The sequence below is a fragment of the Equus caballus genome, chromosome 2 (assembly GCF_041296265.1).
Source record: "Equus caballus isolate H_3958 breed thoroughbred chromosome 2, TB-T2T, whole genome shotgun sequence".
In the NCBI taxonomy this organism is placed as follows: domain Eukaryota; kingdom Metazoa; phylum Chordata; class Mammalia; order Perissodactyla; family Equidae; genus Equus; species Equus caballus.
This window is the reverse complement of record NC_091685.1, coordinates 42,739,379-42,810,520: the sequence shown is the minus strand read 5'-3', so window position 1 is coordinate 42,810,520 and position 71,142 is coordinate 42,739,379. Positions and strand designations below refer to the sequence as shown.

The 71,142-nt window shown below is 47.9% G+C and overlaps 6 long non-coding RNA genes across 6 annotated transcripts; 3 read left to right on the top strand and 3 right to left on the bottom strand.

The window, feature by feature from the left end:
- Window positions 1-13,174: 13,174 nt before the first annotated feature.
- On the bottom strand, window positions 13,175-22,107 carry LOC138921147 (uncharacterized). The gene is made up of 2 exons (XR_011433468.1): window positions 21,699-22,107; window positions 13,175-14,064 (listed from the first exon to the last, which is right to left on the bottom strand). It is a non-coding gene; the product is annotated as an uncharacterized lncRNA (long non-coding RNA).
- A 4,759-nt stretch (window positions 22,108-26,866) lies between these two features.
- LOC138921153 (uncharacterized) lies at window positions 26,867-39,727 on the top strand. The gene is made up of 3 exons (XR_011433476.1): window positions 26,867-26,988; window positions 27,762-27,804; window positions 38,287-39,727. It is a non-coding gene; the product is annotated as an uncharacterized lncRNA (long non-coding RNA).
- LOC138921152 (uncharacterized) lies at window positions 32,172-39,272 on the bottom strand. The gene is made up of 3 exons (XR_011433474.1): window positions 39,144-39,272; window positions 38,895-39,008; window positions 32,172-36,498 (listed from the first exon to the last, which is right to left on the bottom strand). It is a non-coding gene; the product is annotated as an uncharacterized lncRNA (long non-coding RNA).
- Window positions 39,728-45,207: 5,480 nt separating the features above from the next.
- Window positions 45,208-48,169, top strand: LOC138921150 (uncharacterized). The gene is made up of 2 exons (XR_011433470.1): window positions 45,208-47,613; window positions 47,722-48,169. It is a non-coding gene; the product is annotated as an uncharacterized lncRNA (long non-coding RNA).
- Window positions 48,170-52,818: 4,649 nt separating this feature from the next.
- LOC138921149 (uncharacterized) lies at window positions 52,819-54,206 on the top strand. The gene is made up of 2 exons (XR_011433469.1): window positions 52,819-53,422; window positions 53,926-54,206. It is a non-coding gene; the product is annotated as an uncharacterized lncRNA (long non-coding RNA).
- A 4,166-nt stretch (window positions 54,207-58,372) lies between these two features.
- Window positions 58,373-61,313, bottom strand: LOC106782825 (uncharacterized). Its single transcript, XR_001380173.3, has 3 exons — window positions 60,936-61,313; window positions 59,712-60,161; window positions 58,373-58,900 (listed from the first exon to the last, which is right to left on the bottom strand). It is a non-coding gene; the product is annotated as an uncharacterized lncRNA (long non-coding RNA).
- Window positions 61,314-71,142: the final 9,829 nt, after the last annotated feature.

The following is a 71,142-nucleotide window of genomic DNA, read 5'->3' as shown; positions in this document are numbered from 1 at the left end:
AATCATAAGTGCTTGGGTCAGAGTGGACCTCAGCCAGGTATCTGGGGATTGGCTTAGGGCTGCTGTTGGCCGGCAGAGTTGGTGGTCAGGGAGAAGGGTCGGGCGGGGACGGAGGAGAGAGAGGACAAGCTGGAACTCAATGAGTCCTCTGTCGAGTCCTAATCCCTTTGGGCGGGTAACGGCTGCTTCACTCTGCCTCCCCGGTCTCGTGAGAGCCTCCTTTTGGCCACTTCTACCCCAGAACTACCCCAGGAAAGGGACTTGGGGGAACCTACCTCCAGCTTAGCCAAGATGACGCAGTGCAAACCGCCACCATCATGCACTACCCGCTCCACGTTCCCCTTTCCCCCAGTGCCTCCGGAATGGTCTTTACAGTTGATTTCTTCAAACTGGGGTCCAAACAAGATCCTCACGTTGCATTTGATTGTTGTATCTCTTATGTCTTTTTAATTCTAAATAGTTTCTTTCTCCCTTTTACCCTATGACATTTATTTGTTGAAGAACCTGGGTTGATTGTCCTGTAGAAATCCCCCACATTCTGAATCTGGGTGATTCTGTCCTGGTGTAATGGTAGTGAGCTCCAGAGGTTTGATCAGATTCAGGCTTTTGTTGTTGTTTGTTTGTTTTGTTTTGGCAAGAATTCCTGAGGTTCCCTAGCTTCTTGACTCTCTTTGGGCTCCTGATCTGTCCCCACATCTTAGGCTGATGTGGTTGGGAGAAGCCGGGAAACGGCCCATGGGCTAACCTGCCCCCAGCTCAGCTTTCTCTACTTGATCGCTGAATATGAATGGGCCCATGGAGGGAAACGGGATAAATTCCACCGGTGTAATTCCTTCAACCGCCCGAGCCTCGCGCCATGAGCCAGTCTGCCTCCATCTTGGAATAGTTAGTTCACTGTTCCTTCCTTGCTGAATATCGTAAACATCATGGTGCCCAGTTCATCTTAGCCACCGGCTGTAGGATGTCAGTTGGATTAACACCCAGTAAGAAGAGACCACACACATCCCTTCACTATAAGATGAGATTCAATTCGCTATCTATAAGGATACTGAAGCTCACAGAGGGAGGGTACCCTTGCCCCCGGGTGGAAGCAGATGCTACATATCTCAGGGTAGCTCCCCAGGGACCAAAGTGGACTCCCTCAGATTTTCTAATGGACCAATCAACACTGTTCATGATTTTTACTAAGCCCACTGGACTTTTATACTCTGGGCTCCTTATCACAATTCAAGAAGAAGAACTCGCTCTATCAATCAAGGGCTTTTGTTGAAGAGAATGTTTATCAGCATTGGGCTCTTCTGTTTCTTGAACCAAACTCAGCTTCAGCAAGGTGACTTCCTCATTGGGGAAGGGAAATTGCAGTTGGTGTCTGGGTTTCCCTGAATTCCATCTCTGCCTCCAGATTCCTGATGTTCTGGAAAGTCCATTTCCCTGTGGTTGTCAATCCTACAACTCTGCATTTATTTATTTATTTATTTATTTTGAGGAAGATTAGCCCTGAGCTAACATCTGCCACCAATCCTCCTCTTTTTGCTGAGGAAGACTGGCCCTGAGCTAACATCCATGCCCATCTTCATCTACTTTATATGTGGGACACCTGCCACAGCATGGCTTGACAAGCAGTGTGTAGGTCCACGCGGGCGAACCCTGGGCTGCCAAAGCAGAACATGTGAACTTAACCACTGTGCCGCCAGGCTGGCCCCAACAATTAAAATATTTTTGTGAAGAACTCATGGATCTGTGAGAGGATGCATCTATGGGCAAAACTTCCACTAAGTCTCAGAAATTTCCGTCTATGTCCAATAGATTCACGTGTGTTTGGACAGAAGAATACACACTTGAGATGAGACAAGCTTCTGCCCAGGGAGCTGGATCGGAGCAGACAGGCATGAGCTCCTCTGGTAAACATCGAGATCATCAGTTAGAATCTAGTGTATGCAAAAAGGAATGTATTGGAAGGGCCTCAGGAACTCTTAGAAGGGACACGCGGCTGAGGCACTGAGTTTGGAAATGGAAATAATGCCGTTCCAGAGAACTGGAAGCACTGTTCCCTTGCAGGCCCTTAGTGGGGCATGTGCTAGATTCTCGATTCCATTCAATTGCCCCAAAGGGGATGAGGCAATGCCCTTAAAGGAAACTCAGGTGCCCTCAGGATAAAAGAATGGTTACCCGGCAGCTGAAACCTGACACAATCCTCCTCCTCTTTGTGTACAGAAGCACAGCCAGATTCCTCTTATTATGAACAAATTTACAGTTTCTGGGTTTAAAAAAAACAGGCCTAAAACCTCAAACATAAAGGAATTTGTTTTCTAGAATCCAGCTCCATAAACAATACTGTGAAAGGCCAGAAGGAAGGTTATCAGATTGGGATATTTGTGTTTAATTTCTCCACTTACCACATTCCAAGAGCAGGATTTATAATCACTGGTGGGGAATGTTTCAGAGAGCTCCAGGGTCAGGGAAATTGGTCGTTTGCATTTGGAAACACAGAGCTGTGTGTTTCTACAGCTGCCGACTTTCCAGCTCTCTGGGGACCACGGGCTTAGTTCATCTTGGCTGGGGGACAGCATGGCTGAATGATTCTCTCTGGTTCCAGAAATTTCGGCTTTCTTTGCTCAGGACATCCGACCAGTGTTAGACTGGGGAAGAATCAGTCAACTGTGAAGGATGGCCCCTCAGCTTGGGGATCTGAGATATTAGTAAAAAGAGATTTGGGAGGAAATGAAGTTTGTCATGGTGGACCAAAAGGTTCATATCATTATAGGCAGAAAAGTCTCTGCTTCTATTTCTATTTTTTTTTTAAAGATTTTATTTTTTCCTTTTTCTCCCCGAATCCCCCCTGTACATAGTTGTATATTCTTCGTTGTGGGTCCTTCTAGTTGTGGCATGTGGGACGCTGCCTCAGCGTGGTTTGATGAGCAGTGCCATGTCCGTGCCCAGGATCCGAACCAACGAAACACTGGGCCACCTTCAGTGGAGCGCGCAAACTTAACCACTCGGCCACGGGGCCAGCCCCTCTACTTCTATTTTTTAAAAGACAATTATTAAACTTCTTTTAACCTTCAAAGTGGAGCAGTTGGTTGCCTCTGAGTGTTAATGGTGCTGACAACTTGGGCCCTCAGTCTACAACTTCAGCTGACCCTTGTATGTGGCAGATACTGCTATTTGCCTACTTGATAACCATTTTCCCCTTTTTCCTAATTATCAGAAGCCAATTTTTTTCAGGATGGCGCTCTGTTAAAACATCCACCTTTCCCAAGAATTCTGCAGCTAAGAATGGCCAGATGACAGGGGTCTGAATTGTGTGGGTAATCTGCCAAGGATTTCTGGAAGGTTTTTGCTTTTGTGATTTAGCACCACCTTATCCTCCTTCTCTTTGTCTTCATCTTCCTGCTTGGAATATGGGCATGAGGTTGGAGCTGGAGCAGCTGTCTTGAGACTGTGAGGTAAAAAGACCATGAAGACAAAAGTCACATGCTAAGGGTGGTGGAGAAGGAAGATAAGAGGAATCTGGAATGGCATGCTGTGGAGGGTAGGCCTGCCCTAACCTTTGTGGGGCCTGGGTAAGAGTACAAATAGCGGCCCACATATTGTGTCCAAATTTTTAAAAAATCAGTCAAGGGGCTGGCCCCGTGGCAGAGTGGTTAAGTTTGTGCGCTCCCATGCATCGGCCCAGGGTTTCGCCAGTTCGGATCCTGGGTGCGGACATGGCACCACTCGTGGAGCCACATTGAGGCGGCGTCCCACATGCCACAACTAGAAGGACCTGCAACTGAGATTTACAACTATGTACGGGGCGGGATTTGGGGAGATAAAGTAGAAAAAAAAAAAAAAGACAGAGAAGATTGGCAACAGTTGTTAGCTCAGGTGCCAATCTTTAATAAAAAAAAATGGCAGTCAAGCTAACAAGCTGTTGAACAAAATATATTCTCTTCTTCTGCCTTGACGGTCTACCCATAATGATGAAATTTTTTAAAATGCATAAAGCCGTGGTTTTTATATGACTTTAAGTCAGCAAATATCAAAGACAATCAAGTATTTTGGTTCACTTTTCTGTATTCCAGTGCATGATAGTTAATCAGGAGCTATTTTTCAGGACTTTACTCTGCCTCGGAATCAGCATTTGGAGCATTAGTCATCACTGTAAAGGGCTGTGGACAGAAGGATATTGGATGACGTCTGCTGAGTGAATGACCCAACTAACACCAGAGCATAATCTGGAAGTTTTGTTGTTGTTGTTTTAAGTAAATTTGAATTTGGGCTTATTCTATTATGATTTATGTCCTTTTCAGGAAGGAAAATACAAAAATCCTTTAACTCTTGTTAGTTTGGAAGATATTTTTGGGCTGATCCTAGAGGATTGCAATTTTACTCTATTTGGACGTCTCATACGGTGCTCCGGAAACCGAGCTGAGCTGAATAATTATGAAAACAGTTTCATGAGATAAAGTTTAAAGAAGTTCTTTATAAAGACACACGATGGATGATGGCTTTGGTTTTCTAAGTGGCAGTTGCACAGGTCAAGCAGAAGGCAAACTTAATAGGTAGCTATTATGTCAAACCACAGAGAACTCTGAATCCCACGGTGGCAGATCCTCTGGCCTCACCGCCAACACGCAGAGCCTTAAATTTTCTCGTGGTTTTGGGTTCAGAAATGTAGTCTTTCCATAGCCCTTCTCCTATGAGACGTCAGAGGAAAATGCTCCAGAATCTCAAGCAGAGGGCAGTTAGGCTTCAGAGTAGTGGTTGAAAGTTCACGAAGGTTCAAACCATATCCCAGAGTGTTAATGTGCATAGAACAGATACGGGGGCCTCCAGGAGACCCTTCTTACTGACATCCCAGAGTCTAGAAAGCTCTGCCACGCCTGTGAGACCAGCCTGGCCTCCATCCATAGCTTGAATTCTGTGAATTCCAGTTTATTTCTACTTTTTGTCTAGACTAATCTCTTGTAGCAGCCCCAGAACGTTCGCCTCCCCTGTTGTTGAGGGAAACAGAAGCCTGCGAGAGGAGGGCGTGTGTTACGGATGGAACTGTATCCCCCCAAATTCATGTGCTGAAGCCCTAACCCCAGTGTGACTGTAGTTGGAGACAGGGCCTTTAAGGAGGTGATTAAGGTTAAATGAGGTCAGAGGGTGGGGCCCTGATCTAAGAGGACTGGTGTCCTTATAAGAGGAGGGACACCAGAGCACCTCCCCCCCCAGTCATGTGAGCACACAGCCGGAAGGTGTGGCCGTCTGACAGGCGGGAAGAGAGCCCTCACCAGAACCAGACCCTGATGAACCTTGATTTTGGACCTTCAGCTTCCAGAACTGTGAGAAAATAAATTCCTGTTGTCTGTGGTCTTTTGTGAAGGCAGCCTGAGCAGACTATTGCAGTGTGTTTGCCCCCGGTTCACTTCTTATTACGTCTAGCGTGTGCCTCCCCAAACTCTGCCTTCCCAAGATATTTTACAGGAATGCGGCTGTAGCACTGGTTTAAAAATATAGGATATTTCACGTTTGGCTTTTTGTTTTGTTTCTCCTCACCCTGATGTTGTATTTGAATGTGAAAGTATAAAGGACCTCTTCTTCTTATGACTATTTGGCCCTGCAGAAGGGTGCACTCTGAGGGGAAACTGGGAAGCAGTCGAGATACCTGTTTGGCCTGAAGGAAACAGGGTTGGGCGGATTATGATAATGGCACCACCTCTGATTAACGCCTTCCACTTCGCAAACACCTACCGTGTGTGACCACACTGGCGCCTCATGTGAACTCTGAGGCGTGTAGCGCGGATCCTACTGTGTCTATTTTAGAGACTGAAACTGAGGCTTGGGAAGGTTAGATGCCTCGGCCAAATCCTGTAGCTGCTGGTGAGTGCCAGTATCAGGACTTCCTGCTCACATGGGAAGACGAGGATGCTTACACTGTGTGGGGCTGTGCCAAGGTGATATTTGGGGAAATTGGCAAAACAAACCGAATTATATCATATAATTTAAAGAGGCTCCATGAGGAGCAAGTGTCTGTGGGTGCTTGCCTCCACCCCATGCCAGTGTGAGCGAGTCTGGGTCCCATTCTTCACGTGTGAGCCGAAGGCTGTGTACTCTTGGCTCCAGACTCTTATGACCCTTTATCTGTAACTTCTTTTCAAAACAACAAATATTTTCATAGAAATAGATCCATTTTTATCTCTCTGGGTCATTTCTAAAAAGCGTAAGAAAAACTCTTGGTAAAAGAATCCATTCGAATTGGCTTTGTGCAATAGTTTGCTTTGGGGACAGCAGAGGACACCTTTCCTCCCTCCATCAATTCTTGGAAATCCCTCTCGAAACAAGAAGAACAAGAAACCGAAACACAGACTCGGTTCCAGGTGAAACTGGGAGAGAGTCATGCAACTGAGCTGTTGAGGAGGAGGAGGAGGAGGAGGAGGAGCAGGTGGAAGGGCAGCAGCCCAGAGCCTGGGGACCAAGGGGAGGCGCAGGAGGGGGAGGCCAGGGCCAGGTGCGGGCTGAGGACAGTGGGCTTTTCCTGAGGAAAGTTGCAGACCGCCTGCTGCTTCAGCCACACTCTTAGGAGGGCCCCTGCTTTAGCTGCATCGAATCACCTAAGGGGCTTTGAAAATGCTGATGCCCAGGCCGGCCCGCGCCCCTCCTTGCATGCCTCCTCCCCAGGGCTGTGACTTTTGTGACTGGGAATGCTCCCCCCAGCACCCGTCCTCCTCTGCTCCCTGGGCTCTGCCGGCCTGCGCACAGCAGATGTCCCGTCAGTCTCGCCCGTCTGGGCGACTGCCGTTTTCCAGCTCAGCTGAGTGGGTGCACTCAATTCGAGGGCGCAGTGGGAGGATGCTGCCTTGGCCAGCAGACAAGCAGCCGCCTTCTCCAAACAGCCTCAGTGGTGAGAGCGGCGTTTTGATCCCCGTCTCTCTGACTCCGGCACCCATCTTTCAGTTTGCTCTGCGTACTCTCCCAGGAGGCTCCTGGAAGATGTGATCCATCAGGGTGAGGGAGTAACCAAGAAAAACTGAAACCAGGAAGACAGGAAGTCCCAGAAAGGAGGGCTTCAAGGAGCACAGGGAATTTCCAGGGCGACGGTGACGGGAAGCCCAAGAACAAATTTATGCAGCCGCCAAGGGAACAGAATTTAGCCGGGATTAGGGAGCTGGGGCCCAGGAAGGAGTCTCTTGGAAACAAAAATGAAGCCAGCTGACTATCAGATTCAGCCTTGTGGGATGAGAGGATATTATGGGGTGCAAGGAGATGGCACAGGTACAAATAAAACGGAGTCAATCCAAATATAAGGCAGACATCAACTTTGAAACTAACAGAAAGGTGTAAAAGGAAGGAAATGCAATCATAGTTTATTACTTGACTCAGCAGTGAACAATATTTGCATGGTCCTAATGGTGTAAACGTCAGATCCTGATCTAACCACACATAAAGCTGTAACTATATTGGGATGCATGGGCGCTAAATTCTCAGCTACTGTAAAAGGCAGACAGTAGACAATGTCTAAAATGGATTGATCAAGACACAGTGGTGTAATTGCACTTAATAACATGGAAGGAACTGTCGCAAGAATCTGCTTAGAGTTAAAAGCATGCAAAGAAAGTGAGTGGAGCAAGAGATTGCTCTCTGGCTTTGTTTCTGTTTGTAATAAGCCTTTAACACTACTTAACAAAATGAGCAAACGAAAACCCAAAAAGAACCAGACACTCATGTTTCACCTTGATAAAAATTAAAGTTAAAAAACCAGTTTGGGCTTGTTTTCCATTCTCAGCTCCGACTCAGATCTCACAGAAGGCAAGCTTAACCCCATATATGCCCCGTGAGGACTGCTGCCCCTTTCTATCTGTGGCATATAAGCAAGCTGTGCACGCTCTGAGTGTGTAATTAGAACGTATTGTTAATAGTGAAGACAGTTAGTTATATAGACTGAGAATCCTGTGGCAGCGTTACCAGCAGAAAGTGCAATTTTGTCTGCTTGTTTCTGGTCAACAGCAGCTTGAGTTTGATTCTGTCTAGGAAGCAAGAGAATTCTGCCTCTGTAATTTTCATACGTCTTGAGATCAACACCCCTGCTGAGCTCTTTACCTAACACAGCAATGCTTGGTCCACATTCCGCTCAAATTCACGTGGGATGCACGGGATTCCCAGAGCATATATAGCAGTCATCGCTCTCGGTCAGTGCTCTTAGCCAGATCTTGGTAAACTTGATTCTAATTGGCAGGGTTTTAGAAACTGATATTCTGTAGTATGAACAGTCTTTGAGCATATTTCAATACTAACTTACACTCCCATCTACTTCCAAAACAATTTTGAGGCAGCTTACAGTAATATATTAGTAATGAAAATCAGTAGAAATCTTAGCTTTATTCATAATTACCAAAAATTAGAAGGAATCAAAATGTTCTTAGGTGAATGGACAGACAAACTGGCACACCCATACAATGGAACACTGCTCAGCGATCAAAAGAAATGAGCTCTCAAGCCACAAACAGACAGAGAGGAGCCTCAAAAATGGATAGCTAAGGGAAAAAAGCCAATCTGAAAAGGCTGCATGCTGAATAATTCCAACTAAATGACGTTCTGGAAGAGGAAACTATGGAGACAGCAGAAAGCTCAGGTTGCCAGTTATTGGGGAGTTATTGGGGAGTGGGGGATGAACAGGTGGAGGACATGGGATTTTTAGGGCAGTGAAACTGTTCAGTATGATACTGCAGTGCTGGATACAAGACATTATGTGTTTGTCAAAACCCTTAGAACACGACACAAAGAGGGAACGCTAATGTAAAGCCTGAGCTTTAGTTAGCCATAACGTATCAATGCTGGCTCATCACCTTGCAACGACGCAAGCGGGTAATACTAGGGGGAAATGTGTACGGGGAGGGGAGCGAGTATATAGGAACTCTGCATTTTCTGTTCAATTCTACTCTAAACCTAAAACTGCTCAAAGGAATAAATGAAGGCATTCATTTAAAGAATCAGTAAGCCCAAAACCCATTAAAATAAGAATGAAGTGGCAGGTATAATTACATTGGGGATCTCAGGATAAGAAAAAGTACTCAAGGGTCTGGCCCAGGGGCCTAGTGGTTAAGTTCGCACGCTCCACTTTTTCCGCTTGGGGTTGCGGGTTTGGATCCCGGGCGTGGACCTACACACCACTCATCAAGCCATCAAGCCATGTAGTGGTGTCCCACATGCAAAATAGAGGAAGATTGGCACAGATGTTAGCTCAGGGCCAATCTTTCTAACCAAAAAAAAAAAAAATTTCTCAGTTAAACACAGACCTGTCTTCTGAATTCTCTGACAGGCAGGTCCAAGGAGGGATAGATGACGTGCAGCTCATCATTTACAAAAAGGAAATAGACCAGTTCATCAGGAGAGAAAGGCCAACACAGTGATGGATTTATCCCACAGTTTTTATTCCTAAAGGACAAACAACACAATGGGTGATGAACTTGATTGGGCTTTCCCCAGAAGTTCTGGAGAGCACCATTCCACATCAACCCCCTAACTTAAAGCATGCGACAGGGCCTGGTGTTACACTGTAGCTAACAAAGGCCCATCTGTGGGGTTGAGTCCAGTGGAGGATGGAAACATCCTTCTTGTCGATGTGTGCTTATCATGATCAATTTTTACGAATATTGATTTGTCCCTTGGCTTTTAGTTGAGTCCAGGCTGGGCCAGATGTGTTTTGTACACTTATACATCTCATCTGCTCAATTTTTTTCAGAAGGGCTGCTTTAAAAAATCAATGCACAAGTGGTGTTCTTATTATGATAGATTTAGGGCTTTAGGATATAATCCTCTTCTTCCTTTCCTTGCGTTACCAGAGGAAATCACCATGTCTTAGATGTTAGAACAGGGGGACTTTGAAGACCAGGGAGTCCCCCTCATTCACAGATGAAGGGGCCCAGACTAATGTAAATGGTTTGCTCATTGGCACTCAGCTGGCTGACACCACAGCTGGTTCTAGGACTCGGTGGATATCCGTTAAGCAGTATGCCTGACCCTTCCGCGAACATGAAATTACTGTCCTGGGTCAGGACAAATTCCAGGGCATTCATGATGTCAAGCGGGGGACTCCACCCAGAAGGAGGAGACCACGTGACCGCCTTCAAGCAGGCTGCCCGATTGCTGTCTGCACGACCACGGTGTCCCACTTAAGCAACTTGCGTGCCTCCCAGGAGGACGTGTGCTATTTGGGCTCACAGGTTTTGGAGCATCCAGGTAGAAAGCCCCATTTCACAAGACCTAGGAGTGGAGAGATGAGTTCAGGGTTATAGATCAGCAGTGAAAAGGACTAGGGAATTCTGATCCCTGCCCCTCTCATACCCTCCGCTCCCTCACCAAAACAACAGTAGCTTTCTATAATTCAGCCTAAAAGGAAAAGCTCGTCACGCTTCATGCTGGCCTGACTGCTAAGTGTCACGAGTGTGCTTTGGGGAGCGGTGACAGCTCCGTAGCAGATCCCAGCTGTCGTGACTCGGGTCTTTGCCCTCTGTGGCCTGCGCTGACGTTCCCGGTGGGTGTGTTTTATTTTGCCTGGGGGAGGACAGCCCCCGCTGGGGAGACTTTTGGTTTGATGTTGGTTGGAAACATTTTTTGTAACTATGGGGTGGTAAAGATGAAGCTATTTAAGTGAATCTTAAAGCTATTGAATCAAGCCTTAGAAAGGGCATTAATTTTCCATCAGTGACTTTCCAGCCATTTTACGTGAAGGTTGCAGACTCTGATGCTGAAACCCCTCCTGCGGGGTCTCTCTAGAGTGAGCGAAAGCCTGGATGTTCTTCATCCCTTGAAGACAAAGGACTTGTTCATGAGCATCTCCCGGCTGCTAGTAGGCTGAGCTGCCAGGAATGATGGATGAGTGGCTGCTCCATGGCGGCTAATGCAGCATTTCTGTGCTGCCTGCCGGTGGACTCGGTGTTCTGGGAATTATTATTAAAGGAGCTTGCTCTATCTTAGGAGCCCAGGATAAAGCATGCCTTACGTAAATGCCAGTGTCGTCTTGTGAAAACCAAATCCACACTGAATATTAAATAATTCTGTTGTCAGAAGTGAGAAATATAAGTGGCATTTTAATCTAAAGAAAAAAACTATGGCTGTGATTGTGCTTTTGCTTTTTGGGATCTTCCCTTTCTTCAGATGAGGAAGGAAGCCGTTTCTGTGTAATACATCTTGGAAAAAGTGTGTTTTCTTAAAAGGAAAGACATAGGCTATATGCACAACCAGAAATTTTTAAAAATTACATATTTTTTGAAAAATAGAAATATTTTTGAAATAACAGTAAGAAAAAAAATAAACAGAGTAAAAAGGGAAAAAGCAGTAAAATGACATAATCCTTGACTATTAGAAGGGGAGAAAGCACCTCCTCTGACCGTATCCTCGGAAGCCAAGGTTTAGAGAGGTTTGCATCCCAGGCCTGCTAAGGATCTATGGGTTCTCATTCCATCTTTTTAAAGAGCCACCCAGCATGCCCTGATGGAGTTTACTATGTTCGGGTGGTTTAAAAAAATTTTAAAGCAATGTGGTTTTTGCAATGAGGTTTACACATAATTAACTCATGAGTCGCTTCTTTTGTGTTCTGCTCTGCATCTGCTCTGTTGGCCCAGCCAGGCCTTTGTGGTTCCTGGAAGCTTTTGAAGGACGGGGAGCTGAAGGCAAAGGCCCACATCTGCCCAGGCCTGGCAGGAACAATTGGTTTCAGTCTCCGCCTCTCTGGGAATGCGGTTTGGGGGAGGTGCGGAGGGGGCTGGGGGGGCAGGCCTCTGGAGCACAGCACAGCCAGCAACCCAGTTCTCCAAGGGCCAGAGAGCCTCTCCTCACTCCTCTGCCCGGTCGCTCTGTCTCCATCCCGTGGCCTTCAGAGCAGCTGCCTCCCCATCTTCCTCTTGCCTGGCCTAACTGCTGCCCTCATCCATTATGCCCAGGCCTCCCACCACTGCGATTCTGTTTTAAACACAATCAAATGTGTTGTAAAGAACCTCTGGGGGTTAATAATTGAGGAATCTTGTCTGGAGGGTGGGTTCATCTCTGGTGGAAGGGGGTTCCCTCTGTTATTCCAGCTTGATGACGCTATTCCATGAGTTTCATGCTCTTCTCATATTAACCAAGCCATATCCGGTTGGATGACTGCGTTAGCTTTCACTGTTGGCAAGAGAGGTGCTGACCCATTGACACAAATATTCAGTACCCTTGGTGTGGTACAATGGGAAATAGATACTTGCTCTTTGTCCTGGGACACAGCTCCCAAAACCCTTGAAATCCAGAGAGATAAGAGTGTCTTCTGTATGCCAATGAGACGGCTGGTGGCTGGGGGTCCCAGGATGGCTTCAGGGTTGGGGCTGATCCCCAGAAAGACCAAGGCGCGATCAGAGGGTTGGAAGTTTCAGCACCCTCCGCCCCCAACTTCCAGGGAGGGGAGAGGGGCTGGAGACTGAGTTAATCACCAGTGGTCAAAGATTTAATCAGTCATGACTACCTACTGAAACCTCCGTACAAACCCCTAAACTATGGAGGTCGGAGAGATTCTGGGTTGGTGAACACAATCAAGGTGCTGGGAGGGTGGCACTACCGAGAGGGCACAGAAACTCCACACCCCTTCCAACATACTTTGCCCTCTGCATCTCTTGCATTTGGCTGTTCCTGAGTTGTTTTGTTTATAATAAACCAGTAATAGTAAGAACAGTCACGCATCGCTTAAGGACAGGGATGTGTTCTGAGAAATGCGTCATTAGGCAATTTCATCATTGTGCGACCATCACAGAGTGTACTTACACAAACTGAGATGGTGTAGTCCGCTACATACCCAGGTTAGGTGACATTAGTTCTATGGAACCACCGACATGTATGCTGTCCGCTGTTGACAGAAATGTCATTATTCGGTGCATGACCTTAAAGCTCTTTCCTCAGTTCTGTGAACTATTCTGGAAATTATCGAACCTGAGGAGGGAGTTATGGGAACCCTTGATTTATATCCAGTTGGTCAGAAGTATGAGTGGCCTGGGGACTTGTGATTGGCATCTGAAGTGGGGACAGTCATGTGGGACCGAGCCCTTAACCTATGGGGTCTGACGCTATCTCTGAGCAGTATCAGAACTGAACTGAATTCGTGGACACCCAGTTGGCGCTGGTGTGAGACACAGACCCACACGTTTGATGTCAGAGGTGGCGTGGATAAAAGCAATTCACTTGGCAATTATATTGTTACATTTATTCTGCTTTGTTAATTTGTAATTTGTTTGCATGAGTTATATGAATGCGAATCAACCTAGAAAAAGAGCTTCTGAGCGTACATTGGCCACATCCTGGGACCTTTGAGCTCTCGCCAAGGGACATGAGATGAGACCCAGCCTGCAACAGCCAAGCAGCCCACTGTGTTCTTCTTGTTTTGTTCACGTGGAAACCGAGACGCAGGACAATTAAGGAACTTGCCCCAAATCACATAGGCAAGGTAGAACTGAGACGAACGCCCAGGTTCCTCATTGCTGTTCTGTGCTCTTTGCACAGAGCACTTCTCAAAAGAAAACAGGATCAGAGGAAGTCTGAGCTTTGTGAAAGATAAGAATTTTCTAATGATGATTTGCATCATTACCCGTGCCATCCACATGTAGTCTGGTATTTTCAACCCTAAAAATGCTCTCCCCTGACCCTGCATCCGCCTGGCCCTGGAGAGTGGAGACTTTGCAGAGAAGCTCCTGGAACAATGGCTGCGGAAGCTATCTATGCAGATGGGCTCAAGGGCAGCCTTACAGAGACCCGCACACCCAGTGTGGTTGGGAAGAAACAGATGAGAGGTTCCAACACACTAAGAGGGACACAGAAGTGACTTTGAGGACTGGTGGGCCAGAAGAAGCCTTAAATTTGGTCACTGAGAACAGAGTGTAAGACTTGACAGATGGAGGCTCCGACAGACTCTTGGCCATCATCGCAGGGGCACAGGGATGGAGGGTGATGCCCAAGACCTGGCAGGACAGGCTGCTCTCAGGAGAGGCCAGAGAGAACAGAGGATCATGGACCAGGTATGCATATCTCTGTCCGTGACACTGAGATGCCGTGTAAACCTCCCCTGAGTCCAGGTCCCACCTAGGATGAGGAAAGAAGAATGGGGTGAGGGTGGGGAGCATCCCAAATTGACCAGAGTAGCTGATTACACACAAAAAACTGAATTGAAACCAGGCATCACACTTTGTTTGTTTGTTTTTGAGGAAGATTAGCCCTGAGCTAACTATTGCCAATCCTCCTCTTTTCACTGAGGAAGACTGGCCCTGAGCTAACATCCGTGCCCATCTTCCTCTGCTTTATATGTGGGACACCTACCACAGCATGGCTGCCAAGCAGTGCCACATCCGCACCCGGTATCCGAACCGGCGAACCCCAGGCCACCGAAGCAGAACACGCGAGCTTAACCGCTGCGCCACCAGGCCGGCCCCCAGACTTACTTTGGATGGTAATATTAGGTTTTTCCCTTACCAAATGGTTAACAGGTGAGTTCAACTGTAAAGAAATAAACAACATTACTGTGTCGGTCAGAATTCTCCAGAGAAACGGAACCAATAGGATGGATACCTTAGGAGTGTATTTCAAGGAATTGGCTCACGTGACCATGGGGGCTGGCAAGTCTGAAATCTGTGCTACGAGCCGGTAGGATGGAAACTCAGGTAGGAGTTGATGCTGCGGTCTTTCTTGTGTGTATGTGGTAAAATATACATACCATAAAATTTACCGTTTTAACCATATTTAAGTGTAGGATTCAGTGGCATTTAAGTACATTCACATTGTTGTGCAACCATCACCACCACCCATTTCCAGAACTTTTTCATCATCCCCAACTGAACCTCTGTCCCCATTAAATACTAAGTCCCATTCTTCCAGCTCCTGGCCCCTGGTGACCACTGATGCTGCTGTCTTGAGGCAGAATTTCTTCTTCTCCGAGCAACCTCAGTTTCTGCTCCTAACGCCTCCCACTGATAGCATGAGGCCCACCCACGTTGTCAGGAGGCGTCTCCTTTCCTTAAAGCCAACCAACTGTAGACGCTGACCACACCTACTGAATACACCACACCTACAGAGTATACCACCCCTACAGAATCCACCACGCCTACAGAATCCACCACGCATACAGAATACACCACGCCTACAGAATACAGCCCTGTCGGTGTTGATTGCATGACTGGGCACTGCAGCCTGGCCACGCTGACACATACAACTCACCATCACAAGGACAGTTTTTTGTGGTTCTGTTAAAATTCACACTCGATACAGACGTGTGTGTATAACCTTACATTCTGAGCTTTCTAACCTGACCCCAAGGGAGAGGCATCTAGATTCCTGTCTGAGGTGAACCCCCACCCTGTCCCTTCCCGCTTCCTTTGGGCCTCGCTCCCCAGGCTTCTCCCCGCAGGCAGGAGAAAGAGCAGGTGCTTCGGACAGCCAGACCCAGTGCCCTTCCCTCACCAGATTCTGGGGAAGGTTCTCCCCTCTCATCTTTGAGCCCTTCTCCTCTCTTGAGAAATGGGGATTGCTTCCACCGGTCGCCTGGAGCAGCGTTTCCTCCTCAGCCAGCAGGCAGGATGCAGGATCTTCCTGCCCCAGACTCCTGCTCCCTCTACAGCCTCGCCTACCTTCTCCTCCCCGTTCCTGTTCCTGCTGCCCACCTCGCATTTCTTCCTCAGCTCTGCGGGCTGGCTTGATCCTCTCAGGCTGTGAGACAGCCTCTCAGAAAGCTGGGTGGTGGCCCCTAGCCTCTACCCCACCACCCTGGAATATTCGACGCCCTCCTTTATGAACTGCTTTCTTGGGCCCTCTCCTGGTTCCCTGACCATTTCCACTTCCTCCTGCCCAGATCTCTTCCTTCCTTTTCCTTGCTCCTCACATGCCAGTGTTCCGTGGTTCCCATCTTTAGCCTCCTGAGGTCCTGCTGCTGTTTGCTCTCCTGGGGAATTCTTATGTTGGGGCCCTAGCTCCCCTCTGACCGCTCTCGGATCGGTATCTTTCACCCCAGTTTCTCTTCCTTCTGGGCAGAGACACACTTTCCTCCACGTAGTGGACACGCTCCACCACACATACAGAATACACCACGCCTACAGAATACAGCCCTGCAGGAGCCTCAGAGCCCCCCTGGGATGAGATGTGCCCCAGGGATGCTCATGTCCCACTCGTCAGCCTGCTCCTCCTCCTGGGTCCCAGGACTCAGGCATCTGTGCATTGAGCCCAATCTAGAAACTGCAGGCATCTTCGCTTCTCTTTCTCTTCCACTCACGAGTAGCCAGTGTCCAGCCTACTGATTCTTCCACAGAACCTGCAGGACCCTCCCCTGTCCGTCCCTCCTCTGGCGCCGTGTCCAGGCTCTCATCACTCCTCTCGCCATTTCAGAGCAGACACCGGCTGGTCTTCCTGCCCCGTTTTTCCTGAGCATCTCTGGTCGTGTTTCTTCCACGCTGAGGTCTTGGGCGGTTCCTCCTCATTCCTGGAGGCCTGAGTCCGAGCACCTTAGCACAACCTCCAAGACTGTGGAAATTTCTACTCACTTGTCCAGGTGCTCCCTTTCATTCACCAACCCAGGACTTGGCAAACGACAGCCCTTGGTCTGCTTTTTGTTTTTTAAGAAAAAATAAACCATTTTTTAAAAATCAAGATATAATTCACGTACCATAGCATTCAAACTTTTAAAGAATTCAGTGATGTTTAGTGTATTCACAGAGCTTTGCAACCATCGTTGCTATCTAATTTGAGAGCAGTTTCATCGCCCCAAAAAGAAACCATGTACCCATCTGCTGTCACCCCGCATTCCCCCATCCCCTCCAGCCCTTGGCCACCATAAATCTACTTTCTGTCTTTGTGCATCTGCCTGTTCTGGACATTTCATATCAATGGAATCCGACACAAATGGTTTCCTGTGACTGGCTTCTTTCACTTCACATAATGTTTTCAAGGTTCATCCATGTTGTAGCATGAATCAGTACTTCCCTCCTTTTTGTTGCCGAGTATTGCTCCATTATAAAGATATACCACATCTTACTTATCCATTCATCAGTTGATGGACATTTGGGTTGTTTCCACTTTTTGGCTATTATGAATAATGCCACTGTGACCATTTTTGTGCGAGTTTTTGTGTGGAGGTATGTTTTCAGTTCTCTTGGGTGTCCACCTTGGAGTGGAATCACTAGGTCACGTGATAACTCTATGTTTAACCTTTTAAGGAACTGCCAGACTTTTCCACAGCAGCTGCATCATTACACATTCCCACAAGCAATGTAGGAAGGCTCCAATTTCTCCACGTCCTTGTCGACACTTGTTATTATCTGTCTGTTTGATTACAGCCATCCTGGTGGGTGTGTCTTAGCCTTTTGTGCTGTTGTATGGTCTGCCAGCCAAGAATATTTTTAAAGGGTTGTAAAACACACACACATACACACACGGAGAAAATGTGACAGAGAAAGTATGTGGCTCCCAAAGCCGTCAACATTCACCATCTGCCCTGTAAGTCTGGCCTCCCTGCAGCCTTCTCATTGGGAGAAAAAAGCACTTTCTGCTCTCTGTGCTTCGGCTCGCTGGTCTCTGAGTGGGAATTCCTTGCTTGTCCCTGTCAACCCACCAGAAGCCTTCTCCCTGAGGCCTGGACACAACCTCACTTCCTCAGGGAAAACGTTTCTGGTGGCCTCCACACTCCCAGCCACATCTCCAGGCTGGTTGTGAATGCTTCGGTCGCGCAGGATTACGGCAGGCAGCACATCGTTCCTGGTTTTCGCCGCTAGAGTCTGCCTGAGACCCTCGAGGTCAGAGATTGGGGTTGGTTTGTCTCCTCCGATTCCAAGTCTAGGGCTGAGCACACACATGCTCACTGAATTCGGGAGGGCACAGAAGGTTCTGCTCAGGAGGCTGAACATATAATTGGGGCGACACAAGTGACTTCACAGGACCTCGGTGAGCTGTGAGGGCGTCGTTACTCTGCAGGGTTTGCTGAGCGCCTCCTCGTGCCCGGCCCCATGCAGGCAGCAGGGGCGCAGCTGTGGATGAGAAAGAAACCTGTGGGACTGAACGTGCCACTTGCAGCTTCAGCCATGTCGATGCAATGGCCTGGGCTGGCCAAGCGATCTCCCCTTCCTCCAGCCTGGGGCTCTCCAGGTGGTGGCATTTGCACAGCTGCTGTCCCCTGCGCTAAGTTGGCACCACACGTGATGACAGGGCCCCATGGAAGTCACTTTATGGGAACTTTATGGCTCTTCTCTTTCTAGGCTCTTGTTGGATGGCACTTCCCGCGCCTTTTGTGGCTGGGGTGGTTTCATTTGACTCCGTGAAACACGAGCGGAAGAGACATGTGTCCCCTCGGGTGGCACCTCTAAGGGCCAGCGTGCACTGCGTCCTGTTTCCTTCCCCTGCCGCGCTCACTGTGGGAGTGCCTGACCGATGGAGCCTCCCTCTGCCTGGGTGACTCTGCCGGCCAGGACCTTCTAGACCACGTTGGACATGCCATAGAGGACTGGAGGGTGGACAGGACTGTGGCCTGACCTAGCTTGTCTCAACCGATAAAACCCCACATCTGGAGCCCGGCCAGCGAGGACCTGGACTGCCTGCTGTAGGAGGCGGGGCTGACCCAAGTCCTGAGGGGTGGGTGGGGCAGGGGTGGGCGGAGGGCCGGGGAGGTGAAAGCGCCAGGAAGGCCCTGAGGAGGGGAAGTACTTTCAATGAGATCCTACTTTCAAGGAGATCGCTACTTTCAAGGACCACAGCCACTCCCTATTTTTCTTCCAGGGGTGAGCACAGCTGCTTCAAGAATAACCATTCCCCAATTACCCTCCCTAGGAAGAGATTCCATTATGGAGCATTTTAGTACAGTTCTTGCACGAACACACATCCATCCTTCATTCTGTATCTTATTTTACTTTGTAGCAGATGCATCAGTAAGACATTGCTGCTCTCTTTGGATTACAAAATTATCCCATTCTGGGGTGTGGATGAGAGAAAAGAAACAACAGCAGGTGTGTTTCCAGCACAACGCCAGCGTCACAATGGTCGAGGCCTCTCGAAGTGAATTATGCTCTAGTCCACAGGGACACCACTGACACTGGGTAACAGCAGCGCCCCAGCTGTTTTATGCATAAAAACGAAGCGCTCACTGATGAAGCCGGACCGGAGTTCTTGACGGAAGCTTGGAAAGCGCGCCATGTTTCTTCCTTGCTGCAGATCACACATCTGTCTTCTGTAACTTTCATTAGCCCCATTATTTAGAAATAATGACATGAGCGATTCAGTAGCAGTATGAGTTAATTTAGCAAAACTGTGTCAGCACAGAGGTGTTGACTGGATTTTCAGGAAAACTGGGAATAACATCACTCGTTGCTTGTCCAGGAAAACCATCATTGCCAGTGCACTTGCAGGGGCTGAAAGATAACTCCGAGAAACCCGTATGTCCCAGCAAGGGGCCCGCGCAGCTGTCCCACGGGCGGGGGGGGGGAGGGGGGGGACGGGGGGGTGGCAGGACTGCTTCTCTTCAGTGACAGAGGGAGAGGAGGAACAATGGCTGCCCTTTACTCACAAGTGACTAAATAACAATCTCGGGGCCAAGAAGCCCAGGTGCAGGTGTTTTCTCTGCAGGGAGTGTGCAGCTGGGTTTTATGGGCTGCAAACTCCTATCACAAGGTGATAAGAGAAGTTCTGGGCCATTGGTTCTCCGCTGATTGCAGAAGTATTTCATAAACCCGAAGTGTGAAACACCTAAGGATGAATCATCCACATGGGCCATATTCTCTGCGAAAAAAGTCCATCTATTGGAGTAAACACACACACACACACACATACACAGGAATGCAAGCACAACTTAAACCTTGTAATCAGAGCCCCCCAGGAAGTGGTGAAATGAGAGAGAGAGAGTGTGTGCCCCCTCCCGCCAAATTACAACCAGAAAGTGAAATCTGAGAGAAGGGAAGGGACAGGGCGCCGTGAGGGAGTCCTTATCATCAGGAAGACGTGGAGCCGGAGGGAGATGTGCCTAAGGGGTCATTGCTGACGGGTGCATGGTTGAGATTCCACGTGTGTGAAACGTCTCGGATTTTAAATTCCTGTGGGGTGAGCATCTCCTTGTTCCCTACCCACAACCTCCTGGGTGCTCCGGTCACTTGGTCCCCTGAGAGGTGCACTCCCAGGACTAACTCCCTTACTGCAGTGGCTTGTCACCTTATCACACAGTGTCACACAGCGACTGAGGCACAGCCTCTGAGTTAGGCCACATAGGTGCGTGTCTGAACATGGGTGTTCCAACACTTTGGAGCTGTGGAGCTTCTGAATGTTTTATAAATAATGTTTCACGGCCCTACATCCTCTTCCACATGAGCATGAAGTTCCTCGAGATCAGCATCCGAGTGGTTCACCCCGCGCTCCCTCCGCCGCACCTGCGTGTGGTAAGATACACGCGGAGTATGCAGAGCAGCCTCTGCCTCCCCCTCTCCCTCTCTCTCCCCCCTTTGTCTCTTGGTTCAACCAACGATGGGATTTTCCACAGAAGGTCAGAATATGTGCCTCCGTTAATTTTTTTTGAGGCCTGGCCGTAACTGAAATGAATAAAATTCAAAGCTCTCAAAAATACCCAGAAGCAGCACCCTTCAGGGATTTCATCTGCTTCTGTGTGACGTGAGCCAATGATCACGAACGTGCGAGGTGAAGGCGAATCAGCAGCTCAGAGGGGCTCTCCAGCTTCAGCTTCTACCTCCTCGGGGTCCAGCTGACTTCTCTGCAACCTCTGAGCCTTGGGTGGGTGGTACTGCCCCCTAATGCCCCCTGTGGCCTGATGGCTCCCCGTTATCTGGTCTTCACTGGCCCCTATCAGGAGTCTGGCAAGAACAGTGCAATGGAAATGGGGGCATTAGGTGTCATGGGCAGCAACAAAAATTCTGCCAACAAGTTGGGCAGCAACAGCCAATCTTAAAATAGGTGAGAGAAAGAAAGAGAGAAGGAAGGAAGGAGGGGGAAGGAAGAAAGGAAAGGAAGACAGGAAGGAAGGAAGAAGAAAGAGAGAGAGAGACTTTCTGGCACCTTCCCAAGCATTTCACCACAAACCGGTTCAGGCCAGTGAGACAGGATGTTCTGCAGAGCAAAGATCATGTGACCACACGGCGTGAGCAAACAGACGGTGTATCATTAACAAAATGCAAGGCTATGTTTCACAGTCTCTGCAGGGTGTCAGTGACCCTGGCAATTTAATTAAAAACATAAAAAAATTAAAAGTGGCAAAGGCCAGAGTTGCCTCCTGTTCAAACGCAGCCTCATAACAATGTAGAGGGGCTGCCCTTACACCAGGGTCCACGTATCTGCCCCTCAGGGGAGGGGGACCCATTTGCACCCTGTCTGTCATCAGATCCCTGGTTCCACAGCCCGCAGCGGACTTGGGTGGCTCCAGAACTGGGCCCGGTGCCCTCCTGTCATCCTCGTTGGGAAGAAGGGCAAGCTGCAGGGGGTTTAGAGGCTGTGAGGACCAGGCCGTGCACAAGCAGGTAGCCTTGTCACCTTGGTTCTAGGAAGCAGACTGCAGGTGGCCCAGGAGGCCCCCACTGTAGCTGTGGGGAACCCCAGCAGGAGCTTGGGCGCAACTGACACAGTTGTCGCCTGACGCCCCACTCTGCTGTTGGCAGCACAAGGAGACGGTCAGGGCCGTGTGTGCTTGGGGCTCCAGAGCCTTCTGCCCAAACCCCTGCTGACTTCCACCATCCGCCAGGGGCGCCCACCTTACGAAGTCAGCTCCGTGTTCTCACCAGTAGAACGGTAGAACGGTGCCGGTCGGTCTTCCTCTTGGGAGGACTCAATGGCAAGAGCAGGTAAAGGCCCCGGGACATAATGCAAGTGCGCTGTCATGCAGGAGAGTGCCGTTGCTGTCCTGGGAGCTCCTTCCTCAGGACACTGCCTTCACCACCAGGGCTGAGCTGAGCCACAACCCACCGGCTTCACAGGGGACAGGGTTGCACCAGGAAAGAAAGGAGGGGACAGGCAGGGACAGGGAGGGAGAAGAGAGGAGGGCAGGGAGCAGCGAGAAGTTCGCTGGAGTTGAAGGGTGGTGGCCCAGTGGGGGCAATCAAAGCCAGCCTGCAAAGGCGCCCACCTGCAAAGAACTGCGTGACATCTGGGGACTTGAAGGGCAAAGAGGAGCTGCTGGCGCTTTAAGCAGGAATCGATTTGATACGATCAGTGTTTCACAGGCTCCTTTGGCAGTCGTGTGACTAGTACCCTGTGGCCAGCAGGTGCAGGCAAAGAGGGCTGAGGATTTGCACCAAGGCAAGAAAGCCACGGGGAGAGCTGGGGGAGGGGTGTGCGGGAGTTGGGAATAGCGCCCAAGTCCATGAGGAAGGGTATGCAGGTTTTTAGAAATGTATGTAATCATTCTGAGCATGTAAATGAAAGAGTTCTAATTAATCCTAAGCACAGATCATAAGAATTTGGAGCATTTATTTGTACTTTAACATCTATGGAGAGCAGTAGCTTTCGAGATTACGGAAATTCTAAATAAAATGTAACTCGGATAAACCGTGATTTTGGTACAGTGACACAGCTAAAAGAAGCACAGATCTGACTTCAAAGGCTTTCAAGAGAAATACCCATCTGTTACACTGAAGGCTTTTTTTTGGAGCAGCTGGCAAAGAGTCACACAGCACAACATCCATGAGCCTTTCTAACCCAGCTTTCCCCGTCTTCCCTCTCCACATTGTTCATCACTTACTAAGAGGTAGTGAGCACCCACTATGTGCTCTGCTGTAGATGCTGGGATGACGGACAGGACCCTGGCAGCCTCTGCCCTTTGAGGTTCTAGCGGGGGAAAGCAGACAGACAAATAGCCAGGTCGTGTCAGGTATGGTTACTTTAGATCAGGCAGTTGGGAACATCTCTGTGTTGTTTAAACTGTGATCTGAAAGACAAGAAGAATCCAGCAGCACAAAAGGTCGAGGAAGAACCTTCTAGGCAGAGGAGACAGCTTGTGCAAAGGCCCTGAGGTGGCAATGAGCCTGGCATGTTGCAGGAAAGAAGGTCAACGTAGCTGAGTGCCAGGAGCAAGAGTACCGATGAAACAGAGTGAGGAGCGTGAGGAGGCTGACAGGAGCCAGGTCATAGAGGGCTTTCGCACAGGTATGTGGGATAGCCATTGTAAGGGGGTTTGAGCAGATCAGTGGTGGAATCTGTTTACACTTTAAGAGAGCATCCTGACACTGGTGGAGAGGGGACTCTGGGTGTTGGTGGTGGAAACAGCCAGACCAGGGAAGAGGTTACTGTGGAATCCAGGCATGAGACGATGGCTCCAACTGGGGTGCCGTCAAAGAGGTGGACACAAGTGGATGATGACAGGGCTCCACCAGGGATTGGAAGTTGGAAATGAAGGGAAAAGGAATCAAGGATAATTCCTAGATGCAGCACACGTCAGAACAGAAAGAAGGCTGAGAGCGTGGGGACAGGAGTAGGTGGTGGTTCCTGCAGTGGGAGGTTTGTTCACTTCTGGTTTTTTTCAGTGAAGTCTGAGGAAAGATACTCAGCTGAAGGGAGGCAGAGTTCTCCTGCATCAGAATCACGGGGAGATTGTGTTAAAACACGTAGCTGGGCCTCACCCCAAGAGTTTCTGAGTCAGCAGGTCTGGGGCGGGGCCTGAGGATTTGTTTCCAGCACGCTCCCAGGTGATGCTGAAGCTGCTCTCCTGGGGCTCCCACTTAGACAGGTGCTGGCATTTATGATCAGGGAGAGGGTGGGAGGTGTATCTTGAAGAGTGGGGAAGCAAACACGGGGACACGTGGCGTTTCCCGCATGCTGAGTGCCCATTGGAGATGGGTGGCCGTTGTGGACCCTGCAGACGCTGCAGGACTAGGGGTGCATGCAAAACCCAGTCTAACTCCAGTTGGCAGACCCGTGAGCAAGAGAAAGGCCCTTCATCACAAGAATGTCAACTGAAAATGCACTCACTCACACGTGTTCCATTACCATAAAACGTTTAGGGGTTGGATATTTCACTTTCTATGATTGCTTGCTTTCACTCAAAATTTCAGCTATCCAACCAATTTCAGGTCCCAACTGCATTCGATTTTAGGACTTATACTGTTGTCAAATACTTTGTAGCAAATCACAATATTCAGTAATTCCATGTGCTATCAAAAATGGCAGTATTCTTTGAGCTATGCCATGTGAATGTCCTCATCACACACACACACACACACACACACACACACAGACACAAACATAACTGAAAACTTTACCTCATCAACTTCGCCTGTAAATTTAATTCAATAATAATCAGAGAAAGAAAATGCACCTAATTTTTAGTGTTCTGTTCAGCCATAGAATCCAGTCAGATGCAGCATTCATTTATTAACCAGCTGCTACATTTATATAGTATAAATGTTTGGCTCTTGGAGAGATGCTAAAAAATTGTATTTTCCATGGTCTGTATCCTCAACAATGTTAATGTCATTGGTGACATAAGATCTCCATCCTAGAAATGAGAACCATGTAAGACGGGCTATCAGCAAGCGTTTCAGTCATTCGTAAAGGCCTCACTCTCCATCTTCCCTCTGCGTTTGCCCACATTGGCATTCTGTCTACAGTTTCTATTGCCCACCCTCTCTGTCTATACAACTCTTCTCTCTCTTTCAAGTACTACTTCTCCCATGAATCTTTTTTTATTTTTCCCATCCCAAAGTGATTTCTTTTCAATATCCTTAAAAATATATTATTTGATACTTAGAAAATATTGAAGGTAACATATATGTTAATTAAGGTGTAAGAATACAGTGAATCCTTGCACCCAGCACCCGAACCAAGACTAGAGCGTCACCAATAGCTTGTGTCTGCATATGCGATCCCCCCCCAGACCCTACCTAACCCTCCCCCTCAAGGTATCTTAAATTTTAAGCAAGTCTTTACTTTTTCTTTTTTTCAGATTATATAATTTCTTTCCACATATATTCTTTTTAAATTGAAGTATAACATATACAAAACAATGTGCAGATTTTAAGCGTATATTTGATGAGTTTTGAAAAATGTTTACACCCATGGAATTACTATCCCATTCAGAAAATTTGTTTCCATTACCCCAGAAAGCCCCTCGTATTTCCTCCCAAATGATCCTGTCTGCCCTGCCAGAGCCACCACTATGCGTTTTTCTCTCTCCAAGGATTGGTTTTGCCTGCTTTAGACTTCCGTATGAACGGAATCGTACAGCATTTACTCTTTTGTGCCTAGTTTTTGTTGTTACTGTTGTTTGCCATCATGTTGAGATTCATCCACACTATTTAGAGCATCAGGAGTTACTTCTTTTTTTTTCCCCTGAGGAAGATTAGCCCTGAGCTAAATGCTGCCAGTCCTCCTCTGTTTGCTGAAGAAGACTGGCCCTGAGCTAACATCTGTGCCCACCTTCCTCTACTTTATATGTGGGACGCCTACCACAGCACGGCGTGCCAAGCGGTGCCATGTCTGCACCCGGATCCAAACCAGCGAACCCTGGGCGGCTGAAGCGGAATGTGTGAACTTAACCATTGCGCCACCTGGCCGGCCACTAGAGTTACTTCTTTTTATTGTGGAGTAAAGTTTTAGTGTATGAATAAACTACATTTGTTTTTTCATTTGTTTGTTGATGGATATGCACGTTGTTTCCAGTCTGAGGCTTTTACAAATAATACTATGGTGGATATTTTTTTGCTTGGGCATCTTTTTTTTACATATGTAGAGACGGTTTTATCTCGTATATATGTATGCTTGCTTATTATTTATTTTTTCTGGTTTTTGAGCTCTATAGAAATGGCATTGTGTTGTATGTAATCTTCCAGAACTTTTTCCGCCCCACTTAGCATTTTGTCTTCAGGAATAATCTATGTTATGACATACAACTGATTTTTTTTTAAAATATAGCTCTTACAGGCACCCATCTTGCATAACTATCTTACTATTTAAAAAAGATGTACCTTTCTATTCTTTTGGGCTTTTTATATAAAAAACCATATCATTTGCAAATAACTGTCCTGTTTCTTCCTTTCTAATCCTTGTGCCTTGAAATTATTTTTCTTGCTATTGCATTTTCTAGGATGCCAGTAAATTTGGGGGGAAAGCAGTGATAGTGGCATCCTTGTCTTACTCCAGATCTTGAAGGGAATACATTGAACAATTTAATATGTACACTATTCGTTTGTTTATAGTCTCTTTATCAGGTTGAGTAAGTTTTATTCTGATCCTAGTTACTAAAGGTTTTTCTTTTTTATTGAAATGAGTAGGACATTTTATCAATGCTTTTTCTGTACCCATCGAGATTATCAAATGTTCTTTCTCATTCAATCTGTCATTGTGGTGAATGACTGCGCGGAGTTGGCCGAACTCAAGGTGAAGGGCACAGTCCTCCAGACTGCCAAGTCTGCCCAGGACTTGTGACACCAGTCGCAAATTCAGGGGTCCCCAGGGCCACCCTGGCTCAGACCAGCTGGCTATAAATTCAGGAGTCTAGACCCCCTCAGGGCCACTAGAATGACTCACGGAACTCAGGAAAGTGCTCTACTGACTATTACAGTTTTATTATCGCAAAAAGACACAAACCAGAACCAGCAAGGGAAGAGATACATAGGGCAGAAGCTGGAAAAGAGACGGTTTCAGGCTCAAAGCTTCAGTGTCTTCAGAGATGCACTGCCCTCCCAGCATCAGTGTGCGGCAATATGCAGAGTGTTCCCAACCCCAGAGGCTCACCTAAGCTTCAGTGTCCAGAATTTTGATTGAGGCTTCATTATGTAGGCGTGATTGATTGAATTATTGCCCACGTGGTAGACTTCAGTGTCCAGCAACAGCTCCCCTGCCAGGTCGGGTTGATTTCAAGTGGCCCAGAGCTTCAACTCTAACCACATAGTTGGCCAGCCCCCACTCTGAGTCATCTTATTAACGTAATCTCTCAGGTCTGGCCCAAGGGGCCCATGGAATAACAAAGACACTCCTGTTACTCAGGAAATTTCAAGAGTTTAGAGGATATCTTCCAGGAGCTGGAACAAAGGCCAGACCTCTCTTTGGGTAACATTAATTCTTCTCTATGTGATGACATTCGTAGGTTTTCTGATGTCAATCCAACCTTGCGTTCTTGAAATAATATAATATTATCTTTTAAAAACATAACTGGATCCATTTTGCTAATTATTAAGAGAATTTTACACTTATTTTTATGAATAAGATTGACTTATGATTTTCCTTTCTCTTACTGACCTTGATTTTTTTTAATTAAGATTATACTGAGCTCATAAATGAGTTGGAGAGTGTTCTCCTTTCTGTGTGCTAGAAGAATTTTTCTTAGATTGGAATAATCAGTCCTGCGAAAATTTTGAGGAATTTACCTGTAAAACTAGCTGAGCCTGGTGTTTTCCGGTAGGACTTTGAATATTGTTTCAATTTTTAAAATAATTGTAGGACTATTTAAGCTTTCTATTTCTTCTTAAGTCAGCATTAATAAATTATATTTTTCTAGAAATTTGTCTGTTTCATCTAATTGCCAATTATATCAGCATAAACTGTTTATTGTAGTCTCTTATCTTTTTAATTGCACTATATTTGTAGTTAAATAGCTTCTTCTGGGTTTATGGTTAAATATTTGTCTTTTATTTTCTCTTGTTCAATATCACCAGAGATTGGTCTATTTTATTGGTCTTTTCAAAGGACCAGCATTTGGCTTTGTTGATTCTTTCTATTGTACGGCATTTTCCCCTTTGGTCATTGATGCCTACTCTTTTTATTATCTTCTCTCTTTTCTTTCTTTGGATTTATGTTGTGTTTTTTTCCCCTAACTTGTTTAGGTGGAGTTAGTTCATTAATTTTCAGCCTTTATTCTTCGCAAATGTAAGTATTTAGAGCTATGCATTTCCCTCTGAGTGCAGCTTTCACTATAAAACACAAATTCTATGTGTTTTTAAAAATATTCTTGTTCCAAGTATTTCTAAGTTTTCATTATAATTTTTTTGAGTCATGAATTATTTAGAAATCTGTTTTTAAAATTCCAATGTATGAAAACATCTTATCTTTTTGTTGTTGACTTCCACTCAATTACATTGTGTTCAAAGAATGTGATGAATGTGATATTTATATTTTGAAATTTGTCAAGATACGCTTTATGACCTCATATCTGATTAATTTTTATAACTGTTTCATCTGTGCTTAAGAAAAATGGACATTCTCTGTTTGTATTCAGGGTTTTACATATTCCATTAGATCAAAGTTGTTAATTAAATTATCCAAATATATTTATTGATTATTTCTTGCTGCTCAACTTACTAATAATTGAGAGAGAAATGTTGGTGGGTTTGTCCATTTCTCCCTGAACATCTATCAATTTCTGATTTATAGGATGTGAGATTTTCTTACTAATAAAAAAATTAGCAAAAATTAGTAAAAAAAAATTACTGTGTTCATATACACTTAGAATTCTTATGTCTTCCTGGTAGATTGAAAATTTTATTATTGTATAGTGATGTTTTCTGTCTTAGAGTTTATTTTTTTGTGCTATCAATGTAGTTATGCCAGTTCTTCTTTGGTTAATATTTTTCTGGTGTATCTTTTTATGCTCAACTTTTCCATGTCTCCCAAACAGAATTTCTCCTAGGACAATAATGTCTGCCTTTTAACCCATGAGTTTAACCCGTTTATATTTGGGAGGATTATGAATATTGTGATATCTAAGTTTCTCCCATCTTAATGAGGGGCATTGGAAAATGTGAATACCAAGGTCACATCTCTCTGCCAGTGATCAAAGCAAGCGGCCTGACAATCCGGGCGTGTTGATTGTCTCTGGCTCTTCCTCAGTAGTGCTTCTATTAAGTGTTGCATCTTGAGAAAATGTTATTTTCTGATTAGGTGTAGGGTTGAAACCAAATCTTTGGGAAATTAATGAATCCACATAATTTCTCAAAGCTTTTCTCAGGGAAAAAAGACAGCAGAGTGTTGAGGAGAAAATGTGGGCTTTTGTGCTGCTCAGAAGTGGCTCCTAATCTTTTCTCAAGCTGTGTGACTTGGGGTGTGTTTCTTAATCTCTCTGAGTCTGTTTCTTTACTGGAAATCAAGAACAATCCCACCTGTCTCCCCACGCTTTTTACCATGTGAGCGGAATTGCCTGGCAGATCGTAGGTGCTCAGTGAGCATTCATGCTTTTCCTTCTCTTCCTTCTTTCTGAGGCCGTGGCCTTGATGATGCGAACGTTGTGTAAATAAGATGTGTACATAAGATGCGTCATGGTGATTATTACTTATTAAAATCACTTTGTTTCCTGACTTAAGTGATTCATCTTAACCCAAAGAAAGAATTGTGCTATTCTGGGGAACAAGAACTTTGCAAAACAATGGCCTATTTGTATCAGCAGCCTATTCTGTGTTAGCGTGATATCAGTCTACACTGGCATCGGTTTCAGGTCCTTACTGAGCTTGCTGAAGCTTTTTCTTTGCAAATTTGTTTTAGGGCGGATGGAGTGTGATTTAGGTGATATGATGGCATTCTCAGGAATTCACAGAGATCAAAACACAGATCTGAAATGACGCCAGAAAGAATAAGAAATTCCCAATGTGTAAGAGCAGAAAAGCACGAGAAAGCTAAAATATTCAACGTCTGCATCTTTATAGATGAAGAACGTAGAAGTATTCTCTTTTCTGGACTCTTTTGACCCATCAGATGCTGACAAAACAGTGTGTTAGTAATCTGCCACAGAGCTTGCCTTTCTCCTTTTCCCTCATTTTTATCATCATCAAATATTTTGAGTGTCTATAGATGTTAAAGAGTTGACTAGTTCCTTTGTGGCTAACCATATGGCCAGAGGTACGTGAGCATCACTCTGTGCCCAGCATTTTGTTCTGTGCATGCTCTCCAGCAGTTTAGAATCTAGCATGGCATCTCAAAAGGAAAGATGAGATAGAAGTGTGAAAATGTGTATGGAAACCGAGGCCATGAATTGGAGTTTTTCACACATGTCACGGTGTCGCTAAGTTGGAAACATGGGATAATCAGAAAAGGTTTCCTAGAGAGGCTGATGGTGCACAGAAGCTGATGCCAGTGATGACTGCCACTTTCTGGCTGTGTGATCTTGGGTAAGGTGCTTCACCTCTCTGTGCCTCAGTTTCCTCAACCATGAATAGAGGATGGTAGTGCCTTCTTTATTAAGGATTACATGAGTCGGTATATTTAAAGCACTTGCTGCAGTCCGGAGCTTCCCAAACAATGTGCAGGGCATCCAGGCTTGAAACGCATGGCAGACCTATTGATCCTGGGCACTTGGCCATGAGCATCCCCAACTGTTTATCACAGTGTGCCTAAAGCATTGCATTTTCTGTGATGGCCACAATATGACAAAGCCTGAAGGGCACTGCTGGGTCTAGTTCTCTGGACCTGAGGATGTGGGTATCTTGGTAAATGAATGCATTGGTGCAACAAGACAAGGCCACCATTATGAGTCTGCATTTAGTCTGTCGACATCAGAGGTTCTTGAGCTTTTATTTGATCTGTTGGCAGCAAGAGTATTTGGCACTGGTGAGGGCTGCTAAGACCAAAGGCAGCCGAAGTGATTTGTGCCTCTTTTATTGTCAAGAGTTGGAATATAATTTGAATAAAAAATGTGAAAAATGATTCTTTAGCATAAATGTTTATACTAGAGCTAAATTCCTCCTGCCTCCTCCCATCGCTCAGATAAGTTAAAAGCTGCCACACCTTAGAAAGTGTGATTTTGTGGGATAGCTGGCTCCAGGCTGCCCTGACTGTCACCTAGGGATTCAGGGGTTCAGGTTGAATGCGCTCGGTTAAACCAGAAGGGGATGTCGCCCGTTGTGGAAGGTTGTGATGGGCGCATATGGTTCCTTAAACTAGTCTCTCCACCTCTGTGTATGTTTGACAATTTCTATAATTAAAAGTTTTTACCATTTACTCAGATAATTAAAAGACCCTTATATAGGATAAAGCATGATATGGAATTATGCTTAACTTTATCACTGATGTTCTTTTGAAATTTTCTAAACAATACAGAAGATCTGTGTGCCCCAATAGCTTGTTTCTTGTTGTCTGATTTCTCTCCTTTTCGTTGTCTTAAACTAGAGTCCATTAAAAGCAATAAATCACTAGTTAAGTTTCCTTGGCATGGAATTAATAGTAATAACAATGCTAAAAACTGCAACAGTGAACACTTACACACTATCCTCACCATCAGATGGGCACGCTTTTAAGCGCTTGGCAAATCTCTCGTCAAGCCTGCACCACAGCCCAGTGAGGCGGTACCTTATCACCCCCATCTTACCTTACGGATGGGGAGACCGAGGCACAGAGAGTGACTCAGCCAAGGTCACACAGCCAGCAAGTGGCAGAACCAGGATTCAAACCCGGGTCATCTGGCCCCACAGTCCATGCCCTGTGACTGATAGAGAGTTGCACAAAATTTAGCTTTGGCCCTAGCATTTGGCCCAAATCTGGTTTTTCGCTTTGGCTTTGGAAGGGGAGCCAAATGCCCACCTCCACACCATTCCCAGCGTCCCCGACCTGCTGTGTGATTGTCACTAGTCAGCTCCATGTCAGGATTATAATTGGGATGTTGTGTTAATATCGGTAGATTTTCTCTCACGATATAGGTAAGTATTTTAGATGCCGCTTGGAGAAAATATCTTCTATGTGCTCTTTGCCCCCAAATCCTTCAGTCAGCTGAAGAAAACATGCATAATTTTTATTGCAAGAAAAAAATGCTGCACTTATTGATTGTGAGCAATGTTAATTTTATGTGTAAAGACAATTATTAAGAACATTCAAAAAGGTAAACAAATAGGGAGATAGGTCGATTCTTAGTATGAATAGTGAGAGTGTATTAGCTAGACAACTTTAAGAAGAGCAGAGTGCCAAAAAAGGTTTATAAAAATGTAAATAATTGTGTAAGGCAGCGTAAGAGAGATTCGATTATATCTTAATTGTTGAATTGCTTAGTGACTTGCATTTATGACATGAAACAAAATATTTAAAGACTATAATAAATTTATAGCTGAATCCGTTTAGGTGACGAATCTGTTGAGAAAAGTTGCATTTGGGAAATCTTCATGGCTTGTAGGATGAATTACAAGCAGAACATCAAAGTCTCACGAAGAGAAAGTCTCTGAACTCATGTATAATATATTAATTATGAATTACCTTCTATCCAGACATAGCACAGAATATAAAAAGTTTGAATAAATGAAGAATGTATTAGCAAAAAGTGAGAAACATTAAACTATTTTATTCTTCTGTCATCAATTGAAAATGAACACGTATTTAATATTGTAACTGTGCCTGTAGGAGCGATATAGTTGACAGTGATGAGAGATTTTTCCATACTGTATTAAACCTTTAAAATATGACTATCAAATGTAAGAAGTTCTAATGCTTGAATATTTAAAATAAAATGTCAGGGGCCGGCCCTGTGGCCTAGTGGTTAAGTTCGGTGTGCTCCTCTTTGGAGGCCCAGGTTCACAGGTTTGGATCTGGGGCATGGACCTACACCACTTGTCAGCCATGCTGTGAAGGTGACCCACATGTTAAATAGAGGGAGATTGGCACAGATGTTAGCTCAGGGCTAATGTTCCTCAGGAGAAAAAATATTCAGATATTCTATTATATCCTGGAAGTTTATTTTATGGGAAACATATATCTTAAGTCAAATATTGGGTTTAATGGTTGGACATCCAACATTTGGCCAAACTGTGCATTCATTGAAACTCCAGTAGCTAAAATTCTGTAAAACAAAATGGAATTTAATTTATTTAAAAATTATAAAACTCAGTACGTAATTCCAAGACAGTAGTTATAGAAGAAAGAGTAATCATTTAAATATGGGATGGGGAAAAACTTAACGAGATCCAAGGTAGAAAGATAAAGAGCATGGGATCAGGGATGACCACAAGCTGAGTAACAGTTGGCTTTTAAAATAAAATGAAAACAACAGTATGATTTGGGAGAATAAATCCTCCCCTGTGTTTTGTATCAGTCAAACATTTATGAAATGTTATACCCAGTAAGAGTTGGCAATGACACATAGACACTGGACAGGGTGTATAACTGATCATAAAACTAAGGGTTTTTTTTTTTGCTTTTTCTCCCCAAATCACCCCAGTACCTAGTTGTATATTTTAGTTGTGGGTCCTTCTAGTTGTGGCATGTGGGATGCAGCCTCAGCATAGCCTGATGAGTGGAGCCATGTCTGCGCCCAGGGTCCAAACCAGCGAAACCCTGGGCTGCTGAAGCAGAGCGTGCGAACTTAACCACTCCACCATGGGGCTGGCCCCAAAACTAGGTTTTTTTAGGGACTAGTTAAGTGAGCCGGGATTGTTTCATCAATAAAACAGTTGATAAGAGGCATCTTGATTACTTTTTCAAGAACATGTAGGGTTTTTAATGGAAGAATGCAAACATATGTTCTCCTTGTCTATGGAGAATAAAGGAAATACTTTCCTCTGAAATAGAGGAAAGACTTTTAAATAAAATCACACTTCTTAAGGAGGATTGAAAGATTTGAAGCCTCCATAAATCTATCAATCCAAAGATACTTGGTGAGTTCAGATTATTTTCCCATCCCTGTGTTAGGCACTGGGCACAGACAGGTGGACATCACCCCAATGGGGAGGGCTCCTGCCCTGGATGTTGGCACCCCACAGGCCTGGGGCTCAGGGCCTCTGAGCTTGTCTCAGGCCCACCAAAGTATTGAGGGCCTCAAAAATTGTATCGGCTACTAAATACAGAAACCAAAACCCTGAAAAAAATAAACAATGTTTAAATGTCTATGAAAGGTAACATTATGTCAAATTCATAAAAATCTTATCACATTGGAAAACTGTCTGTAGTTTACATATTTTCTTCCTTGCACAAATTCCCAAGTTTGCATGATGACTGCTGAGAAAGTCAAAGCCAATTATAAATGTTTTTTGTAGCCTAATAGTTTCAAAGGCAAAATTATGAGTTGTTTCAAATATTTTCATGGAAAGAAGTACAGTTAACGTGGGGCTCCAGGGCATTTTAATCTGTCTGATGCGATGGAGTGGGGCCCCACTTGTAAAAGTCCTAGACCTAAGGGTTTTAAAAACAGTCCTGAACAGTTAAGAGATTTGTCTTGTTTCTCTGATTGTATAAATGCACAATCTTTACATACTTCAAAAGATACTGGAAGGTACACAAATGGAAATTTAAGATAACCCCACAGTTAAAGAAAACCACTATTAACATTCTGATTAAAAATACTTTCCACATATTCCATGAACATGGATTGGAAGACTAAACATAGTTAAAATGTCCATGCTACCTAAAGCAATCTACACATTCAACGCAATCCCAATCAGAATCCCAATGACATTCTTCACAGAAATAGAACAAAGAATCCTAAAGTTCATATGAGCCAACAAAAGACCCTGAATAGCCCAAGGAGTCCTGAGAAACAAGACCAAAGCTGGAGGCATCATAAACCCTGACTTCAAAATATACCACAAAGCTATAGTAATCAAAACAGCATGGTACTGGTACAAAAACAGGCACACAGATCAATGGAACAGAATTGAAAGCCCAGAAATAAAACCACACATCTACGGACAGCTAATCTTCGACAAAGGAGCCAAGAACATACAATGGAGAAAGGAAAGTCTCTTCAACAAATGGTGTTGGGAAAACTGGGCAGCCACATGCAAAAGAATGAAAGTAGACCAATATTTTTTGTCATCCACAAAAACAAACTCAAAATAGATCAAAGACTTGAATGTAGGACCTGAAACCATAAAACTGCTACAAGAAAATACAGGCAGTACACTCTCTGACTTCGGTCTTAGATCTTTTCAAATACCATGTCTACTTGGGCAAGGGAAACAAAAGAAAAAATAAACAAGTGGGACTTCATCAGACTAAAGAGCTTCTGGAAGGCAAAGGAAACTAGGATCAAAACGAAAAGACAACCCACCAACTAGGAGAAAATATTTGCAAATCCTATATCCGACAAGGGGTTAATCTCCATAATTTATAAAGAATTCACACAACTGAACAGCAAAAAAATAAACAACCTGATCAAAAAATGTGCAAAACAGACATTTTTCTAAAGAAGATATACAGATGGCCAATAGGCACCTGAGAAGATGTTCAGCATCACTAATCATCAGGGAAATGCAAATCAAACTACACTAAGATACCACCTTACACCCGTTAGAATGGCTATAATCACCAAGACAAAAAATAACAAATGTTGGAGAGGATGGAGAAAAGGGAACCCTCATACACTGCTGGTGGGAATGCAAACTGCTCCAGCCACTATGGAAAACAGTATGGAGATTCCTCAAAAAATTAGGAAGAGAAATACCATATGACCCAGCTATCCCACTACTGGTATTTATCCAAAGAACTTGAAATCAACAATTCAAAGAGGCTTATGCAGCATTATTCACAATAGCCAAGACATGGAAACAACCCGAGTGCCCATCGACTGATGATTGGATAAAGGAGATGTGGTATATATACACAACGGAATACTACTCAGCCATAAAAAATGACAAAATTGTCCCATTTGCAATAACATGCATGGACCTTGAGGGTATTATGTTAAGTGACATAAGCCAGACAGAGAAAGACAAACACCATATGATTGCACACATATGTGGGAGTTAAACAAACACACGGACAAAGAGAACAGTTTAGTGGTTACCAAGGGGAAAGGAGTTGGGGGATGGGCACAAGGGGTGAAGGGGTGCACTTACATGGTGACTGACAAATAATAAGGTACAACTGAAATTTCACAATGTTATAAACTATTATGAATGCAATAAAAAATACTTTGCAAAGTTTTTTCTGTGCCTCTCTACACATAAATAGATTATTTAAACAATTTCCTTAAGGTGTAATTCACATGTCATTTAATCCACCCGTTTAAATTCAATGGATTTTAGTATATTCATAGAGTTGTGCAACTATCACCACAATCAATTTTAGAACATTTTTATCATCCCAAAAAGAAACCTCATACCCATTCGCAGTCACCCCATATTTACCTCCAAACCATTCCCACCCCAACCCTAGGCACCGCTAATCTGCTTGTTGTTTCTATGAATTTGCCTGCTCTGGACATTTCGTATAAATTGAATTAGCGAACACGAGGTCTTTTATGTCTGGCTTCTTTCACTTAATATAATGTTTCAAAATTCATCCGGGTTGTAGCATCCATCAGTACTTCACTCCTGTTTATGGTAAATGACATTCCATTGTACGGATGGGCCACATTTCCTCTGTCCATGCTTCAGTCGATGGACGTTGGTGTTGTTTCCACTTTTTGCCGGTTACGAGTGATGCTTCTGTGAAATGGCGTACATGTTTTTGTGTGGACATACACTTTCATTTCTCTGGGTACACACCTAGCAATGGAATCGTTGGGTCTCATGGCGACACCATATTTAATCTTCGAGGAATTGCCAGACTGTTTTCCAAAACAACTGCACCAGTTTAGGTTCCCAGCAGCAAGGGAGGTGGATTCCAATCTCTTCACATCCCCACCAACCCTCAGTATTTTTGGTCATAGCCGTCCTAGCGGGTGGGAAGTAGTATATAAATAGGAGGAGGGGGAGGAAGAGAAAAAGAAATGACGTTATTTAACAGGCATTGTTTTGTTTACTACTTTTTTGTGTCACATTGTATATAGCTATCACTCCAAGTCAACAAATATAGCAAATTTAAGTGCCTGCGTGGTACTCCATTGAAAGACAGTCTGGCAATTGTGTAATTAACCCCTCTCGTTGGACATAGCACTCGCTTTCAGTTTTCGCTATTCTATATGGCCCCACAGTGGCCAATCTTATACTTCTTTGTGTGTCTTTGTGCATTTGTGGCTTTATTTCTCCAGTATATAAAAATGCTGACCTTTCTAAGATCTTTGATAGATATTGGCAACTATCTTTCCAGAAAGAGCCCACCAATGTAGCCCCTCATATGCTTATCCACAGTGGTTCCTCTATTAAAATTTTTGAAATACAATAGTCTAAAAAAATCTCATTTTAATTCAAATATCTTTGATTACTAAGGTGATGAAACTTCTTTTTTTGTAGCATATCAACCACCTTTAAAAAACTGTCTAATCACTGTCTTTGTCTATTTTTCCATTGGAGAATTCAACTTTTTGTATTGATTTGTAACACATCTTTATATAATTTAACCTGTGATTTTTTTACGTTTGCAGGAAACATGTTCATCTTCAGTCTTTCAACTTTGATTATAGTATTTTTGCATTCAGAAGTATAAATACTTATGTCTTCAAATCTCAGGATTTTAAAAATTATGGTTTCTTGCCGTGGCGTAGAAAGTTCTTCCTCATTCCTGCATTGTGACAATATTTACTTATGCTTTCATCAAACACTTTCCTATATTTTTAAAACATTAACTCTTTAATCCACTTAGAATTTAGTTTGGTAAAAGATATGAGGTAGGGATCTAGCTTTTTTCTTTCTCTTTTTTCTGAATCAGGAGTCAGTTGTCCCAATTTTTTAAATAATCTTTTTTTTTTAACATTGGCACCTGAGCTAATATCTGTTGCCAATCTTTCTCCCCCCCCTCTTCTCCCCAAAGCCCCCCAGAACATAGTTGTAGATTCTAGTTGTAGGTCTTTTTGGTTGTGCCATGTGGGACACCACCTCAGCATGGCCTTGTGAGCAGTGCCATGTCTGCGCCCAGGATCTGAACCGGTGAAGCCCTGGGCCACCGAAGCAGAGCACATGAACTTAACCACTTGGCCACGGGGCTGGCCCCTTAAATAATCTTTTTAAGATATTTCAACATGGTATCTTTTGTCATATACTCAATTCCCACATTCACTTGGGTCTGTTTCTGAACTTACTATTCTCCATTACTTGTTATTTTAGTTACTATAGCCTAATAATGGGTTTAGAACTTTCAGGGCAAATTCCCCTTCAACACTACTTTTCAAAAAAAAAAAAAAGTTTTGGCTATTCTTCATACGTTTGTCCCAAATAAATTTTATAATCATTTAGTCAATTTTTAAGAACAAACCAAGGCAAGAAAAGCCCTAATGGGATTTTGAATTGACTTGTGTTGCATTTGTAGGTCAGTTTGGGGAAGAAATGAGCTCTGCGTTAGTCCAGTTCTCTGCAGGAGACTGGTGGCTCAGTCAAACTGGGTAATTTCAGCAGAATTTATTTACAAAGGCATGGCTGAGGCTGTCGATTGAACGGAATCGCTAGCAAACTTTGAAAGCCACTAGTGTTGGTCACTGGTCATCTATTTAGACCCAGTCAGAAGTGGGAGGAGGGAGTATTTTAAATTTATTTTAATGCTGCATCTTAATTTTTCTTTGCGGTCCAGGGAGACGATGGGAGAGGGAGGGGATGCGAGGATGGAAGCCACCTCTCCAGCGACCTGAAGCCACCCGGGAAATCACCCTGCTTCCCACAGCCTGGCGGATGCCCCCTGCTCAGCCTCTGCCTGACTCCCTGCAGTGGCCTTTCTCACACAGCTTCCGTCCCAGGGCTTTCTGGGGCTAAGTGAGGGTTTTAGAGTGGCCAGAATTGTCCAGTCACATTTGTTGGGTTGTTTCAGCAGAAAACCAGGAGCAGGAGGAGGGAGTCAAATATGTGGATAATTCTGGACGTACCTCTCACCTGTGTCTTAAAGACCATAACTGTAGCTGATTTTGGCTTCCATGGAAGCTCACATGGGAGAAGGATGGACTCAAGAATTTCTGAGATTTCTTCCTCCTCTGAGATTGTCAGGTCTGTGCAGGGAGACAGCAGGAGGCTCACTAAGCCAGCTGTTTTGTATGTAGCGTCTGAGGAGCCTAAGTCAGAGTTTGAACACCCTTCTACGGCCAAGACACTTTTCTTTCCTCTGGATCCGTGAATAGCCAGTATATGTCCTAGTCTTAAAAGAGAACAGAGAAGAACTTGGGAATTAACAAGAAAAATGCATCGCACCTGGACAAACAGTTCATAGCAGGTGGTCCGTAGAACAAGGATCAGCGATGCTATGTTCATGTAGAAGGGCTGAAGCATGTTCAGAGAACTGTGATGAACTCTTTACCATCTCCCCTGAGAACCGGACAAGAAGAAATTGGTTAAAATCACAACAGGAAGTTTACATTGTAGTGAAAAAAACCTCCACCCACAGTAAGCGGTCCTTGATGATATTATTGTGGCTCTGGGAGGATATATGTGTTTTGGTACCTGTTCCCCAGTGGTACAGAGACTCTAGCATGTGCATCATGGGTGGGCTCAAACCACAGTGCTTTGGAATCAGATAGATCAAAACCTCTCCAAAACCTGCTGATGAACCAGCATCTCAGATGACAAGGTGGATGACGACAGATATCTGAATATTTGCCTGAGCAAACTTAGCTTAGGCATTCTGCCCATGTTTGGTGTCACTTCTCGAAAAGGTTCTTTGGCATTTATTAGGCATTACATCGTTCTCTCTTTTATGAGCTGAGATGATGAAATATCAAAAAAGAAGAAATTACATATATGGGGCTGGGGGGCTGTGAGACGTTTAGCTCTGATGACCATACTCAGATGGTGACATAAGGAGGCGAATGCACCCAGCCTTTCCTTGTTTGAACAGTGACTAGGCTATTAGAGTTGTTTTTGAATTAACTAGAATTAGAATCAATTGCTGTTTGCTATGATATCAAAACCATATGTCTTGGGCTGGGAAAAGAGAAAACTAGGAAGCGGCCAATGATTAGGGAGTATGTTTCATGTGGGTTGAGCTTTGGAATGTTTGCAGAAATAAATGTATGTTCTAAAAGCAATGTCATACTTTTAACTCCTTTTTGTGGGAAACATGAAAACACAAAGCCGCCACCGTGGCCTTAGCTCCTCTGGCGCGGGTGTGGGCAGAGCCTCGTGGTCATCAGAAGAATCCCCTCTGACCTCCGGGCACACCCGAGGAGGGACCCTAACAGCCCTGAGGCCCTGGGCTTTCCTTTTATTCTCAGCTATTCTTGCTCCAAATATGTAAGGTGAGCATGAGGATTTCTTTAGGGATAACTGAATCAGAAATAAGGAAAACCCCCTTAACTGATCAGGAGTCTATCACCCTCCCTGGCTATGCATCCAGCCACGAGATCTGTTTAGTGCTGCTTCCAAGGACATGTGATACAGCTGGAAGCTGAGACAAACACTTGGGAAGAAAATCAGACACGAGAGAGTGGTGAGCTGGCGTGCAGTATGTTCTTGAGTTAAAGGAGAGTGGCAGTGTTGCAGGAAGTTTGGGCTGCCCACAAATGGTCGCTGAATTGAAGGCGCACAGACTGGGGAAATGAGCCCAGGTGGGAGGCCACTGTAGTCATCCTGGGGCAAAGTTCTGAGAGCTTGAACTAGAGAAGGAGAAGAGAGGGACAGGTCAAGGGAAGGAAGACATGGCAACAACAGGGACATGGGGAAGAAGGCTAGGGAGGCGCTGGCCCCTGGAGGAACGGCGAGGGCCCTGGGGAAAATAGGGTCAGCTGGGAAGGAGGTGGAAGGTAGATTTGGGTCCTGAATCATAGTAACGGTGGGGTATCGAAGAGTGTCCTGTGCCAAGCAATTCTAAATACAGGATTGGCGTGCTTGACCAAGCTGGAGATAAGAATTTAGGAGTCATGACCTGGAAGTGAAAAGTTGAAGTCAGGAGAAGGGGTGAGCGTGCTCAGGAACCAGAGAGCACGAGGGACAGACTTGCTCCTTCCCCCCTCCCCTGCCTCCCTTTTTTCTCCCTTTCTCTCTCTCCCTCTTTCTCCCTCCTTCTCTCCTTCCCTCTCTCTGTCTTCCTCTGTCCCCCCATCATTCTTTCTTTTGTGCTCCCTATTTTTTATTCTTTCCCCTGGCCCCTCTTGCATTCCCCTCCCTCTCACAGTCAGTCACTCTAGAGTGTTTGATGAGTATTGTTTGGTTTCTATAAGATCTTGTGATTTTACTGAAAAGTTGCAAGAACAGTACAAGGAGCTCCATATACCCTTTACCCAGAGGCACTTGTCGACACTTTGCCTCATTAGCTGTATCATTCTCTCTCTCCCTCTTTCTAGCTCTCTCCATACACACACACACGCACACACACACGAATATTTTTTCTGAACCATTTGAGAGTAAGCAAGAGGCACTGTGCCCCTATATACTTCACTGTGTATTTTCTAACAACTAAGACCTTCTCGTGCATGACCACAACACAATGATCAAAGTCAGGAATCTTAAAACGAACAGGAGCCACGATCCAATCCATACTCCGTATCCGAACCTCATCAGCTGTCCCAACGTTGTCCCTTGTGGCTTTCCTCCTGAGTGAGGCCCCGACCCAGGACGGCAGAGAGCTTGAGTCCTGGCCGCTCTCCACCCACTGCTGTTCCATCCACACCTTACGAAACTGGGACCACTTCTCTCCCAGCTTGGTCTACGGCCGCCTCCCTGACTGAGCCTCCCCACAGCCCTCTGTTCTCTGACTTCATCGCGTTGTCTCTGGGTCCACATCCTTGTTAATCTTCCCCTTCTCCAACAGAGAAGACCTCCAGGGACACGGTCTGTGTGGTCCCCACAGGGGCTGGCAGCCTGGGACCCCGGGATCAGGTGGCCTCTCCGCTGGCTGCGTGACCTCAGGCAGCCTAGCCCGTTTGTACATCTGTGAAACAAGGATGAGGAGCGCCCCCGTGTCACTGGGGTTTTCCGAGGAGTAGACAGATCTGATACGAGAATTAAACGAGTCCGAATACGTGAAGCACACAGGCCGTTGCCTGGCACGTGAGCACTCAGTAAACGAGAGCCGTCCTCCTGCCCTCCTCCTCCTCCACCTTCATCTTCATCGTGACTGCACCACCTTGTCTAGCAATGCACCGGGCACATAGTAGGTACTCATAAAATATTTGTAGGGTGAGGGAGTTTAGGCTGAGGAAGCAACATCTGGTGATGTCGGCAGTGGTGGGAGGGCACAGGAAAAAGACTGAAGGGCACCCAGAGGGCGTTCAGAGTTGGACCGACCACCCATCGGGCCCCTTCCCTCTGCAGATTCCACAGCTGGGTGAAGCGGGGCACCGACAAGGGAGGATGAATGGAACTCGAGAGCCGGGCAGCGCTGTGACTGGATTTCATGGGGACAAAGACTCCAGAGCGCAGGCCTCGGAACGAACATGTGCGGCAGGGCTGCGAGTACGTGTGCCCTCAGGGAAGGGGAGACGTTCTGGATTGATCTGTGCGTTACCAGGGGCAGGCACACCATGGTCGTCGGCACCATCATGGCTTCCTTGAAACGAGTGCTCGTTGGGTAACAGGCTCCCAGTCTGGGGCTGGTGGAGTTATTCCCACCCTGCAGATGAGAAGTCTGAGGCTGGGAGAAATGAGGCCACACAGGCAAGAGAAGGGAGAGCTGCGATTCGGCAGAGGGTCTGGGAAGGGACTCAGAGCCTGTAGGGAGGGGAAGTGAGGAACATCCTCCCCTGAAAGCGGAAGCAGGTAGAGACCGTGGAGAAGCAACAGTTCCCTGAGATTAACCCGAGCGCCAGTCTGGGAGTCCACACTGTGGGTTCAACGTCCCTGCCCTGTTTGGGGTTTTCTGAGAGGATGGAGAGAGGTCTCAGGGACCGAGTAGAAGGACTCCTATATTAGGGGCTGGGGGATTTGATAGGAAGAAAATGAGAGGTGTACAGAAGGATGGACCTGGTGGGACGGTGGGGCCCTGTGTCCTCCAGGAGCTTTCTGTAACTCGGGAGCTGAGAGAGGGGGCCCAGGGGGGGCTTGGTGACCGAGCAGGGGTCCCAAGTGCTATATTAGGGGCTGGGGGATTTGATAGGAAGAAAATGAGAGGTGTACAGAAGGATGGACCTGGTGGGACGGTGGGGCCCTGTGTCCTCCAGGAGCTTTCTGTAACTCGGGAGCTGAGAGAGGGGGCCCAGGGGGGGCTTGGTGACCGAGCAGGGGTCCCAAGTGCTGGGGCAGGCGGCGAGGTGGTGGGGCCAGGGCTCCAGGGAGAGAAGGTCGGGTGCCCAGGACAGCCTCCCACCCTGAGTCAGGGCCCGTTGCTGATACAGGCGGGAGGGAGTTCATGCCCTCGGTCTGCTGGGAGCGGTCATGACCTGGGCAGGGAAGGCTGAGGTGGGGGTGGCGTCCAAGGCCAGAACCTTTGGACACCTCCACGTGCAGGAGGAGGGAGGAGAAAGGCAGCCAGTGAGAGCACTGGACTGAGTGGCCAGAGAAGCTGGAGAAGAACCAGATGCTGCTGCGCTCCAGAGGCCGAGGGAGGTCAGCTCCAGAGGGGGTGGTCCCTGGAGCCAGGCAGCGGGGGCCTCCGGGGACAAGGCCGTACTGACTGTCCATCAGGAGGCCATCAGTGCTCTAGTTGTTTCGGTTGCTTGATTTCAAGGGGTGAAGGACCAACCTGGAGCGAGGAGATGGCCTCAGCATTGGTTAACGTTTAGTTTTAGCACTAGTTAACAATTAGTTTTAAAGTCAGGACATGTAAGCTCTGTCTATCGAACACAATTTTTTCTTTCTGAGCTTTAAGAACCCAGGCCGACGGGCCCCTGCCTGCCAGTCACCAGCCCCAACCTCTCACCTGATGGCAGAGGAGCAGGAGGGGGCGCTGGGGCGACCCCCACCCCAGGCCTGACTTCACGGGATCTCACCAGATCCTAGGAGCCACCCTGCCCAGAAGTCACACTTTGGGTGATCTTGAGAGTTCACTGGGGACCCAGAGATGGAGTAATGAGGGGGGCTTCTGAGTTTGACGGTTTTAGCCACTTTGACTTGGTGAGGATTAAGGAGAAGCCCGGACTCTCGCCTTGGGTGTCTGTTTTGGTCCCACCCCGGTGGAGGCACGGGCGAAGGACAGACCCCTTCCTTCCAAAACCCCTTGTTGATTTGAGAGGTGTGAGCTTCTTACGGCCTCCGCTGGAGTGGGGGAGCTAAAAATCTTTTCTATTTTAGGCCCGTGGAGGGAGATTAACTGGATTGTCCCACGGTGAGGGAGGAGGGCTCGTCCAAGGTGACCGAGGGCAATTGGCAGAAAGCTTCTGGGCCCGGGAAGTGCAGGGCCGAGGAGGGCCCTGTGGGTGCAGGGAGGGCCCCACTGTACCCAGCTCCTCTGTTGGGAAGTGGCGGGGGCAGGGGCTGCACTTGACCTTGAGAGGGGTGTAGGGGTCAAGTCCTTGGACAACTCGCAAGAGATGGGACCCCCAGGGCCTTCGAGACTCCAGCGATGCTCAGCCAGAGGAGATGGGGAAAGGAGGCCCCGGCTGCCGTGGACCAAAGATGGGCCCCTTCTTTTTGTTCTGGATTCTCGGACGAACACTCAGAGGAACAAAAGTGCCCCGATAGTGACTGACATTGTGCCCACCTTGCCCTGCCGTCCTTCAGAGCCACATTACCTTCGATTTAGAAACACGACGTGGCAGTTCTTGCATCACGTACTGGGCACCGAATTCCCCCCTGCCCGCCGGAAGCAACTGAGAGGAGTCCACACCCATGTCCTGAGTTCCAAGTGATTTATTCTTGAAATGTTCCAATCATTTTTTCTAACATTGTAAATGTTTCATGCAATCTAATTTTTATTATGAAAATTTGCAAACACACACAAATACAGACTAGCACCCCTCCAATGGCAGCGGGCGCAAACTCACGGATCATCTTGTTCAACTATAGTCCCCTTACCTCCTCCTCCTCTGCTATTATTTTCAGTACGTAAACTTTTTAATCACGTCTAATGTTGGAGAAAAGCGCATAAATCATCCTTCTACAGCTTGATGAACGTTTGCATCTTTTTGTATCATTTTCAAGCAACTTTGTCATATTATTTCATCTATACATTTCATTCTTTTTTATATATCTTTTTTAATTGTGGTGAAAAGCACCTAACAGGAGATTTCCCATCTTCATCGTTTTTAAGTGTACAATTCAGTAGGGTTAAATATATTCACGTTGCTGTGCCACAGATCTCCAGAACTCTTCATCTTGTAACACTCAAAATCTCTGTTACAAATCATTTTAACAAGAGTCGTTGGCGAGCTAGGCTGTCAAATCTTTCTAGAAAAAGATGTGTGCAGTCGTCTTATGTCACAGTACACGCCGTGGAGGCAGGAAGGGCTGCATGGGTCATGATCTTATACCTGACGCCAGAGAGGCTCTGTAAACAGGAGGGCCGCCCGCCAGGGCCGCCGCCTCCCAGCACACTCCCTGGGCGCCCGGCGATTACAGGGCGCCCCGCACGTAGCGAGGGAATGAGGTCACAGCTCTGCCGCCCTTGTGACCATCACCTTTGCCCACGTGCAGCGACTTTTCCCTCAGTCTCGTGGCCGTCCGGCAGCATGCTATGGTCTGACGAGAATGGAGAAGGAAGTTGTTTGATGCATTCCTAAAGGCAGCAGAGAAAAACTAAGAACTTTTGCCGGTTTTCGAATTTAACTCGAAGGTCTTTGACTTCACCCCGGGCTGTGCCTCGCTGCGGCAATGGCAGCTGCGAGGACGACTGTCATTCCTCAACCCGATTCTATCATGATTATTTACATTCTGTGTCCTCTCTTTCGAGAATATTTTTTTGACATTTGCCTGCTGGCAGAGCTGGGAAGGATGAGTGGGAGCGGCGCGGAGGTGGATTTGGCTGAAAGCAAGGAAGCGTTTTCTTAGTCAGAGCAGTCCAAAAACGGAATGGCCTGGCTCAGAAGACAGCGTGTCCCCAGCCTGGATAAGGTCCCCATGAGGTCCCTTTAGGGGAGTGCTGCCCCGTGCTGTGACGGGCGTGTGCAGGAATCAGAGACAACCACCTAGTTTTGAGCACCTACTATGTGTCAGGCGCTGTTGGAAGCAGTTTTATGTGGACTAACTCATGTCATCTTCAAACAGCCCTACGGGGCGGGTACAGTTATCATCCGTTATTTCCTCCACTTTACAGATGAGGAAACTGAGGCACCCCGAGCCTCAGTGACCTGCCCAAGCTGACACTGCTGTAGGTGACAGAGGCAGGATCAAAAGCCAGCAGGCTGACGGTTCTGCTTGTAACCTTTGTGTACCGTGACGCGGAGCTCTCCATCAGGTATCCGGGGGTTCCATGTCCCCATTCAGTGACCAGCTGTTGTGGCTAAAAGGAGTTCACAAGGCAGCTGACTCAGCATAAAACGTTCGGTTAAAAGTCAGGAGGGCTGCCAGATTCCAGAGTCAAGGCACCATCAGTCAAAAGTAACAGGGGCTGTGTTTGCTCAGGACAGAGGGCAAGTGCTGTGCAGGGCTCCAGGGCCCACAGCTCCGGTCTTGGCATCCAGTTAGCTCTGTCCTCCCTGAACCCCAGGCCTGTGAATTGGCTTCTTGCCTTGTTCCTTCAAGCCTATCCTCCATTTTCAGGAATCCATCCCAGACTTTTCCCTGAGGCCAAGTCCTTGCCTTGGTCATCTGCCCAGGACACAGTTTCTCTGATAACGCCCGAGGGGGAGTGGCAAGAAGGCAAGCTTCGGAATCTGGGCTGGAAGCCTGGATCTCTCACCCCCGGAGAAGTTGCTTACACTTCTAACCCTCATTTCCCATGGCCGTGGATGGGAATACGCCGCCTGTTTCCCAAGATTATGGTGAAGATCACAATGTGATAACCCACCACATCGCCGAGCACATGGCAGGACTCTGTAGACAACGGTTGACTTCCCACCTCTTCCCTCCACAGACCCAGAGTCCGGTCCTGAGCCCAGCCCTTCAGCATTTGGCCCACTGCGAGCCTTCTACAAAAAGACGCATGTCAACGAGGTCCGAGGAAGAACGCTCTGACACACTAGCTCGCCCTGTAGTGGGAACAGTGAGCAGGGCTGTTGCCCCAGCTGTGGCTGGGTTGAGCTTGGTGGTTCCTTTGAACAATGCCCTGAGTCAGAAAACTCGGGCCGCTTAGTTCCAGGACCTGCTGTGTGTAAAACGGGAAACAACGAGAATAGCCCTAAAACTCCTTCTGGCTCTAAAGTGTTCTGATTCATGACCAAGGGAAGGAGGAAAATATGTATGCAATGAAATAAAAATACTTTCCTTAGTGGGCCGAGGGAGAGGACAGAAGTATTCGGTCTCTCAGTTCAGCAGCACACGATGGAAAGTTCTGGCACAATGCACAGTGCATGTGCTGGTCTCCTTATGCTTTTGTTTCACTAAGGTCGTGTTTACTAATGCCCTGACAATAGATTCCAATCAGGAGGATTGGCCTGCAGGCTTCCCCAGGGCCTGACAGTCTGAAGCATTTATGTGCCAATTAGCTGCAAGCAAAGTCCCTCTCGAGTGTTACCCATGGTTGTGTTTTCCTTGCAACCGTTCTATAAAATGGGTTAAAATAATTTTTCTGATTTTGCACTTGGGAAAACTGAGGTACAGAAAGGTTTAGTCATTTTTCCAGAATGTGTCAATAGAGGGAGAAGTTTTGGTCCTGGAATTGGCTAGATCCTTCCTACCTAAGCAAGCCCTGGGACCTCACCAACCACAGCTTTGAAGAGAAGAGGGTTGCTTCTTGTTCTCCATCACATATTTGCCCCCAGTTGCTGCACCTGCTGTAAAATTCCAGAAGACTCTTAGGGGCTGAAATCAAAGCCTCTGTCTTCTCTCTTCCTTTCAAGACATATTGGACCTTCAGCCAAAACTCCATTCCGAGTAAAGGAGGAAATTCCTTCGTGGCTAATTTCACCGTCTTAGGAAATCGCTCGGGCCAGAAGGAATAACAGTATGTGTGTTTGTAACCGTTTTCAGCATCTGTTGTTATGACACAATCTTTAAAGCCTTTTGTTAATCTTGCTGATGACTATCTCTCCCTTATACTCTTTCCCCACAGCTGTCTGGCCCTTTTCCTGGGCCAGCCTGACAACCTGAAATAACAAGATTTCTGAAATCCCAGCTGTGCTCTATCCCGAAGGACAATTTTGCTCACTGGGGCCACGTGAGTTGTTCTAGGATATTGGCCCCTGCGTGGAACAAGGAAAGAACGCCAACACTCTCACAATGAAGGATAATTCATCAAATTGGAAGGATGCCAGAGGGAAACATTGGTCTCCTCGATTTCATCCAAACTCCTTTCCAAAGATACAGATAAAAACAGCCTGAAGTGTAGGAAATATTTGCCACGATAGGGACACCTCCCAGGCAAACATTGCATGTCCCCAAGTGTTAACTGACTTTCTATCCCAAATTTTAAAACTTACTGACACATTTAATGAGGTGATAATACTGTTTCTTAGACTGTATGTCCCACTTTAGGGAAAAGTAAAAGTAATTTTCGGGAATTTTGAATATGAGTCTCTTTCTTATGAGTGGAAAATTGTCTGTCATAGATTTGAGTAGAGAACAAGATCTCGGACGTTACATGTGGGTCACGTTCCCCACGTGGGTTTGGATGGGTCAAAGAGCTCAGTTTCAGCCCAGAAAAGGTTTTTCCTGGATGCAGCAGGATTAACCCCTTGCTGGGAATTTTTACAGCACCCAGGACATGGAGCAGGCTGGGTATTCTCTTTTCTGGGTGACTTTGGACTTACGGGACAATCTGGAAGAGGAGACTTCAGTCACCCATCTGGAACTTTCTTATATCTTTTCTAAGCATATTTCCATAGTCTTTTAGAGAATAATAACCGTCTAGGCTCTAGTGGCACAAACCTCATGGGCCAACATGATGCTGGCCAATTTAGGATACGATGCTAAATTAAGCCTCACGTTTTCAATTAATTTCCCAATAAAAGAAATTTTAAAACAGAGTGAAAATCAGGGCACACTGTCACGGAGAGGGTTTTAGCCATTTTAAGTATCCCTGACTTATACATGGCCTTCCTTACTCCACCCTGACCCGTGGCAGAAGGACGTTTGCTGACCTCTCCCTTCATGGTCCTCCAAGCCCAGGGGCCGAGATGCAGTGAAGTTTCTCAGACGATAAATCTGGATCATAGAATGGTCTTTCAAACATAGACCCCTTTCTGTTGTTTTTCACCATCAACAATTATAAAAGTTTTTTGTTGCCAGGAAACTGGAGGGTCTTATATTATCTACAACATGAGGTTTTCACAAGCAGAAAATGGGCCTTATTGTGTACTCAGAATCATGAGATATTTTAAGAGATAGAAAAGATCTTGAAAAGCGTGTTACCTGATCTCTTTTCACAGGTGAGGAAGTCAGGCTCGGTAGGTGACGTGGGCCTCGGGCTGTGGTGACCAAGCCCGAAAACTACGAGACCCCAGCAAGCGGGCTGAGTGGGCAGGCTCATTCCACCACCCCACGTGGCTTCTGGATGACAAGGGGACCTCCCCTCAGCTTTGTAACACAAAAAACTCTAAAATACCGGAACCTGAGCTCCTCAGCCTGGCCAGCTGCTCCAGCCGAGGTGAGATGACGCCCACAGGAGGGAGTTAGGCCAGAGGCGGGACCACTACATCATTTGTGGGCCGCAGTGCAAAAATTCTTATTCAAAAAGCTTTGTTCCTTTTTCCATGGTCTCTCTCTCGACCTGTCATAGTGTGCTTTATTCGCTGTTCAATGGAGTACTCCCTCAGATAGGGGATGCAAGCAGACCTCCCTGGGAGTACAGATCACCCACCCACCTCGCCCCCGACCGGTGACAGGAAGCCCTGCCCTGAGCCTCTGTATGCAGGTGCGTGTCCCCAACCCTGACTCCCCTCTTGCCTGGGGTCAGGGCCTGCGGGGGGCAGAGGGTGTCAGTGGTCTCTGACTGGGGGCTGAGAAGGAGATCTGTGTCCTGTATGACACTAGGGGATCTGGGAGTGGGTAGCCATGAACCGTGGGAGCAGGACTGTGCGTGACCATGCGTGTGCCTCCAAGCCCTCTGCACACATTCCATCACGCCCAAACCGCAAGCCTGGGGATAAAATTATTAAGAAGTTCAAGATCACAAGCGCAGAGCATTAAACCCTAGGTGCGGGTCCTCTCTGAGTGCAGGGTCCTGTACGTCCTCACTGCCACATGCCCAGGAAACAGGGCCTGACCAGAGGTGGGCAGCCATCAGGACCTCTGCCATGGCCCAGGGGTGACAGAGCTCAGGTCGGGTGGGGATGCAAGCTTGCGTGTCAGCCTTTCTTACCTGCAGCCTTTAGCTACAGCCTTTCCTGGGGGGGCCTCCAGCTCCTGACCTCATGACTCCAATGGTGGAAGGTTAGGGGGTGGATTCTGTCTCGGCTTGTGCCTGAAAGAATTCTCAGGTGAGAAGGTGAAGAATATGATTTCTTTTTATGTGAGGAAGATTGGCTCTCAGCTAACATCTGTTGCCAATCTTCCTCTTTTTGCTTGAGGAAGACTGGCCCTCAGCTAAGATCTGTGCCCATCTTCCTCTATTTTGCATGTGGCATGCTGCCACAGTGGGGCTTGATGAACCGTGTGTAGGTCTGTGCCTGGGATCCAAACCAGCAAGCACTGGGCCACCAAAGCAGTGGTGTGTGAACTTAACCACTATGCCACCGGGCCAGCCCCAGAATATGGTTTCTTAGAGCTGATGTCACCCTTTGAAGGAGCATTATTCTGAGAGGTGTGGAAGAGAGGCTGCAAACAGCCCCTTCTCCTATTATTTGAATCTTTCATTTGAGAAACACAGCTTTCACCATTTCAGGTGGCATCTTCCAACGGCACAGACCTTCCTTTCTGTGCCTTCTGCGTCTCGGCTGCACTCTGACCTCTGCTCTTTGCTGGGCTCGGCCCATGTTTAACACTTGGTTTTGGTGGAGCCGTGAGATTTCACCTGCAGAGACCCCGCGGGGCAAGACTTAAGATGGGGAACCCCACATTTAAAAGCACCACCTGGTAGTAAACATTCCCTGGGGAGGGAATCTTGGCGTTTATTCACTCATCAAACATCATGATGTGCCAGGCACTGTTCTGAGCACTTTACAAAAATACAGAGTTAGTTCATCCTGATCACACCCCTCTGAGATGGGCACTGTTATTGCTGGTCTTCAGGTGCAGAGAGTGAAGCCCAGAGAGGTTAAATAATGAGCTTTGACTCTCACAGCCAGAAAATGGGGAGCTGGGAGCCCTACCCGGCCTGTCAGCTCCAGAGCCCTTAGCCTCGTACTCCACTGGCTCGTGTTCACATCCAGGGGGCTGTGGACCCCCACCGCCGAGGCACATGGTACAGGGAGAGCTGTCTCCTTATCAGTTTAGTTGCCACCTGGACAAAAAACAGAGTCACAGAGCGGAGCTGGTTTCAGTGGTCACGCGTCTAGGAGATGCTGAGGCATGCTGGCGGCCGGATGTGGGGGCTCCGGTGCCCACCTGCCTCTTTCCAGGCTTCTCCTCACAAACTCGGCTTTGCCTGGTGAGAGTCTCAGGGATCCTTCAGAGGCGGTGTGGGGCTCCTTTGCCTTTGGTGGATATGAGGTTGTTACCAGCAACCTCGGGAAATCTGAATTTTCTTTCTTCCAGGTGAGTAAATATGAGTTTGGAAATAAAGCCTGGGAGGTGTCCACAGCTCAGCGTTGCTCTGGGCTATGGGCCTTGGATCAGTGACTACCGACAGGCTGGCAGGACAGGGAGCGTGGAGACCGTGGGTTACAGGAGGCCTCTGAAGAACCGAGAGCCTCTGCAACACAGGCCACTGGCCCTGTCTCACGGCTCATTAGCCCCGTGGCCCGGCGCCCGGAGCGGGTGGAAAGGAACAGGTGGCCACTCTCTGGAACATCATAAAACCCCTGCAAAGCATGTGCTTCATTTTCAGGGACAGTTGCCAAATTCTTGTCCTTGAAATAATTTTCCAGGTCTTTCTACTAGAAAAAAAGTTTAATTTGGAAAATGAGAGAAGGAGGAAATATGAAGGAATAACCAAGGTAGAAGAAAGCTCCCAGGTTTCTGGACAGAAGAGAGGAAGTTTAGGATAGGAGCCTGCTTTAAGGACAGCCCCAGCCCCCACTGCAAAGTGAACAATCAGAACCACGACCGAATTCACAGAGTTTGGTCTGATACCTCTGGATAGCTAAGAATTCACATGAACGCAACGTGGACCCAGGGGCCCCTTAATCCAGCTTCGAGAAAACTGTGCTGTGTTTACATGGTTCATCTCCGCATGCCCAGCACCCTGCAGCCCCCAGACTCTCGGGACAGGCCAGCTCGTCCTAATTGCGCCTTCCGCCAGCCTGTCCTCATTAGCACTGCTTGGGCTCCGCGGTCAATCTGTCGAAAGCCAGGGGAATGCTGAGTCATCTGCCTCCTTTTCAACCACGACATATTTCTGGGAATGTGAAGAACACTGGAGCGACGTGACATTCCTCTGCTTGTAGTTGTAAGGCAACTCCCCACTTCCTTTCTAGTCACGTTGCATCATCCTTCTGAACAGGATGAAACAGATTTACTTGAAACTTACATGCCTTTAGGAGAGAAAGGCAGGGTACAGGTCTGAGCCCCACACCCTCTTTGTAGTGCACCCAGAGAGCCAGTGGGCAAGACTGATAACTGTTCTCTTGCCTTTGCATGGGTAAGAAAGACACACATTGAGTACTTTCTATGCTCATCTCATAATAATGAAAAATCAGTAACATGACGGCAAAGACAGGCTCGTTTCACAACACACGAGAACCAGCCGTTGTGGATACGTCATTTCTGGGGTGGGGCACTGCAGTTTTTGAATTCTTTGCCCTTGTCATCTGAGAATAAGTCACGGGAAAGGTGAATGGTCTATGTAAAACCTTTGGCCTGTGGGCAAGCTTTTGGACATCAAAGTCCCAGAGGAGTGTTATTTATTAACAGCACCATTAACAAACAAACACTGCGGGTTTGCGGAGGGGAGCTGGGGGGCAGTGATGGATGCAGAGGTGGACAAAAAGGGACCTGCCCCAAGAAGGGCACAGTGTCATGGTGGAGACTGGACCCTCCACGATGCAGAGGGCAGTGGAGGCTGCCCCAAGCATGGGGCTCAGGGCAGGGGGAGGTGAACGCCCCCAGGATTAGGGAAGACCAGCCCCAGAAGGAATGTTTGAGCACCCTGGGAGACTGCTGGGGTTCTGGGAAATGGTGTCCGCCCCGGTGGTAGAACCATCACACTGAGAGATGGGAAAGTACAGGAAGAGATAGACGGGAGGTCGATGCAGAGATGGGGAGAGTTGGAAGTGGGGGGCGGGGGACACGTAGAGAATGCAGGTGGAGTGACAAGGCTAGAAACCATGCTGAGAAAATTCAGGCATTGGTTTGTAGGTAGTTTCAACAGTGAGCAGTGTGACATGCTCCAGACACACCATGGAAAAGTCATCTTGGTGGCACATTGAAATTTGGCCTGGGAAGGGCTGAAGATGGGGACAGGTTAGGGGCTATGTCAGTGCTATAAGGGGCTGAAAATGCACTGCAATCACAGCAAAGGTCAGGTGCCTGAGATGACAACAATAATGGTAATGTTGCTAATTGCAGCTGCCCTTTTGAGAGCTGAGCTTGTGATCGGCGTGATGCTAAGCATTTACTCGAGCTATCTCACTTCACCATCAGAACCACGGCCCTAAGTGGCATGGCTGCTGTTGCCCCATCTTACAGACGAAGAAACTGAGGCTCAGAAAGGAGAGGTGAGTGCTCGTGGTCACACTGTGTAAGGAGCAGGACCAGGATTCAACCAAGGCCTGTCTGACTCAGCTGCACTCCAGATAGAATAACAGAATTGCTGTAAACCCAGTTACCTGTGGGAGCGGGAGGAAGGTGTTCTGGTGGTTTCTGCCTGGTGCTTCCAGGACAGATGACAGTGACTAAGATGGGAACGGGCAGCGGGAGGAGGAACTTGTAACTAGGTTGGCTGGGACCAAATGAATACTTGACGTCAGCAAAATACCATTGGTGGTATCGACAGTCTGTGATTAGAGCTGTACGCCTGAGGTTCATCTAAAAGACTGGAGCTAGAAGTGTCCACTAGGCACAAAGAAAGATGTCCGTATACATCACTGGCCGGGGAAAAAAGGTTCACACAGTATCATGGGAGCAGGGCTTGAGAGTTTGTAATGAGCCAGGCACAGGGCAGCATACTTGCCCTGCATGCTTAGGACAACCTGTGACATGGCTCTATTGCCATCTTCAGTTTACAGGTGAGAAAACCAGAAGCTTGGAGACATTACGAAACGCGCCTCGGGCCACACAGCTAGTTAACAGTAAACGTCTGACTCCCAAGGGCATCTGCATAGACAAATACGGGAAAGATGCGGAAGAATCCACCCCCAAGGGATTGTAAAGCTGCAGCCCGGACTGTAGGCGCTCACACTTCCTTTATTTACTCCCCTGTGTTCTGTCTATTGTTAATATGTGCTATTTTTGTTTTAGGGGAAAAGAAGTTTTAATAAAACAAAAAGGTAGAAGTGTAAATTGGTGGACTTTTTGGAAGAAATTTGCCAACCTCCAGCAAAAGCTGAAAATCTTCGACCCAGTGATGCCAGTTTGAGAAGATAACCAAAGAAGCAGGCAGAGACATGCGCCTAAAGCCGTCTAAAGCAGATCAGAGAACATTTGGAAATACCTTAAATGTCCAATAACAAGAGATTGAGATAAATTTTGGTTCAGCTATACAGTTGAATTCAATACTAGGTAGCATCAAAGGGATCATATAGATTGACAGGGGTAGTAGAGATTGTTACGATGCATTAATACACGAGGAAAATACATTATAAAACATTGTCTACCAATTGGTCTCGTTTTGGTAAAAAATGCATTTATATGAATACATTCATTAAATGATTCAGCTTTTTAGAGAAGTAATGATGCAAATAATTATTTAATTTTAGTTGTGATGAAAGTTCACAGGGAGAGGCTGCCCCGAGTGTGTGCTGGGGGAGACCCGACCCAGTGAGCAGACAGCACTGGAAGGGAGAGTAAGACTTGAAAGGAAATACACCAAAATGCTTTGTGACTTTAATTTTTCTTTCTAATTATCTGTATTTTCTAGTGTTTTTTTTTTCTAAAGTAAAAATGGATTACTTGGAGAGAAATATTTACTTTTAAATAATCTTCAAAACAGAAAGGAAAGAAACGAATGTAGAAGTCAGAAAAGATGAAGAATGTGTGAGATCGAGGACTCACGGAGGAGAGACCTTCCAGAAGGGAGTCAACAGTATCAGCTGCCTCCGAAAGACCCAACCAACAGGATGAAGACCAAGATGAGGAAAGAGGAGAGCCACTGACGCCCTCACATTTCTTCTGGAAAACGTTTATTTGTTATTTATCTCCAGCCACCTTCCTGTCTCAGTCCAGACCCACATTTTCCATCGCGTCTTCCTGGATGTCATTACCTGGCAATTCTGTGGGTAGTTCCAACTCGGCATACCCCAAACAGAACCGCCTCCTCCCTCCACCCCTTCACTTCAGCCCCCAAACAGTCAGACAGGCAGACACCAAACTCATTCACCTGTGTTCTCCATCTTCTTTGGCTACACCAACATCCACTCAAACTGAGTGTCCGTCTAGATTCTTCCTTCTCTCTCCTTATGCACATTTAAATGATCCTTTAAACATCCCTTTGACTAGGCTCTCCGCACTAAGCTGGAGTTTACGGCCTTAGTCAGGCCCTCCCCACCCCTTATCTAGAACAACTCACCAGCGCCTCACCTGTTGTCCTCCTCTCCTTTAACCCTTCCGCCACACCGGCACTGACTGTAAATGCCCCGGACCATCTGACTCACATATAACACTCTGCTCCCATTCTCTCCAGAATAAAGTCTAACTTCTTTAAAATATTGCAAATAACGAAGCAATAAGCATCTTGTGCACACAACTGGTTTTTTTCATTCAAAGTATTTCCTTGGGAGAAGTTCCGAGGGTTGGACGGCCTGGGGTATCATTATGTATGAACACTCTGACACTTCTGAAACTGAGCGCTAATGCAACCCCCCCCACACACACACGCACACACACACATTCTCCTCCAGCATACATGGTCTTAGGGTTTGTAGGAAACAAATCTTAATTTTTGTTCCCTGACTGCCTGTAATTTTTTTCTCTTTTAAATCAGGTCCAAGCTATCTTTTTATTAAAAAAAATTATTTTCATTTTAAAGCATATGTGTTTAAGCACCTTCCTCCTTCTAGTTTTTTGATTTTTCTTTTACATGCGTATTGGTTCCTGTTACAGAAACTTTTTGGATTGGCAGGCATTTCTCAAGTTTTGCAATGCGACAGTTTCTCCCCAGTGAACTCACTTAAAAAGCAGGGCAGACATGGTGGGAGGTTGGCCTTCCTTCCTTCCAGGTGCTCCAAGTTAATAGTGAAAAAAATATTAGGGGGTGTCGTCTGTATTCTAGCGAGTAGTTCATTCTCATCGGCCTGAAGAGACATTTTCTCTTTTTAATAAGGAAGCGTTTAGCAGGCGGTGGCCCTGGACGGGGAGGTATGCAAGAGTTCTTTTGAACCGACTTTCAGCACTTTTGGCAAATTCTGGACTGCCCTGGAATTTTCACCAGGATAAATGGAGTGACCGGGCTGTTCTTCTTCTCCCTCTGTAGGATAATTCAGGAATCCTACCCAAGAATGTCAGTGCCATCTTGGCTTATAAATGCTAGACTGATTTTTTTTCCTCCTCCTTCCCAAGGCCCCCCAGTACATACTTGCATATTCTAGCTGTAGGCTGTGCTGTGTGGGACGCCACCTCGGCATGGCTTGAGGAGCAGTGCTAGGCCTGCGCCCAGGATCTGACCCGGCGAAAACCTGGGCCGCTGAAGTGGAGCGCACAAACTTAACCACTCGGCCACGGGGCCGGCCCCAGTGCTAGACTGATTTTATATGACGATCGCTTTTAGGCTAGTGGAGAGAGTTCAGAACTTGGATCACAATCCATTGGCTTCAAATGAAACTTACTATCTCTGGGTCAAATATGCATTTTCAGCAACAGAGCTTTCCCTTAAACCAGGAATAGTGTGGGAAATGCTGTTTTCAAAATGCCTTTATCAACCTTCTCTGCTCTCCAAGCCTCTGAGCTGCTTGCCCATCCTCACAGGTGACCAGAGACCCTAAAGGAACGCCTCCATCTTCTGCTACAGACACACACACACCCACACTGGTCCCCATCCAACCTTCCTTGCTATCTGCTCAATAATGGTTCCTGGAAGGAACACTGACCCTCCTGCCCCAGAGCCTTTGCACATGTCAGACTCTGCTGACATGCCTCCACCCCACTCCTTCCTCCCAGTGTCAGCTCCAGCAGTGCTTCCTGAAAGGCTCCTTTGACTGCTCTTAGGGGTCAAAGCCCGTCTTGTGTGTCCTGACATTGTGTACCTCTCCTCACAGGTGTCATTTTACATGTATTTTTGTCTTTGTTCACTGTCTGTCTCTCCAATGGGACTGAGCTTGATGGAGGCAGGGCTACTGTCCATGATCACCTCTACCCAAAGAGGGATTCAGGCCAAGGTGAAGAGCCCACCCATGAGTATAATCTGCAGTCAGACAAGACGCAGCCTTCAAGCCTGGGAGAGGGGCTGTCACACTGACCACCACACGGTCCTGTGTTGTGAGCCCTTGATTCCAGGGGATGTAATGATACGTGTTAATGCCCCAGGAGATGAGGACGTGGTAGCTATCTAAAAAGAAGCATTTTCAGAAAGACCTGTGGGCTGTTCACAGAACACAGACCTGCCGCTTCTCGTCTCCACTGCTATCACCCTGGTCACAGCCTCCGTCAGCTCTCTGGTGGACCATTCAAAAATGTTCCCATCGGGAGCCCACTTCCACTCCAGCTCTACAAAATCCACCTTCTACACAACAGCTGGGACAACTGTCCAACAATCTAAATAGGATCGCATCACTGCCCGGCTCATAGCTGGACGTGACTTATTGTCCCATTAGAACAGGCCCCGCCCCCTGGTCTGTGCGTCTCTGTGCCACCTGGCCCCCACCTGGCTCTCCCATCTCTCTCCTCGCCTGCTCTGCTCCGGCCACCCTGGCTGCTCTGGGAACCTCAGACACTCCAACTGGGGCTTGTTCTCTCTGCTGGGAAAGCTGTCCATGGCTGTCGCTTCTCTCATTCGGTGTCCCTTGAATTGTCATCTCCTTGGAGAGGCCTTCCCTGGTCGTCAGGCATATGGTTCTCATCTTGTCCTCTTTTATTTTCTTCTTGGCTCTTATCTCTGTCTGAGTTGCCATCTGTCTTCTTGTTGGTGGGTTTACTATCTGTCTTTTCATCCCATGCTCGTTCCTGAGAGCAGGGGCCTCCTTAGTACACGACTGAGTGCTCAGCACTGAGAGGACCTGGGACTGGGTGGCCCTTAGCACAGATTTGCCGAGTGGAAGAATGAAAATTATTGCCAAAAGTTGTGATTGAGGTGGAGGTGAAATACAGCTCCTTGGGACTGTGGGGGTCCTGGGGTTCATCTAATCCAATACAACCTCCCTGAGGTGGGCGTCCACACTCTGCCTGAGCGCTTGCAGGGACTGACAGCTAATTACTGCTCAGGGGACAAAGGAGGAAAAACAAAAATAGCCTACAACATAACCCAGTGAGGTGACATTATGTAATTTTCATGAGCTAATTTAATGAACCCACTCTGATTCACCACTTAGTAGAGCATTTATTAAGCACATACTCAGTGGGGGAGGCAGACATGCAAAAAACTAACCTAGAGAGGCGCCCTGAGACGGAGGACTTCCGCAGAGCATGACTCGGGAGGCAGCAGCCCAGCCAAGCTGGGCCCAGCTGTCTCAGTGTAGGTAAAACACTGGTGAAGGTGAAAGGGGATGACGTCGGAAAATGGCCATCACAATGTCTGGCACATGGCAAGTGCCCAATACATCCTCGTTTCCATTCTGTCTGAGCAGATGGCAATGACTTCGGCCGGAGCAGGCAGCTGTGAGAGGTGGACACAGGACCACCCTGCTAGAAACGACATTTCCCAGCCTCTCTTGCAGCTAGTGGGGCTATGTGACCAAGTTCTCGCCGGTGTGAGCTCCCATCAGGTGTGCAATGTCCTGGTGGGGTCTTGACACACTGGCACGACCCCCCTTCACTCTCCCTTCTCCCTCCCCTGCTGACAGGCTTGGCAGGGACCTGGCTTCAGCCACAGCGACGAGTGCCACTACCTGGAACACGCAGAGACAAGGATGAGCTGCGGGAGCACAGCCTCCGCGCAGGCCCACACCACCCAGCTGGTACGGGAAAGGGAAGAGAAACATCCCTCTCAGATAAGCCTCAGCATTCGGGGGTCTGTGTTACAGCGGCGTTGCCGCGACCTCTCTAACATGAGAATGATTACAGGAGACTTCATCCAGGGTGCTGATGTTTGAATTGGACATTGAAGGATAAATAGGAATTTATCAATGGAGGGGTGGAGTGGGTGCAAATTCCGGAAGAGGGAACTCCATCGTATGCAAAAGTCTGGAGGCAAGAAAGCCCTTGGCTGATTCTAGCCCGGCTTTTCCCCATTAGAACCCCTGCTTGTTAAATACAGATCCCTGGGGCTCCCTCCATGCTCACCCTCACACCACCACTCAGACCCTCTGAATCAGAATGCACGGGGAGCGCCCGGAGCCTGAATCTTCACCCGGTGCCTGGGGTCATTCTTGTGACCCGCATACTTGGGAAGCGCTGGGCTGGATGTGCGGGCTGCAGAGAGCAGCCCTGGGAGCTGGGTCGGGAAGGCTGGACTGAGGCAAAAGTAAGTGGTCTTGGATCCCACAAAGAATTTGAACTTTAACCCACAGGCCAGTTGCTTCTTTTCTTTGGGGGAGAGGTCACAAATTCTGTCAAAAATTTGATGAAAGGTCCAACCCTTTCCCCAGAAAATATTTCCCTCCTCTCCCCACAACTGAACGCTTTTTCAGGGACCCACGAATCTGCTCTTTGGAACCCACGGAAGAACCCAGGGGGCAGCGATTTCAGTCAAGACAGGACCTGATCACGTCCACGGCAGCTCTGGGTGGGCGAGGGGCCCCACGCAGGAAGCCAGGCCAACAGGGGCTGAGAAGCAAGTGCGGCGGAGGCTTGACCCAGGAGTTCACAGGACGGAAGAGGTGGATGAGAGAGTCAGAGCAGAGGAGGCCTGGGCACGTGACCAACGACGAAGCAAGAGTCTGGAGGGGACAGAGTTCAAAGGAGAGGGAGGGTGTCTGCTTGGTCACCAGCTAGGGAGGGTGCAGGGGCGATGACTCCAGTTCTTTGACACGGCCGGTTTACAGCGATGAGTGGAGGAGCTGCGAGGGACTTGGACTGAGGGAGCGGCTCCCGGAAAGCCGTGGACATTCACGTAGAAGTTTAGAGGGGGCCCAGGCTGAAGAGTCCAGGCTCATCGAGGATGGGTGACCGCGGGCGCCGTGGGAGTCCACGGCCTCCTCCAGGGAGAGGCTGTAAATGAGACAGAAAGCTGGACCCTGCAGAGACCCACCTCGGAAGGGAGGCAGGAGAGCAGCCAATGAAACGCGAGAATGAGAGGAGAGCGAGAGAGATGGAGACACAGAGAGAGAGACAGACAGAGACCAAAGGGCAGAAAGGTCGAGCCAAATGAACCCTGCCAGGCCACCGGACTGTGCGGCTCAGAGGTCACTGGGCATCCCTGAGTCTTGTTCTTTTGCTGACTCTGCCATGAATGTCCTTGCCCTTAGTAAAGACACAGCCAAGTAATTAGGGATAAGGAGACATGACATCTGCAGTTTACCTGCAAATGGTTTAGAGAATAATACGTATATACATAGAGAGAGAGAGAATGCTAAAGCAAATGTGGCAGACGTTCACAAGTGGAGAATCTGGGCCAAGAGTTTGGGGGATTGTTTGTAAGTTCCGCAACCTCTTTAAATTTGAAACAATATAAACATAAAAATCCTCTTGTTTTGAAAAGAATACTTTGAGGAGATGGCAGGCGCACGGTGGTGGGTCAGGAAGTGTCAATCAAGCTTTGGAGAAGTTGGAGGGCGAGGGAGAGGCCCAGGAGGGCGCTGACTGTTTGAGGCGTGGGATGTTCTCAGATGGGGACCAGGGAGGACGAGTGGGTGCTCGAGAATGTATTAGGGCCGAAACAGCTGCCCCTGAGAAGGAGGGCGAGGGGAAGGAGGAGGGGCAGGAGGGAGATGGGGGAGAGAGGCACAGAGGGGGAAAGGGATGGGGAGGAAGGGGGGTTCTCACCGGGTTGAAAGACGTAGGATCAGGCATAGCGGTCAGCCTTGAAGTGGAAGGGGTGCCACTCCGAGCGAGGGCACAGGAGGTGACAACGAGCCCCCCCCCCCCCCCCAACGCCGGGTCGGCCCCGGAAGCGACTGCCCTTTTAAGGCGCGGGCCGCGGTGAGTCAGCGGCGCCAGAGGGGACCCCGCGCCCCGCCCGCCCCGCGGTGGCCCTCCCGGCGGCGGCGCGGGAAGTGGGCTCTCGGGGCGCGGGGCCCATTCCTTTCCCCTGAGCCAGGCGTCTTTGCGAGTTTATCAAAGTTATTTTGACGCGTTTAGAATTTTTCAAGTGAGCACTTCTGCGGTGGCACCCTCTCCTCGTCGCGCTCGGGCCTTGAAGACATCTACGGGCTTATTTATAGCCCGTGTTTATTTTTGCTCAGCTCCTGAACTCGAGCCTCTCCAAGCGCTAGTCTGAGCGGCGGCAGATTGGAGCGCGTCCTGGCTTCCCTGCCCCGACCCAGGGCCAGGCTCTGGTCTGCCTGGCCGTCTGTCTGTGACCTGGGGAGCCCTGGGGCCGAGAAGAGGGGCCAGGGCAGTTCAGGCTGGGCTGGGGCGGGGCAGGGTGGTGAGAGAGGGGTAGCTGGAGACCCCAGGAGGCAAAAAGCGACACTGGCCCCCCATCCTCTGCCGCAGCGCGCTGTAACTTCAACGAGCCCTCCTCCCTCCACCCTCTCCACGTGCAGGATCAGGCCCCCTCACCCCTCGCTGGCCTTGTCCCTTCACCCACCAACGACATCAGACTTTGGAGGAAAAGGATTTTGATTCAGCGTGAAGTTCAGACATGCACACCCTCTTAAACTCGTCCTGTCTCTCTGGGGCTCAGTGCGGTGACGCGCAGCCCGGCTTCTCACGGAGACCCGCTCCGCAGAGGCAGAACACAGGCTTCCCAAGGGGCACCAGTTACCCTGAGGAGAGCGGGCTGGGGTCCCCCGAGGAGCGGCTCCCTCTCCTCCGCCCTGACATGTGATGGGCTGCGCCCTCTGCCCAGGAGAGCGCCCTTTAGAAATGGAAAGACGAGGCGCGACGTAAAGAATGGGCTTCAGAGCCGCCACGTGCCGGCCGCGCACGTACCCATCCCGGTGACGGACAGCCGTGTCTCGGGGGCCGCCCAGGGCGGGTGTGGGATTACAGTCCTGGAAGACAGTTTCGCAGAAGCCCTAATCAGGACTTGCAGGATGGAGCGTCTTCATCGTGGGCCTGGCTGGCTCGGGCCTGGCGAGCCTTTAGGGGCGCACCCTGGGGCCCCCGCCTCGAGGCACCGCTCCGGCTGCGTAAACCTGTCAGGCTCTTTACGTTTGCCTGGGGCAGCTAGACAGCGCCGCTCTCTCGAGTCAGGGCCTTTTGCATTTATTCACATTTCTTCAGAAACAGCCCGGATTTGGCTGAAGTCACCCTCATTCGGCCCTAAAGTGCAAAACCCCATGTGCCCAGCAGTTGAGTTGAAAAAGAAAGGGTCAGAGTAGAATGCTCTTCTGTTTCATTTCGCTTTTATACTGTCTGTGGGTGGGAGCGGGGTGGTTACGGACCCACCGCCCCAGGCAGGGCTTCTGCACCTTCCTGACGGGCAGCCTGGGGGCGCCCTCGGTGTGTTTGGCTTCCAGACAGAGGGATGGACGTGCAAAGGGCAGGAGAACCAGGAACAGAGAGTTGAGGTGGAGCGACTTAGTGCCTGAGCCTGGGGGCCAGGAGAGCGCCCGCTGAGACCACCCTCAGCCTGGACGCCTCTGATGCCGGCGGGTTCCCCAGGCTGCTGGCTGGGTGTTCGTCTTCTCTTCTGCATTTCTGCCCCGTAGGGCGCTGCTCCTTACTCAGCGGTCCTCTCGGAGCGGAGGCTTGGTCACCATCTGAGATACTGACCCATCCTAAAGAGGGTGGGCAGAACACAGTTCCAAAATCAGACTTGAACTTTGGGTAATTTAAAACAGTGCTTTCTTCTCCTGATTTCATTCTTTTTTGCTTTATTAAAGAGTTGTTTATTGAATCATTATGAAAACTATGAAGCTCCCAAGAGCAAAAAGACAAAAAGTACTTCCACGTCACAGCAGGTGTAACTCTTGACTTATGTGGTTTTCTTTGATTTCAGCCTAATTTGCTATGTGTGTAGTGAAATTAATTTCATTTTCTTACCTTTATGTGTCAGCAGATGGGAAGAGTAGGTTTAAAAATGTCATTTTGTAAAACATTGGGCTTTTTGAAGGTAACGTTCTAAGTAAACATCACCCATGTGTTCCTAGACAAGAATGAGTGTCAGAGCGACCGTCAGTTTTAGCCTCCACCGAAACTGATGGACTGGACTGAAGACGGAGGCGCCATCTGGAGTTAATGCTCTCCGCCCAACACTACTCCTTGCCTGTACTTTGTGCGATTCAAGAGGAGAAGGCAGGCCCAGGCGTTGTGCTAAAAGCAAGCTGGTGGGAACACTGGTGCCCCACCCTGGGGCTGATTTCCTGGGACTGTGATCGGCTGACCAGAGGTGTGATGGGGTGACAGCCCCTGGAAGGTCAGGGAACCCCATCCCTTCCATTCACAGATGCTCTAAAACTGAGTTTTGTTGTTGTTATTCTTGAGGAAGATTGGCCCTGAGCTAACATCTGTGCCCATCTTCCCGTATTTTCTATGTGGGATGCCTGCCACAGCATGGCTTGATGAGCAGTGCATGGGTCCACACCCGGGATCGAAACCCCTGAACCCCAGGCCACCAAAGTGGAGCACACGAACTTGACCGCTATGCTCCTGGCCGGCCCTTAAACCTGAGCTTTTTACGAAACCGAGAAATACGGTATTTTTCCTGATAAGGAAATAAGATCATTTCCTCTCAATGATTTACTCTCTTCTAAATAATGAGTCACGTCAACCATAATTTATTTTAACCTCACTAGTTTGAAGTATGTAGTAATTTACATACATGTTGTAGAAGAAGATTTGCTGAGCAAGAAAGATGAGAAGGAAAACAGTTAATTTATGTAAGAGAAAAACATGTCTGCCATGATTTAGAAGCCATCATTTGTATATTAGTAATCTATTGTTGATTTAAATGATCCTTTTCTGTTCCCCAAATTAATCTGCCGTTGTCTACATGGGGCAAGATTCTGTTTTCCTCTGCTCTGGGTTTCTATACAGTTTTGAGGATAATATAACTAAATTTCTTTTAAAATATTGAAGGGGATCAAAATATGCCACCCTAAATACTCCACTTAGGCGTAAGGATTATTTTGAGCTAAAGGCAATTGAGAAGAAGCAGACATGGGAAAAGCATTCTGCCCTCCGCTATTTGCCTAAAAGTAGGACATAAATTTCCCTGGTGAAGATGCCCTCCCCTCTCACCAGGAAGGGAAGAGCAGCCTTCATCACCAGACACGGAGACGGAGGCGGAGACAGAGACGGCACCAAGATGAGTTTGCATAGACAAAACCTTACGGAATAACCTCTGTCTTACATTAGTTTCTCCAGAATATTTACCTTCCCACAGTTTATCACCCCTAGAAGCCCAACCTCCTTTTCATTTGTCTTGTCACATTTCAAAAATTTATTGTCCCTTATTAAAATGGTGTACAAGCCCCCTGAGTTTAACCACTTCTTTGTGTCTTCATCTCTTTTCTGTGAAGGCCTTTGTGCATGTTAAAATTAAAATATTAACCCATGCACATATAAATTAACATCAGATAAAATTCATATGCCTTTTCTTCTGGTAATTTGTCTAATTTGCAGGCTCCAGCTACAGAACCTAAGAGGGAAGAGGAAAATTTTTTCTTTCTCTTCAATATTCTCTAATTAGATTAATTAAAATAGGTGAACCTATAACTTAATCTGATCTGTGAGATTTTATTATATGATAAATAATTGGGGGAGAGAGACATTCAATTTTTCACCATAGCATGGAACCATTTGAAAATTCTTTCTAGACCTATCTGTATCCTCCCCGGAACCCCCAAGAACATCCATTTCCTGAGTCTGGCGACAAGCAGATGAGAGATCCCTACTGCAGAGACTGAAAACTGACAACGAAGCAAACGTGAATGCTCTTGCTCCTGGGAGGGTTTTCCTCCCATCCCCCAGGTGATTCACAGCCTGGCTGTGCTCACCGGCTCTGCTAATTGGTCGTCATCTGCTGAGAGGAGCCAAGCCTTTGTTCCTGATCCCGGGTAGGAGAAAATGTGAGAGTGGGAGAGGAAGCGGCATGTAGCTTCCTCAGGACGGGAGGTGGAGGCGAGGCAGAGCCCGGAAAATGCATGCCGTCCAGCTCAGCAGTGAGCTAGGAGAGTCCCCGTCATCACCTCCTCATCACCATCGCCTTTGTCATCCTCCTCCTCTTCCGCCTCCGCCTCCTCCTCACTGCTGTCATGCGATCATCATATCTGCCATGTACGCTGTGCCCCACACCAAACAGGCACTTCACGTGCATCATCTCACCGTCACGGAGGGTTGAATCCCGCTTGGCCTTGCATTCCTACTCGAGACACCCTGACGACGGCTTCAAGGACGGATGCCGACCCGTGCGCATCTTCCGGTCGGAGGGGAGCGGCAAATGTCACGGGTCACCAGGTCCAAAGAGAAGACAAACCAGTTCAGGGCCAGTTTCGGCTTCTCAAAGAGGCTGAAGAGTTCCCAGAAATCATTCATTCGTTCATCCAACAGATCTGGAGGCACTGCAATGTGCAGGGGCTGCGCTTGGCGCTGGGCTCATGGGGATGCACCGGGCAGAGACGGCCCTGGCCTCAGTCTTCCCTTTGTAAATGGGACCAGTGCTACAAGCCAGTGGAGCAGAGGGACCAGGCAGTCGAAGACTGATACCTCCAGACCCAGGATAGGGTCAAAGAAAGCAGCAGGCTGTGACGTGGAAGGGAGAAGGAAGCCTAGCTGCTCCCTGAGGCTCCCGGTGTGGAGAACCTTGCCTCCCGCAGAGAGCGGCCCCGGGTCACACACGCTCACGGAACAACCTGAGGGTGTGAGGAGCCAAAACCCGAGTCAGCGGGGAAGGCTCCACAGAGGAAGGAGAACAGGAGGGCACTCGCGGCTGGAGATGCGGGAGGCCCAGGGAGAAAGCACAACTTCCAGAAACAGGGCACAGGAAGCTCTGGGAGAGAGGTGATGAGTCAGGGGGTGGGGTGCTCCCAGGCAGAGGGCGTGGCCCGGCGACTGGACCTGACATGGCCAGGGGAGGTGTGCTGTGTCCCCTGAGCGTCACCTGGAGCCGCCAGCGCCCCCCCGCCCCCCCGCCCGTCCCCCTGCTGCTTTATCGCCCGGGCGGCCCCTGGTCCACGCGGCACCATCGGGAGACTGTGGAGCCCCAGGCCCGACGCTGAAGGAAACGGGCAGGGGCGGGGGGCGGGTTCCCCACCTGCTTCTGCGGCCGTGGGCACAGTTGAAAGAGAAGATGAGGAGACGAACGGCTGGTTATTTGGATTTTGACGTCCCGGGTCTTGCACATCTTAAGACACCAGCATGCGGAGGCTCTCGGCTGGAAGTGCGCGTGAGTCAGGGGCGAGCAGTGTCTGCCCGAGGACGGCCTGCCGATGGCAAGCTTCACGCTGCGTGTTGGGGAGGAGGGCGAACCTTCCCGGGAACTGATGATTTGGGCTTCTTTGGAGGACAGCGGTGTCGTGTAGAAAGATCTGGAAGGCAGGATGTGCCCGGTGATTCACCTGGGGAACAGTTGGGACAGGCAGAAAGAATGCTTGTGGCCCAGAAGCAGGATCTCACAGACTGATGCAGCCGTGCCAGAGTGTGCCCTGTCCAAAATGGAGAGACTGGCCAAAGCCTGAGGGATGCGGGATGAAGACCGGCGTATGGCGCAGGCAAGAGAAGGACAGGAGGGAGCCGCTGTCGTAGCATACCATGGGCCTCTGGGCCTAGGAGAAATTCCATCCTGTTTCAGACAGAGCTCCCCAAATGGGCAGAGAGCAGAGTCTAGAAAAGCCATCTGCCCGAAGGCTTTTCACGTAAATCAGATTCCTTCACCTACCGAAGGTTGTTGAGCATCAGTCATTAACCAGACGCTGGGATGGGCAGTGGGGACATAACAGTGAATAAGACAGACACCACAGTCCCTGCCCTCCTGGACCTGATCTTTCAATGGCAGGAAGTAAGCAAAACCCAAAACCAAACAAGTAAACAGTCTAGTAAATACAATAATTGCAAGTTGACCTCAGTACTCTGAAGAAACAAGGGGTTCAGTGGAGAATAACTGAGGGAGACCTACAGAGGGAAGGGTAGTCAGAGAAAGCCTGAAACTCACCCTGAGACCTTAAGGAAGAGAAGCTAGTTAAGCAAGGAAGAGCGGTCACAGCAGGTGCAAAGGTCCTGAGGTACAAAAGAGTTGGATGTATTCAAAGAATGGAAAGAACAGGGCAGGAGTGGTACAGGATGAACTTAGTGAGAAGGGCAGCAACTTCGAGGGTTTTCAGCAGGGGGTGACATGTTCCACTTCATGTTTTCAGAAGGCCATTTTTGCTATTATGTGGAAACTAGGTTGTGGGGGTTTCCAACAAATTCCTGACTCACCTCATTAACAATTTCATGTCTCAAAGGAACTACTGTCAGGAATGGCCACCATCTGGATGGGCTGTTAGCCAAGTAGAAACGATAGAGACCTGGAAGTAAGCGGCTATGGAACCTTCGGGTTCATAACATCTGAGGAGGATAGTGTAGAGTGAGGAGTATTTTCTGATCTTCAGCGTGGGGGATGTCAAAGGGTGCTGAGGACAGCCAGCCCTGAAGGCCTAGTGGTCAAAGTTTGGCACTGTCAGCCCCACGGCTGGGGCTTGTTTCCTGGTTGTGGAACCTCACCACCTGTGTGGCAGCTGCGGTGCTGTGGCAGTGGCTCACAGGAGAGCTAGAGGGACTCGCATCTCGGATGTACAATCGTGTACTGGGCCTTTGGGGAGGGAAAAACGACAAAAAGAGGAAGATCGGCAGTGGTCAGCTCAGGGCAGATCCTTCCTTGAAAAAAAAATAAATTAAAAAAAATAAACTGACGCCCAACCCTCTCCTTAAAAAAAAAAACGGTGTCGAGGAGTCTTGTGATTCTAAGACGTTTGTCTCAAAGGGGAGGTCAGTTCAGAAGAGTTGGGAATTCTGACTGTGTCATTCCAAATGACTTCCTTTCCACTGAGAGGAAAATGGGCAGGACCATAGGCATTGTTCCCCAGGGGAGCTGAGATTTTTAAGCAACAGGTACCTAAAAAGGAAAGAAAGTTACCTAACCGTGGACAAATATAAGAGACTGACACGGACCTCTAGGAATAGTCTCGGGAATGCAAAGCGCATAGAAAGGGACGTTGAAAAATGATTATAGCAAGGTGCCCGGAGGAGGCAGCTGACAAGGTGCGCCGAGGCTGGGAGCTGCAGGGAAGCAGAGCTCCTCATCTCCTGTGCTGTTCTTGTGTTTTTGTGACAAGGGGATATCTTCAGGCAAAGATGCCGGAGGAGGAGGAGAGCCAGGAGGGAAGTCTGTGAGGGTGGGGCGCCTGCCTGCGTGGCTGTCTGCAGCATCCCCTGCACAACTGGCCCTGGGTGGGCCCTCGTTAATGTTTGTTGAGTGAATGAATGCATGTGTGCATGCATGAATGACAATACACGTATTATCATGCTGTTATGATAAAGATAGATGTCAACTGTCCAGGCGGGGGAGCCGCAGACTATCCCGGAAGAGGACTTTGCCCTTTTCTTTTTGGCTTCCCAATGTCTATTTTCGCTGCCCCTGCGTTGTTGGGGGCCTTGCTGGAGGCAGCCTCAGCTGCCTGTACAGAAGCATGAGGGGGCGAGACTGCCTCCTGCCCAGTAGCTGGGGCCTGGATCTGAGACCTGGACTTGGCTGACCGGATGCTCCGCAGGGCACACGTGGAAGCAGGGACTGGGGAGAGATTTTCCAGCAGAGATGCTGAGGGTGGCAGCATCGTGACCACACTGCACCTATGGGCACGCGTAGCATGGGCTCTACCCACCGCAGCCGGCACTCCTGCCCCATCCCTGTCTTTAAAACCTTTTGAAATAAGTATAGATCTCCAGTAAGTTACAGTGATTGTAGAGAGGTCCCATGTACCCTTCACCAGCTGTGGTTACACCTCACATAACCACAGCACAACACCAGAACCCGCAGTTGACCTGGTACAAGGTGGGCCTCGGCTTAAAGTCTATTTCCAAACCTTCCCACTAGTTGCTGCTCCATCCAATATCCTTCCAACAGATGATGTTTCCGTCTAACTTAACCAGAGTCAGTTTCGCCATTTGTAACTAAGAACCTGGACTGGTCCACCACCTTTGAAAGGTTAGTACGACAGCAGATGCCAGGAGACCTCCCAGCCCGTTGAGGAATGGAAAGTAGGTTCATGTGTCTAGACCCAGGGTACCTGGTGGGGCACAAGGAAGGCTGAGCAAGACAAGAAGCTGAAAAAGGAGCTGGCGAGGGATGTGTCTGGACTTTATTCTGTGAGCAGTGGGAGCTGTCCGAGGTTTCTGAGATGGGGATGACCAGATCTAAGAGGCCTCTGTGGCTGCAGAGTTGGGGAGCGATGGCTTGGAAGGCAGGGAATTGAGAATTGGTAATAAATTCTCCCAAGAAGTAGACGGGGCGGGAGAGGACGAGGAGGGAGAGGGGAGACATTTTAGGAGGTATTCAGAGGCAGACTTGGTCTGGGATGTGGTTGGGAAGAGGAGAAGGGGGGTAGGGGAGAAGGGGGAGGCAGGAAGAAGAATGAGGAGGACGGATGCGAAGGAGGAAGGAGAAAGAAGGGTGAGAAGGAGGGAGGGGAAGAGGGAGTAACTAACTGGAAGATGGCAAAGGCTTCGAGACACAGCCCCAAGCTTTCGCCGTCACAACACATTAAGTGAATTGCCCTGGAGAGACGGCCGTGTGGCTCACTCAGCCTGACATGCTGGCTTCAGGGCTGGCATATGCAATGCTGCTCTTTCCCTCCTGTGTGCATGTGAGGCTTTACCTTGGATCCGTACCTGCACTGGCGCTCGGGCGGGGACCGCTGAGGTTTCCCAGGACTGATAACACCTCCTCTTCCCCCGCTCGGTTTATCATAATAATGGTGGTGATATCTGACATTTCTGAAGAGCCGCTTCTATGCCAGACACTCTGCTAAGCGCTTCGCACCCTTTAACTTACTCTGATGTTCACTCTCCCAGGACGTAGGCAGTAGATGGTTCCGGTTCTCCAGTGTGACTGAGAAAGAAATAGAGAGTCGGCAGATAGAGGCCAAAGGAGCATTATTATCATGGACGGAGGATGTCACAGCACATGGCCTGGCTTCGCTAGACTTCCTATCTGGGTGGACCTGCCAGTTCTCCCGAAGTTAGGAAAGGACTGGCACCGAGGAGCAGGCCAGCGTGGAGGGGGGCCCGGTCCCTTCTCCCAAATGCGCTGGTCAGGGACGCTGGCCCTCTATTGAGGAAAGGGTGAGTGGGGCAGAGAGAGGTCCAGGACCCCCACGTGGAGATGCCTCCCCCACCAGGAACAAAGGAAGGAGCGATATTTTCACGAAGAAGTTTCATGAGCGCTTGCTGACATGGTGCAGTCAATGCTGCTGGAAGGACGGGGTCTCGGGGTCAGAGCTACAAAGACAACAGGCTGTGAGGCCTGGGGGTCGAACAAGAACCTCAGAGCTGTGAAGGTGCAGAGTAGGGGCAGAAATGCAAGCTATTAAGGAGGCAGAATAGACAAGACTTGGTTTGACTCCTTAGATGTGGGGGTGATGGTGGCCCCCGGGTCATGGAGCTGCTCCCTGAGACCCAGGTTACACAAGGAGGAACAGATTGGGGAGAGAGATAATGAGGTCAGCTTTGAGTAGTTAGAGATGCTTGGCCCCTGGGCCATGAGGGGAGAAATACTGGCTGGAAATGCACATTTGAATTGTCATCATGTTGTCTCAGCAAATATTTATCAAGCGCCCCATACGTGCCAATAGCTTTCCTAAGTGCCAGAAGTGTCACGTGAGAAAGACACCTGATCAGATTCCTGCCTGCATGGAGTTTAGAATCTAGTGGGTGCGATACATTTAACAAAAATATATATAAGTAAACTGTGATGACACATTACTCTAGGTGTTATGAGAGATCAACCAGGGGATCAGGGCAGGTGACTAATGGAGAAGCAGGAGACAACCATGCTGAGAGGTGGGGAAGAACACTCCCCGTGGAGGCGAGCACAGCATATGCAAAGGCC